General features: G+C 39.3%; 6 protein-coding genes across 7 annotated transcripts; 3 read left to right on the forward strand and 3 right to left on the reverse strand.

Annotated features, from left to right (window-relative positions):
* Positions 1 to 7,857: 7,857 nt before the first annotated feature.
* LOC146385629 (leucine-rich repeat LGI family member 2-like) lies at positions 7,858 to 15,811 on the forward strand. Its single transcript, XM_084931434.1, has 8 exons — positions 7,858 to 8,334; positions 8,504 to 8,575; positions 8,783 to 8,854; positions 9,063 to 9,134; positions 9,273 to 9,344; positions 9,573 to 9,742; positions 10,251 to 10,415; positions 11,253 to 15,811. Exons 1-8 carry the CDS (start codon positions 8,162 to 8,164, stop codon positions 12,086 to 12,088), a joined length of 1,632 nt encoding a protein of 543 aa, XP_084787560.1. The 5' UTR covers positions 7,858 to 8,161; the 3' UTR covers positions 12,089 to 15,811.
* A 1,359-nt stretch (positions 15,812 to 17,170) lies between these two features.
* On the forward strand, positions 17,171 to 26,180 carry LOC146385630 (coiled-coil domain-containing protein 149-like). 2 transcript variants are annotated; one of them, XM_084931437.1, is made up of 13 exons: positions 17,171 to 17,382; positions 18,582 to 18,743; positions 18,858 to 18,896; positions 20,007 to 20,114; positions 20,331 to 20,447; positions 21,594 to 21,766; positions 22,394 to 22,466; positions 22,566 to 22,650; positions 22,797 to 22,944; positions 23,425 to 23,501; positions 23,622 to 23,657; positions 23,823 to 23,897; positions 23,993 to 26,180. In XM_084931437.1, exons 1-13 carry the CDS (start codon positions 17,332 to 17,334, stop codon positions 24,514 to 24,516), a joined length of 1,668 nt encoding a protein of 555 aa, XP_084787563.1. In that variant the 5' UTR covers positions 17,171 to 17,331; the 3' UTR covers positions 24,517 to 26,180. The 2 variants fall into 2 exon arrangements, with proteins under 2 accessions (XP_084787563.1, XP_084787564.1); XM_084931438.1 differs by lacking the exon at positions 23,622 to 23,657 and having other exon boundaries at positions 17,172 to 17,382.
* Positions 26,181 to 26,207: 27 nt separating this feature from the next.
* Positions 26,208 to 28,075, reverse strand: LOC146385631 (extracellular superoxide dismutase [Cu-Zn]-like). The gene is made up of 2 exons (XM_084931440.1): positions 27,920 to 28,075; positions 26,208 to 27,395 (listed from the first exon to the last, which is right to left on the reverse strand). Exons 1-2 carry the CDS (start codon positions 27,931 to 27,933, stop codon positions 26,762 to 26,764), a joined length of 648 nt encoding a protein of 215 aa, XP_084787566.1. The 5' UTR covers positions 27,934 to 28,075; the 3' UTR covers positions 26,208 to 26,761.
* A 2,497-nt stretch (positions 28,076 to 30,572) lies between these two features.
* Positions 30,573 to 40,944, forward strand: LOC146385632 (ATP-dependent RNA helicase DHX15). Its single transcript, XM_084931435.1, has 14 exons — positions 30,573 to 30,765; positions 32,733 to 33,075; positions 33,250 to 33,443; positions 33,544 to 33,703; positions 34,566 to 34,784; positions 34,896 to 35,063; positions 35,717 to 35,803; positions 35,986 to 36,135; positions 36,841 to 36,949; positions 37,044 to 37,235; positions 38,792 to 38,914; positions 39,597 to 39,787; positions 40,180 to 40,349; positions 40,452 to 40,944. Exons 1-14 carry the CDS (start codon positions 30,701 to 30,703, stop codon positions 40,567 to 40,569), a joined length of 2,289 nt encoding a protein of 762 aa, XP_084787561.1. The 5' UTR covers positions 30,573 to 30,700; the 3' UTR covers positions 40,570 to 40,944.
* Positions 40,945 to 41,194: 250 nt separating this feature from the next.
* Positions 41,195 to 45,914, reverse strand: LOC146385633 (solute carrier family 22 member 7-like). The gene is made up of 9 exons (XM_084931439.1): positions 45,465 to 45,914; positions 45,246 to 45,349; positions 45,017 to 45,171; positions 44,211 to 44,379; positions 43,223 to 43,346; positions 42,904 to 43,013; positions 42,596 to 42,810; positions 41,811 to 41,919; positions 41,195 to 41,703 (listed from the first exon to the last, which is right to left on the reverse strand). Exons 1-9 carry the CDS (start codon positions 45,843 to 45,845, stop codon positions 41,493 to 41,495), a joined length of 1,578 nt encoding a protein of 525 aa, XP_084787565.1. The 5' UTR covers positions 45,846 to 45,914; the 3' UTR covers positions 41,195 to 41,492.
* Positions 45,915 to 47,758: 1,844 nt separating this feature from the next.
* LOC146385634 (solute carrier family 22 member 7-like) lies at positions 47,759 to 53,412 on the reverse strand. Its single transcript, XM_084931441.1, has 10 exons — positions 53,032 to 53,412; positions 52,837 to 52,940; positions 51,305 to 51,459; positions 50,959 to 51,127; positions 50,724 to 50,847; positions 50,523 to 50,632; positions 49,007 to 49,221; positions 48,266 to 48,374; positions 47,956 to 48,177; positions 47,759 to 47,860 (listed from the first exon to the last, which is right to left on the reverse strand). Exons 1-10 carry the CDS (start codon positions 53,410 to 53,412, stop codon positions 47,785 to 47,787), a joined length of 1,665 nt encoding a protein of 554 aa, XP_084787567.1. The 3' UTR covers positions 47,759 to 47,784.
* Between the last annotated feature and the right edge of the window lie 278 nt (positions 53,413 to 53,690).

Here is a 53,690-nt window from a genome sequence, read left to right on the forward strand (position 1 = left end):
AATAACCCATAATTTCACTAATGATTACTAAACACGTGTAATGAATGTCATCCAGAGAGACATATCACATATGATTGACCCAACCCCCACCTCTTCCTCGCCCCCCTTCATATAACTCAAATGTGAGCTATTAAGCATTTCACAACACACGCAGGTTGAAGTGAACTCCACAAAGCTGATAAATTTAGGTAGCTATTTAAAATGGGAACACCGCTCATGCAAGCAAGTTGAGATCAGTTTCTTACACTGGCCACATTAAAACAGCAGGTGCTAAATCATGAGCACCATTAATCAAAGTCTTGAACGGTCCATGCGAAGACTTTTTTCGAGCCTAATTTTCACCCTCACGCCCTCAAATGTTGATGCAGAACAGAGGGGATTGATACCCAATACGTGCACCGCACTGACAAGAACCATTTCACAGGGAAAGGTAAGCTGAACAAACCCTCACTCTACATTAATATAGTAGCATTTTATACTGTACAGATAATACAACACTGTGCTGCGTAGAATATAATAGTTGCACTATAATACTGTCAGTGGTTTGACTGTTATTGTTTTAGCAATGTAAACTGTTTGTTGATTTACATCAATGTCCAGTATTTAATCATCCAAATTCTTTTTTTCACATCCGTATCTAGATGCTCTACTTGCTTTTAATTTTTTGAAGTTACTGTCATAGTAAGATTTTTTCTTTTTGTAATTTCTTACCTAAATTAATGGCTTGAGCTAAACATTTCCATTTCTATGACTGTTTGTGCTCACCAGTGTGGAACTGGAGATAACTAAAGCAATGGCTTTGTCAGGTTTCCAAAATATTTTAACCTTACTTTGTGTTTCTTGTGTCATAAATGAGGTTATGGGACCTGATTTGTCAGTGAGTTATGGTTAAAGTCAAGCAACAGAGTGAGATCCAAGATTGCCCTAAGTGGAAATGGGGCAGAAATTATACTATATTACACTGTAAGAGTACACAGTAGTTTGCTGTTGATATGGCATCTGCATTTTTTGCATTTTAGCAGTATTTGCAAAGAACAATGCATCACTTTACCAGTGCATTATTGTCATTTCTAGAGGCTGTTCCACTCTGATTATAATACAATAAATGACATGAATTAAAATGCAATCTAACAAATCTCCACGCAACTGCACCACAAGTTTTTATGCTCCATAGGAAAACAATTTAATCTAAAATAAACAACTTGAAAATGGTAGACAAAATACATAAATAAAGTGATGAGGTGAGATATGCAGCTCTTTTTTTTTATAAAACATTACAACATGCTGCTCTTATTTGTACAAGAAAATACACAAATGTGGATGAGTTTTTAAATTCTACTTTAAATATCTAATTACACACAAAAAGTTTCTAATAAACATCATTTTTTAAAATATGTTTAGGAGCACTGAAAGCATTTAAGCTTTACTGGTAGATTAACTGTACAGCTCCCTGATGTGACAGTAGGTCAGCGACTGCCAGATGTAAAGGAGAACTACAGATCATTTACTAAAATAAATGTGGCACAACCACAACATCACTCTCACACAAAATCCATTTTAAACATGAGAATTTGTGTGACGTATATTGCTCGTATTTAACACAAACTGGTACACAGCATGCTGTCGTGACATGTTTATGTTTTAGGTACCGTGCGGCCGTACTGGTGACCTTCTGACACTCACTGCTGAGCCCTCTGCAGCTTCTAAGTGGGAACAGGAGAAGTCAGAGAGCCTGAACACCTGCTGTGAAGCAGTCACCAGCCAGACACCACACTTTTCTAGGTTAAGTTCCCTATCCTTCAAAGGTTTCATGGTTCAAAGGTTCAAAGGTCACCTTTGGATTTGCAAGTGTTGTATGGAAGTTAGTTTAGAGGATGTTATGGATTAGACAGTTACCCTAAACCAGTGATATTGACAATTTACTTAAAGAGGAAAAGTGATCACTCTGACAGTGTCATTTCCGGTGAATAGGTTGGATGAGTGTGTTTACCAGTATCTAAATAACTAAATATAACTCCCAGATCTCAGGTGAATGATAGACTTCCCTTCACATATAGATTATAGCAGGTAAAGGTCATACTGGGTTTATTATCAAAATATGGCCTACCTTAATTTAGCAGTTAAGAAAAAACTTGTAAGGGTTACCTTCCTCATTATGGTGATATCACTTACATGCATCCTCTCTCTTCTACACTTCATTCAAGACTCTGAGTATCACAGTTCTTTATGTAACTCATTGTTCAGTACAAGTCACTAAGTGACTTCTTAATTGGTTTGCTGGCCCTCTTGAAATCTAAAGAAACAACAGCAGTGGTACATCACTTTTATTTACAAAGTCTTACTGGGTAAATTACATTTGCTTCATTTCTCCCATCTTTGTTTTGTATTTTATGTGAATTTGTAATGGTGTACTTTCTTGGCCAGGTCTCCCACAAAAGAGATTTGACTCTCAAAGGAGGAAAAGAAAAGAAAAGAAAAGAAAAGAAAAGAAAAGAAAAGAAAAGAAAAGAAAAGATATCACAATTGGGAAAGTGACATATTTATGTAAAAATGAAAAAAAGTTGATCACAAAACATACTTTAAAAAACAAACTTTGCAACATGTATCACCCACTTCCTATTAAAGTGCTTTATTATAAAGGCATAACAACAGAAAACAAGCTATTCGGTTATTTTTACTAATGTTATCAATAAAACCCTGGTTGAAAAATGGTAATTTTTATGTATAATTTTTTTTATGTATTGTTATGTATATTCAGTAATGTATTGTAATAACATTATTAACATCAAAGGTATTTTTATACTTGTTTTAGTATTTACTAGGTTAAAAAAATGTTGACAGTAGTTATTAACTACTGACATACGTTTTTTTTATAAGTAGACATTATGAAGTGGTTCTAATTTTCTTTACAAAATGTTTTTGATTGTAAGATAGGATGTCAGTAGAGAGAAAACAACACAAAACAAATCCCACTTTAACAGGACTATCTCTGCTGTCTTCTCAATACATGCATTTATTACTTTGTCCCACTTTGTTCTCTTCAGGATCAAAATCTGTTCACTCCCCTGAAGTGGCATTTTTGCCTGATATGAGTCAAAAGAGAAAAAGTTATCCATTTCTGTGATCTCTTTGTGTCCGTCAGAAAATGTTTCATCCTTCATCTGACACAACCAGTTACATGCCTGTGAATGAGGACAAAAGAAGACAAAGCTGTTTTTATCATTTCATTTGTTTTTAGAAGTGATTATTTTGGATAAGTCATTACGTGCCAGCACTTTAAGTTACCAAATGGGAAAAAAGTGCAATTTGTTGTATTCAAGTTCCAGAGATATCCAAAATATGAACAAATAATGATGTTTTTAGTATGCTGGGGTTCCCAAAACTCAGACACCCCTTCATGTCTGTGTAGATTAAAACACACGTAAAAATAAATTAAATATAAAAATGCATCTCTCAACTTGTATTTCCAGTTCTCTAATTCCATCTTAATCATTGTTTAGATTAAATAACTAAGAGATGTTTGCTCTGTATCATCTGGTGGTCCTGAGTGTTTAGGAGTACTCTAGCCTAAAAACAGCAATGCAAGAGTCAGAGCTGTCGTGAATTATGCCAGCAATGGCAGACATGTATGGTTGCTCCCTTCTGGCAATGGCTATTCGGTTTCACTCATGCTGCCAGACTGCTGGGCTACCAGCAAAGGTCGGCACCTTGTTAGGACCTGGTGGGACAACTTACAGCCCTATTGTTGTGCTCCTTTTAATGAATAATGACACAAACCTGCGTCTGAAAAAACTTTTGAAGAGCAGTGTCTATAATAAAAATCATAATGAATTGTTATAAGTAGCAGCATACGATAGACAATCTTGGTTTATGTCTCTTAATGTAATGATGTGATAACTGTTATTGACTACTTCATTAAATGCAGTGTTGTCAAAACGTATTTGTCATCCTTGCATGTTTCAGATCATCACACATTTAATATCAGACAAAGAATGCAATTTTGAAATTACAATTTCATTTATTAAAGTAAAAAAGCAATATGTGACGAGGCAATTAGCCCCTAAACCTAATAACTGGTATAATAAGCCTACAATCAGTTTAACTGTATGTTAAATGTATTTAACTATACATTTAACAATTAAAGCATTAGAGTATCTTTAATTAGAGGACAGCAGATATATACTCACCAGTCATTTAATTAGGTACACCTTGGATGAAGTCTTCTGGTCATAGATTCAACATGGTGCTTTAAACATTCTGCAGATATTTTGTTCCATATTGACCTGATAGCATCACACTACCACCACATCCAACAGCTGCTTTACTGGATTGAGATCTGGTGACTTTGAACTCATTCTTATGTTTAGCAAACCAAGTTTAGATGATCTGAGCTTTATAACATGACATGTTATCCTGCTGAAAGCAGCCGTCAGAAGATGGGTACCTGTGGATGGACATGGTCAGCAACACTATCAAACGAGGTGATTTTTTTTTTTCAGTCTTGTGTTTCCCAGTTTTGGTGATGCAGTGTAACTTGTAGCCTCAGCATGTGGCGTGTTCATCTGCTTCAGGGCTTGAAGTGTTCTGTCTTCAGAAATGCTTTTCCACATACCTTGGTTGTAATGACTTGTTCAAAGGCTCTCAAATCACCTTTCTTCCCCATTCTGATGTTTGTTTTGAACTTCAGCAGGTCATCTTGACCACGTTTGCATACCTAAATGCATTGAGCTGCTGCTGATTAGATATTTGTGTTAAGGAGCAGAAGAACAGGTGTACCTAATAAAGTGTGTATATTTTAAATCAGATGGTTGTAAAGAAAAAAATGAGGAGAAGAATATGAAAAAATAATCAGGAAATAGTAAATAAAGATTCAGGGCAATCTTCAGGGCAATCACAGTTCTCAGAAATTCTCAAAACCTTCTTTTAAAAAACTCATTTTGAAAACTTTGAAGCCATTTTCACTCAAGACAGAAACAAGAATGAATGAACAAACTTTACAACCCTGATACTGTGTTAGTTTTTACTTCACCAACCCAAATAATTAGTGCAGCAAGAGTACTGACAGGGACTAGAAAGAGAGAGCAGATTTCTCCTGTTTTGGCTTCCCTTTATTGGCTTCCTGTTAAATCCAGAATTGAATTCAAAATCCTGCTCCTCACATACAAGGTCTTAAATAATCAGGCCCCATCTTATCTTAATGACCTTGTAGTACCATATCACCCTATTAGAGCACTTCGCTCTCGCACTGCAGGCCTACTTGTTGTTCCTAGAGTATTTAAAAGTAGAATGGGAGGGAGAGCCTTCAGTTTTCAGGCCCCTCTTCTGTGGAACCAGCTTCCAGTTTGGATTCAGGAGACAGACAATTCAATTCAATTCAATCTTTATTGGCAGACTTCATGTCCATAAAAACAAGACAGAAACACACACACAACACCCCCCCCCCCCCCCCCCCCCCCCGCCAACACAAGGTATAAACCATTAAATATATATATGTATATAAATAAGTATATAAAGCATTTGTAATAAATATAAAACCATAATATACATAAAACACAATTACTTAAAATAAATCAATAAATACACAAACACTTTAACAGTGCTTTCTCAGACTGGATGAGTAACGGGAACCACTCACTGTCGGATCTGTAAGTGCTAAAATTATACTGTTACTCGAACCATCCAGTCGTTCTCTAAAATTGAACATTAACTTTCTTAAAAGTGCTTTAAAAGTCCAAACACCCACAACTACAAACATCTGGCTGGCACTACCACTTCTAGGTATCCTGCAAAGGATTCTCATCGCATCATTATATGCAACATGCAGCTTCTGCATGCTACATTGTTTGTAGGATGACCACAAGGGGGGCAGTATATAGCGGTGTGCAATACGCTTTAAACAAAGCCACTTTAACTGGAAGTGAACAAAAGCTGAATTTGCGTGCAATAGTATTTGCCTGCACATAGAGCTTACATCGTTGTCTGTATATGTCATCATCATCATTCATTTGTATTCATTTCATTCATTCAGTAATAAAGTGACCGAGGTATTTCACCTTTTTATGAACTTCAAGAGTTTTTTGTGCCAGTTTAAACAAAGGGAAATTTAGCTGTTTATCCTGCTAGACACTATCTCTACTTTCAAGATTAGGCTTAAAACTTTCCTTTTTGCTAAAGCATATAGTTAGGGCTGGACCAGGTGACCCTGAATCCTCCCTTAGTTATGCTGCAATAGACGTAGGCTGCCGGGGATTCCCATGATGCATTGAGTTTTCCTTTCCAGTCACCTTTCTCACTCAGTATGTGTTAATAGACCTCTCTGCATTGAATCATATCTGTTATTAACCTCTGTCTCTCTTCCACAGCATGTCTTTATCCTGTTTTCCTTCTCTCACCCCAACCGGTCGCAGCAGATGGCCGCCCCTCCCTGAGCCTGGTTCTGCCGGAGGTTTCTTCCTGTTAAAAGGGAGTTTTTCCTTCCCACTGTCGCCAAAGTCCTTCCTCATAGGGGATCATATGATTGTTGGGTTTTTCTCTGTACCTATGAAGCGCCTTGAGGCAACTTTTGTTGTGATTTGGCGCTATATAAATAAAATTGAATTGAATTGAAAATAAAATTAAGACTTTCTATGACATTTTGGATTTTAAAAATATCAAAAATTAAACAGAACAACTATAGCAGCACGACAGATGCTTTCCCTCCATGTTAGCAAAACAGTTGCCACAGTGTGGTTCCTCTTTCTTTATCAGCAGCTTCCCTCTAGTGGTGCACTATCTGAACTGACACACTACACTACTGACTGGTAAACAAAAGTCTGGTTACCCTTAGGCAAATCACACTTTGTTTATTTCTGAAAAAAGAAAACATGATTAAAAAATGTATCTTCTCATGTTAAAGCTTTGTACTGCCTTTTGTCCTATAAACTTAATATTAAAGGTCAGGCATTGTGTGTGTAACATGACAGGGGTCTGTAAGTCTTACTTACCTTATTAGCACTCAAGATATGTGGGAAAAGTCACTGAAACCAAAGAGACTCACCTAAGTAACTTAAAAACAACTAACAAAGCAAATAATAGGATTACATGGGGTCATGAAAATACTCCAAGAAAAAAAAGCAACAAAAGAAGAAAACTTATAATAAGGCAAATTTAAAAAAAAGCTCCTACAAACTAACATGATCCAAATAATATTTAAAATCCACCATGACGTACTTGTAGAAAACAATCACATACAGCAATCTTGAACAGTTAGAGGGCTGAAATTCATAAATTGGTTCATGGCATCTCACCATACTTTACTTTTTTTTTTTTTTGCTTGTTTTTTTTCATCCCTTTGCTCTCCAGAGTCAGAACTGTATTAGCAAAAATTTGTTATAAAGTCACTTGCCTTTCCTCCCGGGTGGAGTTTAGTTCATTTTAATATGATAAACAAACTTCCATTTGTTACTGTGATTTATGTTAATTTTACCCTGATTTTTGTCTTTTTGTATTTTTTTTTGTTAACTTATTATTAAAAACAGACTTTTAGTCTCAGACTTTATCTTTTTAAATAAAGCTTATGAGAATAATAACAATAATAAAAAAAAAACAATCACCAGGAGAGTGCATTTGGTGACTTTTCTGTTTCTTTTTTAATATAGAAAATGAATTGAGCCTCTGTACCAGTTGGTAACTACAGCTGAGAGAATAATTCAACTACCAGGTTAAAAAGTGCAATTAAATCTTTTCCTGGTATGTGGAGGGACTTTATTAGGCTATTTTCATTGGATTTGGTACTTTCTGCATAGTTATGCAGAATCACGTGATGAAATCCACGACAGACGCGGGCAACTATTATGACAGTATTAATACTCTCCATGGTGCTGAAAAACCGAGGTCTGTTTGTGTTTTCTATTGATTGCCCCACTTTGAATGCGTCTTTAAGTCGAGCACTTATTAAATGCATATATACACAAACGCTGCCTTGAAGTCTTTCGACACAAATCACCTCTGATCACTGACGTCCGACACCAAAGCAGCAGCCCTCCAGGACGCAGCTGCAGCCGTATCAGCCTGTGTCAGGGCTTTCCACTGTAGTGCTGCATTCTGATGTAGCCCAGCGGATACACAAACGACACGCTCAGACCTCGCGTTCAGTCGCTGTTTTTAATGTCTACGAAGCATCATGACACTTGCTAAGCAGTGGCTGGCCGGATTCGCGCTCCTGTGCATTTATGCTGCAGCTGAATCGAAAAAGAATTTCAAATGCCCTTCAGGATGCTCCTGCACAAAGGAGACCATCATCTGCGTCGGCACTTCACAGATCCCCCACACTATACCGAAAGAGATCAACTCCCTGTAAGTACATTTCTTTGGCTATAAAGAGGGTTATTAAAATCCGTCAGTGAGTCACAAGATAATATTAATACCGCATTCAGAAGAATAATTGACTGCCTGTAGTGGGATTTCGTGCCTGACGTGTCTGGTACAGACTGTTAACATGTCCCTAATGTGTTTCACTCAACAGGAGCATGGTTAATGGATCAATTGCGGAAATTACAGAGGGGATGTTTTCACTTATGCCTTCTCTTCAGCTGCTGTAAGTACCCACTGATTACTTGGTGATTATTGACGTCTTAGACCAGTCACACCCAAACAAATAAGGCACACGGATTTATTATTGGTTAAGTTGTTTTTGGTTGCTTTATACTGGAAACCAAACAAGTAAAAGTTGTTTTTTAAAGGAAAGTTTTAATATTTTAAGCTGTAGAGCTTTTTTTGTTGCTGTTTTTTTTTACCTTTACAGGCTTCTTAATGCAAATTCTTTGACCGCAATCAAAGATGATGCTTTCTCTGGTCTGCCTCATCTAGAATATTTGTGAGTATTATTAAACAAATTCTTTCTTAATCTAAAAAAATCTCAGTCACCAACAACTTTTAAACTTATCCCAATACCCAATGCCCTCACCGGTGGAGCAGAAAATCAAAAATAATAAACAGTGCACATGTGCTTTTCAGACATGACAAAATATATTTATCTGTCTCTCGTCATTGATAAATCTGTTCTGTTACTATTCATGGAACAGGTTCATTGAAGGGAACAAGATAGAAACCATCACCAAAAATGCCTTTCGTGGTCTACGAGGGTTGACTTATCTGTAAGTTTTGCTGTCATCTTCTCTCCTAATCATGACAGCCGCAACGGCAACATTTCACAGTTAAAGTGAGAAAAAAAAAAAAAAAAAACAACAGAATTGTGTTTTTTTTCCTTCTCATTCTTTGTGTTTCTGGTTTAGCTCCCTTGCAAATAACAAGATAAGGTTTCTGCCGAGGGATCTCTTTTTTGACTTGGATTCCTTGCTGGAAATGTGAGTAAGCAGTTGTTGTGTCAGCAGTGTGTATGTGGGTGTGTTTAAGAGAGAGAGAGAGTGTGTGTGTGTGTTTTTCTAACTGAAGCTGACTCAGACTGCACTTGGCAGTGTTCAGCATTAAATCCTCCGAGTGGTATGATATCTATCTATCTATCTAGTTTTCCAGTCATTTTTTTCTCTTGTCTTAATCCTTTGTTGTTGATCATTCCCTCTGTGATGCATCAGAGATCTGCGAGGCAACTCTTTCCAGTGTGGCTGTGAGAACAAGTGGCTGATGACATGGCTGAAAAACACAAATGCCACAGTATCAGATGTCTTCTGCGCAGGCCCCAGTGACATGAAGAGCAAGCGGCTCAATGACCTTCCTATTCCACCGGGCGAATGTATTTCCACAGGTGAAATAACAAGGGCATGATGAAAGGCATTTCTGTCATTCTAAAATCAATAAAAATGTTGAATAATTAATCATTTGCTCTCAAAAAGAAACAGATTCAAGGTTTGCTAACATGTTTCCTCCTGAAAACATCTACATATCCACACATGCTGCATAACCTTTGCAAAAAACACATACACACACACAAAAAAAACCCACAATATGTTTATATTTGCAGATATAAGAATGAAACTGAGAGCCAAATGCCTGTTCCAAATCTCACAACAATCCATGCAGCAGTTGCTGAAATATTTTGTGCAAAACCTTATGGTCACTGCAAATGACTGTTAAAAAACATACAATCTCAAAAATAAAATATTACTAAGCTGAAAGCCAAATTTAATAGCCCTGAGTACATGAATGAGGCTTCTCAAAGCACTGAAATGTAACTGAAGCTGTGAGTATGTAAATTTTGGTGTTTTCACTTAATCAGCAAACCAGCAGTTTCTGTTTTTGTCCGCATCTCACAGACTTTGTGCGTCATCAGTCCATCCCCATTCAGTCCATGTCAGCGGACATCTTCTCCTTCAAAGACGACATCTTTGTAGCGATGGCCGCCCCAAACTCCAACAGCTGCATAGTCATGGAGTGGGATCACATTGAACTGAACTTCAGAAAATTTGATAATATAACAGGTTTGATAACATCCATGAAGCTGGTAATGTTATTTTTTTTCAGTGTCAGTAGATTTCATGAAAAGACCAAAATAGATTAATGAATGGTCCTGCATACATTTTAACTGCACATCCAAATCATGGATATTGACTAACTGACATCCTCCAGGTCTGAAAAATGAAGTAACAGTAGATAATCAAATGGCCAACTGAGACTTGATCTGACAATTTGAGACAGTTGCCACATATTTAAAATACCCAACTTTACAGAAGAACATTTAAAGAATATTTTTGTGCAAAATACTTTTTTGGAAAGTAATTTCCCCCAGCAGCTGTAGTCTCTGTTACATGTGGGTAATCAGATACAGTTCTTCCACCAACTCTGTGTGAAGCTTTTAACCGTGCACCCCACTGATCCTCACCGAACACTTTATTGCAGTAAGACAGGAAATGTCTGATCAAACATCATCTCCCAGCAACCTCCTGCATAAAAAGAAAGAAGGTAACCAGGGGAGCCACTGCTTAGGTTCATCGTCCAACTCACCTGACAACGACGCCTGATATATGCAGAAGTTAGCTGATAACTAAACACTAGTTGTATAAAAAAGTGAGGCCAGAATCCCTAAAGTCCATTACATTCATCAGCAGCTGAAAGAAACAAAAATCCAACTTTGTCATTGGTCTTGTCTTGGTCTGAACTTTGGTCTTTTCATGCTTGACCATAATGATTTTAATACTGTCATCATAGAAGTCATAGAATTCACAGATAGAATTCACAGATCCTTCAGAGTGCGTTAATTTTCAACTAATACTTTCATTTTCTGTGTTGTATTAATAATGACCAACTTTTCTTCACAGGGAAGTCTGTTGTTGGATGCAAGTCGGTTCTAATTGAAGACCATGTCCTACTAATAGTCACCCAGCTCTTTGGGGGTTCCCACATTTACAGGTTTGATGGTCAACAAAACAAATTCATCAACTTTCAAACTATTGAGGTGTTCAACATCTCGAAGCCAAATGATATTGAAGTCTTTCAGATGGAAGGTCACTGGTACTTTGTGATTGTGGACAGCTCCAAGGCAGGCATGTCTACTCTCTACAAGTGGACTGACCAACCAGAACGCAATGAAACTGGTTTCTACTCCTACCAGTTTCTCCATGAATGGTTTCGTGATACAGATGCTGAGTATGTTGAGGTGGACGGGAAGTCCTACCTGATCTTAGCCAGTCGCTCTCAGTCACCAATCATCTACCTGTGGAACAGGAGTACCTTAAAGTTTATACTTCATAGTGAAATCACAAACGTTGATGATGTAGTGGCTGTCAAAGCTTTCCGGGTGGAGGGTGACTTGTATCTGGCCATGGCTTGCTACATCGGTGACTCCAAAGTCCTCAAGTGGACCAACAAGCAGTTCATTGACGTGCTGCCTCTTCCCTCTCGAGGGGCGATGATCCTCCAGCCGTTCACCTTCGCAGACAGGCACTATCTTGCTCTTGGCAGCGATTACTCTTTCACACAGATCTACCTCTGGGATGCAGAGTCAAAAACATTTCACAAGTTCAAGGACATTTACGTGCAGTCACCCCGGTCATTTACTGTGGTGACCACTGACCGAAGGAGTTTTATTTTCTCCTCCAGCTTCAAGGGGAAATCGATGGTCTTTGAGCATATATTTGTAGATTTAAGCTTATAATAACTACAAAAGCAGTACTGATCAAAATATACAGTGCTTAAAAAAAATTATGAGACCATTGTAAATGCTGGCGGATTAACATTGCAGAAACATTTAAAAATGACTTGGCAATTACCAGTACTGATAATTTAGGACAGCTGTGGGATGAACCTCATGGTGGTGGTCAAATAAATTTGTTAAGTACTGCATGTTGGTTAGTCGCTTCATAATGAGTGTATGCTGTCAAAGAAGTGTCAAATGCTGTGTATTGTACTTATGCAACTAGATTTATCGTTCTTGGTTTGAAACTAAATGTAATCAAGTTTTCTGCAAATAATGTGATATGGATTCAGAAAATTATGAAGGCAAGGTTAATGTTAGACCAAAGTAACTAAAGGCTGACAGAAATATAATATGACAATGCAAATGCATTAAGAAAATGTTATGGCAATACCAATACATCCTTAAAAAGGCTTGGCTTTTATCATAATTCTGTCAAGCCAACAAGCCAGACACTGTCCACACTAGCCAAAGATATCATAGACTATTACCTTCCTGCCCCACACAGGAAGTTAGTGAGAAGCATGACCATTTACACCCTACAGCTGATGGTGTAGTTGTGCAAGCAAAACAAACTTTGTATGTCACGTCAAAATGAACACTGGCAAAAGCAAATCACGTTGTATGGTGTTGCATACTCTGTTTAATCTGCCATGTCTGAAGGAAAAAATGACCACCGTTATCGACATTGGTATTGCACAGATGTCACGGTTGTTGTAGTTTCAAAAAATTACAAAAACTGTGACATGTAGTCCTCAAAATTTTGGTATTTGAAAAAAGTGTGCATTTCTGAGGGTTTACGCTTGGAAGTAAAATGCTGAATGTTAGTCAGAAAGTCATGGCGAGTAAGAAAATGGACACTTTCTCTGAGAAGCCATCAAAAATTTTGAAGCCATTTCATTGCAGTAAGTGTTATGACTGCAAAGATAAAAGTGCATGATGCACAGTTTTCTTCCTTACCTGAAAACAGAATATCCATCCATCCATCTTCTTCCACTTTATCCTGGGCCGGGTCGCGGAGGCAGCAGCCTAAGCAGAGAAGCCCAGACCTCCCTCTCCCCAGCCACCTCCTCCAGCTTATCCGGGGGAACACCAAGGTGTTCCCAGGCCAGCCGAGAGATATAATCTCTCCAGCGTGTCCTGGGTCTGCCCCGGGGCCTCCTCCCGGTGGGACATGCACGGAACACCTCACCCAGGAGGCACCCAGGAGGCATCCTTGTCAGATGCCCAAACCACCTCAGCTGGCTCCTTTCGATGTGGAGGAGCAGCAGCTCTACTCTGAGTCCCTCCCGGATGGCTGAACTTCTCACCCTATCTCTAAGGGAGAGGCCAGCCACCCTTTGGAGGAAGCTCATTTCTGCCGCTTGTATCCGCGATCTCGTTCTTTCGGTCACTACCCACAGCTCGTGGCCATAGGTGAGGATAGGGACGTAGATCAACCGGTAAATTGAGAGCTTCGCTTTTACACTCAGCTCCCTCTTCACCATGACGGACTGGTGCAGCGTCCGCATCACTGCGGCCGCAGTGCTGCGGCCGCAGCACCATTCCGTCTGTTAATCTCGGGCTCCCTTCTCCCATCACTCGCGAACAAGACCCCGAGATACTTGAACTCCTCCACTTGGGGCAGGAACTCATCCCCGACCCGGAGTGGGCACTCCACCCTTTTCCGGCTGAGAACCATGGCCTAGGATTTGGAGTTGGATTTGGAGTTGCTGATTCTCATTCCCGTGCTTCACACTCGGCTGCGAACCGTTCCAGTGCGAGCTGGAGGCCATCACCCGATGAAGCCAACAGAACTACATCATCCGCAAAAAGCAGAGATGAGATTCTGAGGCCACCGAAGTGAAAGCCCACCGCCACTTGGCTGCACCTAGAAATCCTGTCCATAAAAATTATGAACAGAATCGGTGACAAAGGGCAGCCCTGGCGGAGCCCATCACCCACCGGGAACGAGTCCGACTTATTGCCGGCAATGCAAACCGAGCTCTTGCAACGGTTGTATAGGGATCAAATGGCCCGTAGCAATGGGCCAGACACCCCATACTCCCGCAACACCTCCCACAGGACACCCCGAGGGACACGGTTGAATGCTTTCTCCAAGTCCACAAAACACATGTAGACTGGTTGGGCAAACTCCCATGCACCCTCAAGTGTCCTTGAGAGGATGAAGAGCTGGTCCAGTGCTCCGCGACCAGGATGAAAACTGCATTGTTCCTCCTGTATCTGAGGTTCGACTAGCGGACAAACTCTCCTTTCCAGCACCCTGGCATAGACTTTCCCAGGGAGGCTGAGGAGTGTGATTCCCCTGTAGTTGGAACACACCCTCCGGTCCCCCTTCTTAAAGATGGGGACCACCACCCCGGTCTGTCAGTCCAGGGGTACTGCCCCTGATCTTCATGCAATATTGTAGAGGCGTATCAACCAGGACAGCCCTACAACATCCAGAGTTTTCAGGAACTTGGGGCAGACCTCATCCACACCAGGGGCTCTGCCACCAAGGAGTTGTTTAACTGCCTCAGTGACCTCGCCCCCGGAAATTGGCGGGTCATCCCCCTCATCCCCAGACTCTGCTTCCTCCTCGGAAGACGTGTCAGTGGGATTAAGGAGTTCCTCAAAGTATTCCTTTCACCGCCCGACAATTTTCTCAGTCGAAGTCAGCAGCGCTCCGCCAGCACTATACACAGTGCAGGTAGAACACCGCTTTCCCCTCCTGAGACGCCTGACGGTTTTCCAGAATCTCTTTGAGGCAGTCCGAAAGTCTTTTTCCATGGTTTCTCCGAACTCCTCCCACACCCGAGTTTATGCTTCAGCCACTGCCTGAGCCGCATTCCGCTTGGCCTGTCGGTACCTGTCAGCTGCCTCCAAAGTCCCACAGGCTAACCAAGCCCTATAGGACTCCTTCTTCAGCCTGATGGCTCCCTTCACCTCTGGTGTCCACCATTTGGTTTGGGGATTACCACCACGACAGGCACCAACCACCTTGCTGCCACAGCTCAATGCAGCATCTTCGGCAATGGAGATGCTGAACAATGTCCCCAGTCTCCCTCGGAATGCTGTCGGCTTGCTGCCGGTACGTTGGGGTATGTTGAGGGGAGATTAGCTCTAATCTCCCCTCGGCTTGAAAACAGAATATTACTAGCTTAAACCTAACTCCACTAGATTTATATCAAACTACTTTATGGCCATGCTACTGAGTGCCTATTTAATAGCAACATAACATACATAATTTACTTTTGATTCCTATGCAAAATGTATGATACTAAGTGTTAATATGGAATAATAACCATAATGTCTATTGTGTGCTACTATGTACCTTTAAAGCCTTTGTAGGAGGCCTTTTCATTCAGTCAAAAAACAAGCGTGCCCTTTTCTTTACAGAACGTTTGATATTTGTCATATATTGTAAAGATTTTTTTTCACACATTAAACAATATTAGAGCCTGATTTTTGAAAATTGACAGTTAGATAAAAATGATAAAATGCCAACTAGTATAATCAATGTGTTTTGATAGCTTTGATAACAAGTTTGTCCTTTAATTATTCCTAATGCACTACCAACAGTGATGTATACATATTTTTTCCCACGTCATTAAAAAGTAATGCTGAAAAATAATCATGTTTTTCAGATCTTGAATCCCATGTAAGAACAGTTTGTGGAAATGCATTAAAGAACATTTAACCACACATGTTGTATTAAATTGTTTTTCCATCATGTTTTGCTGATGTAAACATGAAACCATTAAAGTAAAGATAAAGTGTTGCAGACAGCATGTCTTAAACTGAATGTACTGTCCGTGTTTTTTGATTAGCATAAGGACAAAGACAGAATCTCATGTTTTGTTGATTTTAGGAAACAAGAAGATGGATAAAGTATTGTGATAGTGTGGGACAGTTTTCCCTAGTAGTAGTGATTTAGACCATTACAGAAAAAGTAAGGTGATCATAGAGAGCATCATTATAATCTGCTATTGTTATAACTCAGTGTGCATTGATATGACTGAGGTTCCTCTTATAACCCTGACTTAAATTGCTCTCCACTTGTCTACAGCATGCCATCAACTGTATAAATGATTATTCACTGACCAATCTTAGGGGTTTGTGCTTTACACAAGAGCATCATAAATACAACTTCAAGCTAAAAAAAGGGGGGGGGAAACTCACACCAAACAACCATATAACAACAACAGCACTAGTATAAAACGGTTTAAGGTTTAGTCACATTTGACAAAGAAAAAGAAAAAGTAATTTAAAGGTTTTCCACGGTAAATCACATCAGGCTCAAAAATACTGTTGATTTGACCTGTATGGTAGAATTTTGGGACACAGGAAGCTCAAATGGCTATTGCATATTTATTCAGTTCAACAGTGCAGTTAGTTTTAGTCTTACAGCATCATCATCATCATAATCATTATCATCAACAACAACAACAATACTAAAATCTTGACGACATCTGATAAAATGTCATATTTTGAAATAAAATATAGAGATCAGCTGTATGCTGACAGTGTTAATGCCTGCCTTCGTTTTAATAAAGTTAAACCATCTTATTTTCATGATTTGGCACTAGTTAAGCTATAAAACAAACAAACAAACAAAACAGAGAAACAAGTATTTTTACCCCAATTCTTATTGACTATTTTATAAATAGAGGGACATTTATTGCCTAATACAGGGGTGGGCAATTCCAGGTCCCGAGGGCCGGTGTCCTGCAGGTTTTAGATCTCACCTTGGGTCAACACACCTGAATCACATGATTAGTTCGTTACCAGGCCTCTGGAGAACTTCAGGACATGTTGAGGAGCTAATTTAGCCATTTAAATCAGCTGTGTTGGTTCGAGGACACATCTAAAACCTGCAGGGACACCGGCCCTCGGGGCCTGGAATTGCCCACCCCTGGCCTAATACATCATTTGTCACGCTCTCTTACTTGTTTAGGGGTGATTACTATAATAAACACACACAACAGCTCAGCTGTTAGGCATCTCGTTCCGTTTTGGTTATTTTGTTTTAGTCTCTTTCTGTTTTACGAGGTTCTGTAAATGCGACGTGACGCTTTTCTGACGTCGAGACGGACGGAAGTGATGCAAATCGCGTTTCTCGATCGCTTTAATCGGTTTTGACTCTGATTTCTGCAGATGCAGAGGGGTGATGCTTCTGTGAAACTCACTGTGCTTGGGTAACCTTTGTTCCGCCGCAGGACGCGATGGATCCGTCCAGGAGGAGCGAAAGTGACTGGCAGGGGCTGGTCAGTGAGGTGAGACTGCGAAGACGCAGAAAGGACGAGAATGAGGAAAGAGCGTAAAAAACCTTCACTGACGCACACTAATTGTGGGACAGGTGTCCTGACCGGCTAAAATACTGTAGCGTACATGATCGTTTCACTGTGTTTTAGTTCTGTCTGCTATCGCTTGTTCGGATCCACTGAAACACTTGTGTCCAAATTAATCCGAGCTCACGGGATTAAATCTCAGCTGCTGTGGTTTCTCTTACCTGCAAGGACTGCACATGTATGAGGAAGAAGATTTGAGTTTCCTTGTGCCTGCTGAGCCCGTTGCCTTGTAAAGTTACTGACTTGCACCACACTGCGAGTTGCAGCTTTAATGAAGAAACACGTTCAGATGGCTGCATATCAACGCGTTTGCTCGAGTATTTCACTTGAGTGCAGTCAGTGTTGAACTGCTTTGCATTTAAGCTACTAGAGTAGTTTTATCCTAGTCTATGCTTCATGCTACTATTTTTGTCCACAGCTTTGGTTGTGCAATACTTTGCAGACATGCACTCATTAGCCACTTTATTAGATACACCCTGCACTGGGTTGAACCCCTTTCCTTTCAGAAGTGCCTTAATTCTTCATGACATTAATTCGACAGAGTACTGGAAACATTTTTGGTCCATATTTACATGCTAGCATCACACATCCATGATGTAAAGCTCCTGTCCCACCATCTCTCTCTATTTGACTTAAATCCGGTGAATGTGGAGGCCATTTGAGTACAGTGAACCCCTGCTCAAGAAACTAGTTTTCACAAAGGGTCAGAGGGCATTGTAGCCTTGGTTTCCTGTTCATAGTTGACAGGAGTAGCACCCTGTGTGGTCTTCTGCGGCTGTAGCCCATCTGCTTCAAGATCTCATGTATTGTGCATTCAGTGATGCTCTTCTGCATTTGAAAATGTTTAACCAATACATCAGATGGACAAGCAGTTAAAATAACAAGGAGCTGCAATGCAAACCGTTGCTATTTTTTTACCATCAGAAAAAGTTTTTGTGCCACTATAGTAGTATATATGTGGGTTGTTTTTTTTGTTTTTTTTTTTTTTCTTTTACATATCTCACATTGCATTTGATCTTTAATGATGACCAGAGAACTCTTTAGCCCTCAAATAATCAAATAACGTTATATCGACTACATGCCAGAACCTTTTGTTTTTCCTCAAAACCTTTCTTTCTCTGCAGTTCCTGGTTTGTAAGCGGAAGTTGGAGAGTAAGAAAGAAGCTCTTCTGATTCTGTCTAAAGAGCTGGACACCTGTCAGCAGGAGAGGGATCAGTACAAACTGATGGCCAACCAGCTCCGTGAGCGACACCAGGGACTCAAGAAGAAGTACAGAGAGCTCATTGTAAGCTGATCTGACGCCGTTTTAAAAGATGCATCAGAGCGGAGGATAAAAACTACTGCTATTAAACTTTGTGGCATCTAATGACAACTTCCTTTGTCTTTGTGTCACTGACAGGATGGAGATCCTTCTCTGCCTCCAGAGAAAAGGAATCAAGTAAGAGATTTAAAAATGCTAATCACTGCACGCAGAACTGTCTTAACTGTACTTTGATACACTTGGATTTCACTGTGATGCTGGAGACTTTCAGCAAAGTCAGTAATGTGGTCACAAGTTGGAGATCTCTTTGGATGGGATGCTTAAAGCTTTACTACTAATATTTACTCCTAACTATTAACATCTCTACGGCGCTCTTTGTTTGACAATTACAGCAGCTTTATCTTAGAATAATACATCAGATCTTTGTCTGCCTGTTTGTCCACAAACTTCTTATCCATATCTGATGTTAAGACCTCATCATGCTTCCTAGCATGAAGTGCCAACATCCTAAAATGATCCATTTTTATCTATGTTCCTCTAAAACTTTATAAAGTCATTGTATCATTTTATTTTTACGATGGTAACGTCTGATTTATATCAACAAAAGTTGAGTTTTGTATTATATATTTATCGCATTACCTAGAAACCACTTAGCAACAAGCTCAAATCACCCAGTTTTAGTGTTTATGCGCTTACAGTACAGCACCTTCTAATGTGATGGTATCATTTTCATTTCAGTCAACAGCATGAACAGCCCAAACAGTGCTGTAGCATGGGTGTGTACTACTTATCATAATGTGTCATAGCATGACACACACAATGTTCTCACAAGTTGCTCTCTGATATAAAACTGTTGGTTAATGACACAGTAACAAAGTCACCACTGAATGAATCACAGATTTAAAAAAAAAAATGTAATGACGATTTTATTTTTATGGTGCATTTGTTTACATTCAAACTCAGTGTGCTTAAGATCAACAATAAAAACTGAAAAAACAAGAAGAACAAGAAAATAAAACCTTAAAAGAATTTAACCTGTTTTCTCTCAAAGATTACACAGAAGAAGAAAAAGATTTGGGAAACGTATTTAACCACAAATTTTTTAAAGAATTTTACGTTTGCTTGTTTGAACCTAATGTTTCAAATTGGAATGATGGAAGAGATAGATAGATAGATAGATAGATAGATAGATAGATAGAGATATATATATATATATATATATATATTCATTCACAAACCAACTTGACACATGGGGCTAACATGTCTCTGTATTTACTTCATGATCAGGTGAATTTAGCCCAGCTACTGACAGACTCCAGAGAGCGAAACTCTCATCTGTCCGAGGAGGTGAAGGAGCTGAATCAGCGACTACTGGAAGCTCAGGGTGATAACAAGGTATGTTTCTAATGTATATTTGCTGAATCTTTGCCTCTCATTATTCATAAATACATTTCCAACATACCTTTGTACATTTATTTGTCAGTCTAAGTAACGATCAAGTGGGTGAGTGTGGTTTATTTTAAGGACAGGTTTCAAATTGTACTGTACAAACACACCAAAGGTGTATAATTGTAGCTTAGTTGAGACTTTTCTTACTTTGTGCTATCACAGCTTCTACGGATGACCATCACCAAACAGAGGCTGGGAGACGAAGAGGTCGGCGCCCGACACTTTCCCGCGCATGAGCGAGAAGATCTGGTCAAACAGTTAGAAAGGGCGAGAGAACAGGTGAGAGCCCCCTGCTTGATTTTGACTATTCAGCTGATATTCACATAATGGTTCACTTTTTTATGATATACATTTACATTTATTAGATACATTATATACTGGCATTTAATAGTTCTAATTGGTTCTTGCATTAGAAAAAGAAAGTTTATATTTATTTATATTTTATTTGTAAGTATTTTTTTATTTATTTTAAAAGCAATCACATGAACCCTATTTCCATTTCAGCAAAATCTAACCCAGTGTTTTCACCCTTTGTTAGCTATCACAAGGTCACCATTTCAGTATCAGTGTCAGATGAATATGATTAACAAAGTATGATAGTTTAAAATATCACATGAGAAATAAAAGTGCTGTGCAGGAAAAAAATGGAACCGATTAGCAGTTTTCTTTAAATGTAGGTGAATATTAAAGCTGCTAACACTAGTGGCAATTAGATTTCTTTAAGCTGTGACACTTATTAGATGCTGTGCAGCGAGGTTGCATATCCCTTTCTGTCTGCTATGTGACATTGCAGAACAACCAGTAATTATACTTTAGATAGATGTAAATATATGTCAAGCACAACATGTACATTTCATCCAAATTGGATTGAATCCGTCCCTTAGGTCAGATTTCCTGTTGCCAGAAGGTGGCGCTAGGATTATAACCGAATATTTGCTTGCAGACCTCTTCTCTTAGCAATAACGTAAAGCTTGGGGGAGATCCGATGATGTTCGTCTAGTTATAGATGAAATGGCTGACAAAATATCAAAATTCACATTATTTAGCATTTTGATTAGACTGACCAAATAAAAAGCCAGTTTGATTCTGAAGGATCGGCATTATTTAGTGTACAACTGTAAATGGGGAAAAGAGAACACAAAAATGCAGGAACGGGGTGCTAGTAAACCTTTTATGCATAGCCACAAGTGTCATCAACTTTAAGCAATTCTGCTGGTTGTTCAAAGTTTAATTTGTTTTTTGAGTACGTCAAATCCCTCAACAATGGATTAATTTCAGGAAATAATAATAAAATTTGGAGTTTCAAGGAGGTCCTCGCATTAGTTAGAGTTCCACTTTTAATGAGAAGATGATATATATTTGACAAGAAGAGACTTGTATTGCTAGATAAAATTGTTCTACATCTTGAATCTTGTTTGGGTGCAGAACGAGGTGCTGGAGAACAGCGTGAAGTCGCTCACGGATGAGCTGCAGGATGTTCGAGCAGAGCGGGACGTGTTTCAACAGAAGGCTCATCGTCTCAATGTGGAGATGAACCACATAGTAGGGAATGATGATGTCCGCATCTTAGACATCGACGCGCTCTGCATGGAGAACAGGTTTGTTGCTCTTTTAAAAAGATCATTTTAAGTAGTACCTCTGTGATTGGCTGGCATGTTGAAGCAGTGATTTTCAAAAGTCTATTCATGTACACGTGCTGTCTTGCAATATATAGTTACATACACTGATCAGACATAACATTATGACCACTGACAGATCAACTGAACAAGACTAATTATCTCTTCATTGTGGTACCTGTTAGTGAGTGGGACATATTAGGAAGCAAGTGAACATTTTGTCCACAGTGTTGGAAGCAGGAAAAATACGCAAGCATAAGGATAGTTCAGGCTCTGGCCTCTTTCACCAAGATGACGCACCCTGACACAAAAGCAAAAATAGTTCAGGAATGGTTTGAGGATCACAACAACAAGTTTAAAGTGTTGACTTGGTCTCCATATTCCCCAGATGTCAATCCAATCAAGCATCTGTGGGTTGTGCTGGACAAATAATGAGTCTAGGGACAAATGGGGTCATAATGCTGTGCTTGAGATAGATAGATAGATAGATAGATAGATAGATAGATAGATATAAAATTTAGATAAAAATTTACTGAGTTGCAGTTGAAATTCTTCTCTACTGTTGAAACAGGTTAAACTGAACAGCATTTGTGGTTTCTGACATTTCAGGTATTTGCATGAGCGACTTAATCAACTTCAAGAAGAGGTCAACTTGCTCAAGACAAATCTGCTGAAGTACAAGGTAGTTGTAGTTTTTTTCTGTAATTTCATATATATTTATTGTATGTTATCTTTTTTTTAAACTCTTTCTTTTCTCCAAACTGTTTCCTGCTGATGTCAGAGTGCCCTGGAGTGTAGGAAGACCTCTAAAATCAGTGGAAAGCCCAACAGCAGTGCTCTGACTGGGGTGCTTTCTGCTAAACAAGGTCAGAGGAATCATGCTAGTTCAAACATCTACACTTTCTATTATGCACATATTACCCTTTAAATGTGTGAGTTCAGTTTTATTCAGTGTCTCATGGGAAATGATGACTGCTGTTTCTTTTAACCGTGGCTTGTGACGTGCTTGCAGTGAAGGAACTGCTGCTGTCTGAAGAAAACGGCTGCAGTTTGCCGGTGACTCCTCAGTCCATCTCAGACCTCAAATCTCTCGCCACAGCTCTGCTGGAAACCATCCACGAGAAAAACATGGTGATTCAGCACCAGCGCCAAATCAACAAGTACTAAAATTCAGACTTCATTCGCACTCTTATTATATGCTCCATAGATCACGGGTGTCAAACTGCATTATAAATAAATGCTCCTGTAGTAAATGAAAGAAATCTGTCAGCATGAGTTGTTGGACTTAAATTGTAAGAAATAAATGTGTAAAATTACAGAAAAAGCTCTGGCGTGCCGCTGCCCAGACTGTCCTGCAGAACGTTTTTGTTAAGTCACAGAAAACTTTTTGTTTTGTTCTTAGTATAAATGGCCTTGGAGGAGTCTTTGCTATTAGTAAAGCCTGCAAAATTTATGAAAATGAAGTTAATAGTCCATAATGTATGCCCTCCTTCACATTTTCCAAAGCTCCAGACTGAGTCTTTGCCAGGCTGATTCTGCCCTGTAGGCCTTTTATTTGACACCCCAGCTGTAGATTTTTAGCCAATTCACTTCTTGATGTAATGATGGGCCAACTGCAATATCCTTTTTTCCCCAATTAGGATTCTTGGAAATCGAGTAGCCGAGCTGGAGAAGAAACTAAAAACACTGGAGATGTCCGGATTATGGAGCCTTCCAGGTTATTATAGTTGTCTCAATAACCTGAGACGTGCATATCACTCTAACCTGTGCTAAGAATACTGTTTTTTACAATAATTCCTCTTCCTTTTTCTGCCCTTTTGCTTCTTGCTACCCGGAGGCCTGACTTATAATGTGTCTCTGGGAATATGCGGAAGTATGTTTCTCCAAAAACGATGTCATCTACGTCATAAACTCTCAAATTAATCTTCTTCTCATATCTACCAACACTTCTTATCGCTATCTAATCCAACCTTTTTTAAGTAGCTGTTTATGTAAACCACTTTTCTGAAAGCTTACTTTGACTGTTTTGTGATAACAGGGGGAAGAGACGCCATCATCCTGAACACGCAGCTAGTGGATTCGACCGATCCATCTGATTCTCCGGGACAGAACGGTGATTATTCAGTGGAATTATTCCTCTATTGGTCAACAGCAGTTAAAATAGGAGCTGCATTTCTTGAATGTTATTTTTCTGATTTGTTCTTAAAGGTGACAAGAGGTCAACCAAACCAGCTGAGCACGAGAGCTCTCCGGAAGACAGTGTAACACCAGCTGCATCAGATTTTCAAGATGACGCACCAACACCATCATCGTGTGTCGAGGCCTCGAACCAAAACTGCTCACCACAGTTGGACGAGCAAGAGTCCTCAAGGCCTCAAACAGAAATGCCAGCTAGTGAGGAGTGCCAGGAAAGTGGCCAATCACAAAGCACCGCAGTTTTTACCAGTTTTGCAACAGAAGAGGGTCTGAGTGACTCCAGTGCTGATGTGAAATACTTGAACAGACCTGATCCCTCAGACCCCGGCCACTCACAGCAACTCTCAGAGAACTCAGTCCCAACAGCTGGAGGAGAGGAGGAGTCAGATGAATGCACTGTAGGGGGGGAAAGTGTTGAAACCGAGTGTAATGTAATAGAGAGAAATAGTCACGTTACATCATCTACTACAGCCTCCGAAGAGCAGGAGGAGGACGTCCTGACTACCGCGGATGTTTGCAGTAGTCAGGAGTTGTGATGTCGCACAGCATTAGGAAAAAAAAAAAAAACTAATTAAAGTATTTACAAAATCCACAAAGCTCTTTAATTATTTTTTTAGATAATTCAAAAATCAAAAAAACTGAAACTAATCTTTGGAAAACAGCATATTAGATTTCAGATGAGTGTGAATGAATCAACAGTGACTCCTACCAAACTGAAGAGTATTAACGATACTCTTCAGATGCTCTAATGTTTCTCTGCTTTCACTCGGTCCATTGTCTGAGTTCTGCACCACCTTTTGATCTGATGTCAATGTGACCAAAAGTAACTGGACACCTGTGATTCATCATTCCCCAAACCATACTCACAGGAGTAATAATATTCACTCCTGTGAGAGTTTCTCTGACAGTTTTAAAATGTGGTTCATTCATTCACTCACACGTTTCATGTAGTCTGCATGTCTAATGTGGCAAAACAGTGATTTCTCTTTATTAACACCAAAAAAGATGCATGGATCGGTGCTGTATGTGTTATACTTAAAGGTTTCTTTCTGCTTTTGAAGGTAACATTAACAGAGTTGTCTGCTTTAGGCGTAGGAAATCTTTTGCTGATTAAATCACATAATAAAAAGGAGTTAATGATGATCTTTTAAATGACCTTTGTTAGGTCATGAACCGGCTTCTTACTGTCAAGAATTCAGCCCTGGCATGATTTAATTCAGTCATCACGAGGATAAAAGCAATTTGACAAAGATGACAGGAAGCACTGTGTGCTTGTTCTAAATACGATGTGCCCCACGTGAACCAAGCACAAACCGACCTTCTGCTTTACTTAACATTCGCAGCGTATAATCAGCCGTGTAGCAAAGAAAAGCCGCATATGACAACACTATGAGTTCATGAGACTGTATGATGATGTGATATGTCAACAATATAAAAGCTAACTCAAATGGTTAACATTCAGAGACTACATGTTCTAGTGGTGCTTTTTTATCACATCAAATATTACGAAACGGTCAGATAATGTACAGAACAAGCAATATGTTATCAGAAAGTATAATTAAAAAAATGTGGTTATGATCTGAGAGGAGAGCTAAAAAAAAAAATAGGGTGAACAACAAAGAAGAGCTTGTTCAAATTAACCTGTGCAGTGAATTTGTGGAATAATATGGAGAAGGGTTTTGAAAATGTGCACAAATATAAATCAGTTTTAAGAAATTATACATGAAAAAAAAAACACTTATAAAGCAGTATATGGAAGCAGAGTATTAAATATTAAACTCTGCGTGGATATTTGGGTTGAACACTGTGAGGTGATATGATGGTTATACTGTGCATAAAGATATAAAAATATTTTTAGATTGTTGTATCGGTACATTTATTTATAGATACAGGTATATATTATGCTCTATAACCAAAAACAGACATGATTTAAACAGGAAGTAGGAATTGGAAAGCATTTGCTTCCTTCTACTCCTTTTCGAACAGGAAATGGTCAGTATTTTATGGGAGATCAGTCTGTGGAGTTTATTTAATATAATGGCTTTCTTTATTTCATACCCATTTTTTAATATTTATTAACATTTGTTACTTATATGTTGGAAATAAAGATTTCATTCCTTTTATTCATTCAAATATGTGTTAAATGCTATATGACAGCATGCTACTGAGTAAATAAAGACAGTCTCGGTTGTTTCTTTTATCTGACCTAATTTATTGACAGACATTTGATAATTACAAGAGTCATTTCTCGAAGCTCCTCCTGAAATATAACACACTGACATCTTGATCTTATTTTTTTTATTAGAAAATTTGTGTAAATTACTTTTTGTTTTTGACTTGAAAAACCATTGTATTTGTATGCATTTTTATGTATTCTGTATTTATTTATTTTTACACAAGACCACAGCTACGACTAACTAACTTCGAGCTACAAAGACAGCACAGCTGAGGCTGATGGTACTGAAATTTATTTCAATAATTTTGGTCACAACTTAAGGACCAGGATACGCTGAGAGGTGAATCTGATGATGGAGCCAAAGGAAAAGCAGTCCAATCATATATTTGGTTTGTTGATACTCCAACCAACCAACTGTACCATTACTAATATTGAACACCATAATTATGCTAATTTGTAGTAAGAAAACTCTTGAACAATTATTAAAGCATGTTTCTAATACTTCTAAGAAGCTACTATGCATTTTGGCAGGATGTGGGTTTAACCACCTCATTATTTTTTTCTTGGTATCAAACTGGAAGTAGAGTATAGCACACTACTGTAGGTTAATTCCTCCTCAGCCGCCTGGAGTACTGCTTAAAGTTCATATTCCAGAGATTGGGGGACGAAACCCCAATAATACAGCATGCGAGCCTTCGGCCTGCGTTTCCATGCAGCAGGCTCCCAGCGTCTCCACCACGCCCTAAGTCATCTATCTTTTCATGAATCACCACTGCTCTCCCAAACACAGACAGGCTTCCAAACAGTGTTGCATCAGATTCTAGCATTGTATTAATCTTCCCTTGCTGGGGCTCAAAGTTTCCAAAGTCTCCAGGGTGGTTAGGGTGATTTACACCATATGGATTGTAGTGGCCACCGGTGGAGTCACATCCCCGGCTCAGGTCTCCATACTGATGGATGTGCACCGCTCTGGGCTCCGGACTGCCGTCTCTGGGGAAGCCACTAAACCAGAGAAGGACCTTGACTTTCTCCTGAGGATGATCCTGCTTGAACAACACATGGCCGTACACTTTGGGCAGGTCCTCCGGGAGAGAGGTGCTGGGTCTCACCTTGCAGACTGCATACAGGGTGCCGTTGTTCTGCAAGACCTCTGGAGCCAATGTGTCGCTGGATGCTAAGACACATTGTTGACAGCCTGCCAGCAAAACCAACAAAGCAGCTTCCAGTATACCCACTGACCTGTAAGATATTAAAAAAAATATTAGGACAAGACCCCTCTGGCATGAAGGACAATTAGTGACTATAGACCAATTAAGGCAATATCTAGATTGTTCACCTTGGTAAAAAATGTCCTGCTATTGCATTTCACAATACAGCAGTACATTCAATTATTGTTAAGAATCCACACTGGGGAAGCTATAATTATGTAATTATTCTCGCTGACATGTTATGTAACTGCTAGAACTCAACTCTACACAGGGTTTAAATGAGCCTCTCTTATATCATAGAACAATTTTACATAAATTTTATTTACAATCTTCATCTGCATCTAGGTATAAGGTGTACTTTAATTTACTTTAATGTAAAACTTCAGTGTTTCTAAGTCTGAGGACAAAGTGGCACTCAAAAGCCTCTCAGTTAATGTTTTTCTGACGATGTTTTTAGGCCCATCGCCCAAAAGTACAAGTGGTTAACTAGACAGACTAAATGTCGCAGGAATGCAAATAAAGTTAAGTACACAGTGCCAAACAAAGTCCACTTACGCGTATCGATGCATGGTCACCTGTAAAAGGCGCAGAAAAGGCTGTAAATTAAACGTAATGGTTTTCACAAGCCGAGCGCTGCAGTCTGAAGGGTGAGGATGCAAAGCGTTTCCAAACAATGTTGTATAAACTCTTGTGAACGAATGGGCGTTGCTGTTTGGCGAGGGTGGAGCAAGGGACTTGACAAGTCTTTTGACGATTTGATGAGTAAACCTCGAAATATTCGACCCCGCAGTTGAGACTAACAAAAATATGGCTGATTTCAGAACAATAATCTCATGAAAAACAGAATATATATATATATATATATATATATATATATATATATATATATATATATATATATATATATATATATGTCCAAATCAGAGTCATAGCAGGTTACACAACTGTCTCATAAACGTCCCTTTTCACTCTTGCTTCCATCCTTCTGTCTCACACCACCCCTGACACTGGTCTCCACCCACGCCACTCTACCTGCACTCTCTTCTTCAAATTTCTTTTCCTCAGTTCATAGCTATTTAAACTCATCCATCTTTACCATCTCTACTACTTGTAACTCCACCTTTCCACTTGTCTCCCTCTCATTCACGCACACATGTATTCTGTCTTAGTTCTACTGACTTTCATTCTTTTTCTCTCCAGACTCTCCTCCACCTGCTCTCTGCAGATCCGTCCTGTTATCATAGTCCACAGAGGATCCTGCCTGAACTCATCTGTCAGTCTGTCCATCACCATGGCAATCAAGCAGGGGCTCAGAACCGATCCCTGGTGTAATCCCACGCCCACCTTGAACCCAACTGTCACTCCTTTGCATTCTTCATTGCTGTCCTCATACTTATGATTTTGTGTTGTGATATTTTAAAGTTATAAAACGAACCTGACACTAGCCTGTTTAAATGACCTTTTATGACCTTATAGCAGTGCCACTTCTAAACTACCTGACGTTTATTTTTGCATTTAGTCAGATACTGACATATACTGATACTGACATATGTGATTTATATATATATATATATATATATAAATCACATTTGTCCGTGATTTGGGAGAGGGCGCAAACTGACAGGGTTAGCCTGATGTTGCTTGTTTCGCACTTGTGCCCATTATTATTATTATTATTATTATTATTATTATTATTATTATTATTTAAAATGAAAGGACAGCACAGAGTCCTATGAAAAACTAAGTACATCTATTACTGCTCCCACAGGAATTAAGAGCAGCCAGATGTTCCTAATCAAATACACTTGATAGTCAATCGTCAGAAAGTGTGAGCACCTCCACAAAAGCCACTTTGTTGGTCTGGAGCATTCAGGTGCCGCAGTCATCCCAGGAGTGGATATCCCAGCAAATGTATACATAAGTTCATAAATGTATTAAAAAATAAATAGCTAAATAAAACAAGAGCAGTTAGCATGTTAAATGTTTACATTCATGGCAGTACAAATAGAAAAAGCCTGAACAAGTATGGCTTGTTTGGAAGGGTGTTAAGGACAAAGTGTCTTCTTTCCAGGAAAAACATGACAGCACAACTTACGTTTACAAAGCTGAACAAACCACAACTCCTGTAGAACAATGTCCTTTGGACAGATTGGAGCAGAGTGGAGATGTTAGGCAATAATGCAAAGTGCCACATTTGGTGAAAACCAAACTTAGCATATCAGCACGAACACTTCAGGGGTGATGAGGGGTGATGATTTGCAGTAGTTTGCAGCCACAGGGCCTGGGCACCTTGCAGTCAGTTGACCATAAAGTCCTCTGTATACCAAAGTATTCAGTAGTCAAATGTGAGCCCATCTTAGCCAAAAAACTGATCGTGCAACAGGACAATGAACCCAAGGAGACCTGCAAATCTACAGCAGAGTGTCTGACAAAGTAAAGAATCGTAGTGTTGCAATGGCCGGTGTGGTGGGGTGTTACAAGAGCTGTGCATGAACCAATGAATGCAAACCTCAATGAAATGAAGCACTCTGCAGAGTGGGCCATAATTCCTCCACAGTGATATATGACACTGATAAAGGCAAATGCAGCTAAAGACGGTTCTACAAGCTAATTAAATGCAGTGTATACTATTTCTTTGTCTTTTTTTTTTTTACAGGACTTTATAGAACCCATGGGAAAACCTTTCATATGACTTTAAAGTAGAGTAAAAAAATATTTTGATCCATGCTCAATCATCCAGGTAAGTAAATCTGTACTGTTTATAAGGTTTCGGTGGATGAGTGACAAAATGTTTCTCCCACTGAAAACGTTCCATCCATATGAAATTTTTTTTTTTTATCATTTTGTTAACTGTAATAGACTAGGCCTAGAATTTTCCCCCAGTGACACACTATAAGCCCCTATCACCACTTCTAAAACATCTGTTTGCGTAATAATAAATAGATGTGCCTGATTTTCTGTGTGGTACGATTGTCAAATTCATTGTTTAAGGACCAGTAGCTCAAACAAATGGGCAAAAAACGTGTTTTTATTTGCTTGTTTTTATGTGCCAAATTTCTTTGAAATCCAATAGAAAATAAAAAGTATTATATGGTTATATGACTATATAGAGCATTGATAATAAGTGAAAATCCATTTGAAAGAACTTGCCGTGGAAACACCAGTGAAGACTCCACAACAGCAGGTGGCGCTTGCTGAACTTGTGTTACACAAATACGAAAAGAAGAAAACACTTCGGTCGGAGAACTTGCAGCACAGGAATCAGGAAATATAACCTGCCGGGTAGAACTGTGCCCGCGTTAATTGTTTCACAGAAAGCCACATTTTACCTTTAAGATGTCAAAAAGACATCGTTTGGATTTGGGTGATGACTACTCCTCCAGCAAGAAGAGGTCCGACGGGTGAGTGAAGTCCCACAGTTATCGCTCTCAAACTAGTCGGGTACAAGCTAACTGCTAGCTGCCGCTCACCATGGATGGAAGATGGGAGCTGAGAAAATATAACCCTAAGCTGCTCATGCTGCAGCTCTGCTTTATTCGCTGTTTCTTGATAGCACCTGAATGATCGTGCAGCGCGAACAGAAACGTGCTAAGTGCTTGTATTAAAAAAATACCGTAGACGTTGGGCTAACAAACGAAGCATCAACGTTACCTTCATCGTAGCGGGGCACGTGTGTTTGGCTAACGTTAACATAGCTCCTTATCTAACCCGTGTTGGTTCACCTAGCCAGCCGTGGCTTCGATTTAAAAGACTGTGATTTGGTTCTTAAAATAGCCATCTAATGTTGTACTATACTAGCTGCGAACTAAAATTGTCCTTGGCGCCGATTAAGCTAGCAGAAACTTTAGCGTCTCTTAGCACTCACATGTTTTACGTTGTGCTCGTGTGTGTTTATCTCAGTGAAAACCTCCACAACAGACTTACAGATACGAAAGAAATCGTGGCAATTCTTTTTAAATTTGCAGGATTTCATTGAGATTGACTGTTCAAACTACCAGTAAAAGTAGGCTAAACATTAACAGTTTGCAAATAAGTATATTGTGACCCATTAATTGTAAACAATTTGTAAAAAAAAAATAAATAAACATATAAACTTTAAAGCTTTCAAAGAATTTGATGTGATATTAGAAACATTTGCTATAACTGTGTGTGCTTGTTAAACTGACAGTGTGCACCCACTGCAGATATGTCAGTATCTGACTAAATGCAAAAATAAACGTCAGGTAGTTTAGAAGTGGCACTGCTATAAGGTCATAAAAGGTCATTTAAACAGGCTAGTGTCAGGTTCGTTTTATAACTTTAAAATATCACAACACAAAATCATAAGTATGAGGACAGCAATGAAGAATGCAAAGGAGTGACAGTTGGGTTCAAGGTGGGCGTGGGATTACACCAGGGATCGGTTCTGAGCCCCTGCTTGATTGCCATGGTGATGGACAGACTGACAGATGAGTTCAGGCAGGATCCTCTGTGGACTATGATAACAGGACGGATCTGCAGAGAGCAGGTGGAGGAGAGTCTGGAGAGAAAAAGAATGAAAGTCAGTAGAACTAAGACAGAATACATGTGTGCGTGAATGAGAGGGAGACAAGTGGAAAGGTGGAGTTACAAGTAGTAGAGATGGTAAAGATGGATGAGTTTAAATAGCTATGAACTGAGGAAAAGAAATTTGAAGAAGAGAGTGCAGGTAGAGTGGCGTGGGTGGAGACCAGTGTCAGGGGTGGTGTGAGACAGAAGGATGGAAGCAAGAGTGAAAAGGGACGTTTATGAGACAGTTGTGTAACCTGCTATGACTCTGATTTGGACATGGTGGCACTGACAGAAAGGTAGGTGGCTGAGCTGGTGATGTCAGGTTTTTATTAAGAGTGACCAGAATAGGCAGTGCATTAGAGGGACAGCTCAGGTTAAGCAGTTTGAAGACGAAATTATAGAGGCAGACAGAGGAGGGATAGTAGATATATTGCACAAATGATGTTGAGTATGATGTTTCCAAGCAGGAGGAAATGAGGAAGACCCCAGACGAGGTTCATGGATGTAGTCAAAGGAGCTTGCAAAGAAGGAGGACTTCATTACATCCATGGGTAGTGTAGTGGGTGCGATAGAGGAGGATGCAAGGGATAGGGTGAGATGGAGGCTCACTATGGCAAATAAATTTGCAATAGGCTGCCATTTAGTGCCTATCAATTAAAGTGGTGAAAAGGTCGGTAGACAGTTTAAACATGTTGAACGCATCAAGCATACTTGAATATGGGAAACATGGGACAATGTCCCAACTTTACTCTCATTGCCCTGAGATGGCAAACTGTAGCCTGATTATTTCTTTTACAATTAGAATGTTGACAGTGATGTGCTGTTCTAATGTTGACAGGAGAGACCGGGACCGTGACAGAGACCGCGAGGACCGTTCGAGGGATAGGGACCGAGACAGAGACCGTGATCGGGACAGAGACCGGGACAGAGAACCAAAGCCATCTAGTGCCCCATCTAACAGCACACCCGCTGCTTCAGCCTTACCACCGCTCAAGCAAATGGTCCTACAACAGCAGATCAACCCATTCACCAACCTGCCCCATACTCCCCGCTACTATGAGATCCTGAAGAAGAGGCTACAGCTTCCAGTGTGGGAGTACAAGGAAAGCTTCACTGACATCATCACACGTCACCAAAGCTTTGTGCTTGTCGGAGAGACTGGCTCCGGCAAGACAACACAGGTATGAAGTCAAGTAGATTGGTGCGTCTCTTATGTGTCAGTAATCTTGTGCTGCCCTTGCTGAAAAAAGCCAACAGTATGATGGCACAGTGTAAATGCATATAATTTTTAAAAAATTGATATTCTCTTGATTTGGTTTTATTAGATTCTCTGCAACCTTTGATTAAATCTGCAGATCCCACAGTGGTGTGTGGATATGGTTAGAGGCTTGCCTGGTCCTAAGCGGGCAGTAGCCTGTACTCAGCCCAGGAGAGTAGCAGCCATGAGTGTGGCTCAGAGGGTGGCGGACGAAATGGACGTCATGCTTGGACAGGAAGTTGGCTACTCCATCCGATTTGAGGATTGTAGCTCTGCCAAGACTATATTAAAGTAAGTGGTGCTGTGAGTGAATGAGATGGTTTGATTCAGAGAATCTGCTTTTCACTGGCACAGAGCAGCCCAGCCTAACAAAGCATTGTTGTTTCTTCAGGTACATGACAGACGGTATGTTGTTAAGAGAGGCCATGAATGACCCACTGCTGGAACGATATGGTGTGATCATTCTGGATGAGGCTCATGAGAGAACTCTGGCCACAGACATCCTGATGGGAGTACTGAAAGAAGTGGTTCGTCAGAGATCAGATCTGAAGGTATTATTTTTTTCTTCACCCAAGTGGGATGTAATTTTAGTGTATCTATGTCTTTAAAAACAGGTGCTTCCTTGATAAAAAAAAAAAAACAATCTAGCTGATTTAATAACAAAATTTAATTTCTACTCAGAATATTTAAAATATTTTGTAAGGAAAACAAAAGCAGGTGTGCCAGGTGAATTATGCTTCGTTCTAGTTGCCTCAGAAGTTGGATGTTGGATTTAGGAGTGACACCACTCACAAGTTGAGTATGTTCCAGTAGTAAAGTTAGAAACGCAAAGAGCAGCAGGATTTGTTTAGCCATTCATGCATCAGTAGCAAATATCACTAATGGAGCATGTCAATGGTCGTTAGCCATGTTAAATTAAGCAATGTCTACTGGAGGTGGCCTTTGATGCTTGCCATGGTTGTAATTTGTTATCACTTTAGTTATCCCCAGAAAATGTAATTTTTTACACAAAACTGGATTTTGGATGTGGCCACTAAAGACGCTGGTTAGAATTCCAACCAGGGACAAAGACCAGAAGAGACAGGAAGTCAGAAATTGGGACAGTGTGGAGAATCTGGTCAATTTAAAAAAACAAAACAAAAAAGAAACCTGGAGTAGACTGAAACCTCCACTTTTAGAGGTTTCTGGTGTGATTTGAAGTTGTGTGAATGACAGAAGAAAATGCAGATGGGGTATTTAATGTATAGAGAAGGATGATTGCATACATAGAGCTTTTATGAAAATTCCTATCTTTTGTTACCATGTAATAACATTAAGAGCACTATACAGCTAATATCATACAGAGATGATACCATTGCAGATATTTGTAAGATTTAAGTATTTTATATACCCACATATAAACTTTGTGTGCAGGTGATTGTCATGAGTGCCACACTAGATGCTGGGAAGTTCCAGGTGTACTTTGACAGCTGTCCTCTTCTAACTATTCCTGGACGTACACATCCCGTTGAGATCTTTTACACTCCGGAGCCAGAGCGGGACTACCTTGAGGCGGCAATCCGCACTGTCATCCAGATTCATATGTGTGAGGAAGATGAAGGTGACTGTCTTCTCTTCCTCACCGGTCAAGAGGTAAAGCTCATAATGCTCAGGTTACAGTTCCAGTAGACATTAATTTGAAGCAGCACACCCTCCACTAATTCAAAATGCAAGATTATAATACTTTTTTTTTTTTTCTTTCAGGAAATTGATGAGGCATGCAAACGGATCAAGCGTGAGGTAGATGACCTGGGTCCTGAGGTCGGAGACATCAAAATCATTCCACTGTATTCCACGTTGCCTCCACAGCAGCAACAAAGAATCTTTGAGCCTCCTCCTCCAAGGAAGCCAAATGGTGCAATAGGAAGAAAGGTACAAGTTTGAAATAAAGTCAAGGAGATTAAGGTTTTAAAATGCATTTCCTGTAAATTTGCTGAAGGTATTACATTCGCAGATGGTTTTTAAGGCTAGTGGAGAATAATGATGACCAATAACATTCATTTTGTGCATCAGTTTTAAAGTTATTGCAGTTTCATGTCATTTACATAGTTGTCTTTATTATCTCAATACCCTGCATTGTAAGATGTAGGGTTTTTTTTGACTGACACTAGGGGGCACTAAAGTATTCCTGAAGTCTGATTCTGGGATGCAAATGTAACCCTGTGTGTATTACAAATGGAAAGAAAAGAAAATGATTTCTGATAATGCACAGTAGATCAGACCAAGGATAATATATAACAGAAGATAAAAAGACTAATTTAAATAAAAAAATATTCATTCCAAAAAGTAATTTGGCTCCTACAGTAAATTGATAAGACACAGCCAAGTTAAAGTTGGAGCTTATGTCTTTAAGAAAAATGCACATTCAGGCCATTTGTGGCAAAGAAAAAGTGCCAATACTGTGCTGTGGCCTAAATATAATGGATGAGTTTTGCTTTTGTGTGCAGAAACCCCTTTTAAACAAACAAACAGATTCTCACCTATCAGGTTTCAAATATTTTACATCACTTTGCTTCTTCCCTCAGGTTGTGGTGTCGACAAACATCGCTGAGACTTCTCTAACAATTGATGGCGTGGTGTTTGTCATTGACCCTGGATTTGCCAAACAAAAGGTAGACCAAAAGTGACTCACCTGATTGCACTGATTACTCAGCTTTATGATTAGTTTGGTCTCAAGTGATGTGAAAGTGACTGAAATGTAGATGTTTATGATTTTGTTTGTTTTTTTCGTCTCATTGTAGTAATCTATCATGAGAGCTGTTGTACCTAAACATGCTTTGCCACGTGTGTCTAGGTGTACAATCCTCGAATCAGAGTGGAGTCTCTGCTCGTTACAGCCATCAGTAAAGCTTCTGCCCAGCAGAGGGCAGGACGAGCTGGAAGAACACGTCCAGGGAAATGCTTCCGTCTCTACACAGAGAAGGCCTACAAAACAGAGATGCAGGCAAGTGATTTTTTGTTGTTGTTGTTGAGGTTTGGATAAAGGCATAGTAAACTGTGAAGGACCTTGTATGTCATAATGCAAATGGAGGGGCCTGAGACACACAGATTTTCAAATGCACCTGAAATTTTGGTTTGGAGGTTTTTGCAAAGAAGTGGCAGTGTGAGTCACAGAAGCCCAAAATGACAACAGCTCATCAAAGGAAAGGAAACTTTATACCGAATACTGAGTTATGCTGGACTAACCTGATTCCTGTAATATTGAAATAAAGTTAGATTGTAGTAAACTTTCCTAAATTAGAGGCATGCCATCAGACTGCTGCCTTCATATGGATGCAGCAGTGTCAAGAAGTAAGATTTTATACAGTGTAAATACTGCAGAAGTCACTTCACATTCATGATCATTTGTAGATCACGCGGATTGCTTGAATGGTGATCACTCAAGGACAAAGATTTAAACTCTTTGCTGCCTTCGAAGTGAACAATCTGCCATATAAATTCAGCGTTATGTCTTCTCCACAGTTTGCCCTTGTACATAGGTCGCTCATGTTGTGTGACAAAGCCTCTCAGACATTATGCTAAGAGTTCTGCCCTTGTTAGCCCCTCATATCCCCTCACTTCACCACATCAGGTTAATCTTTGTGCTGCTCGCTCCTTCTTCAGGATAACAACATTCATTATATTTGACTTTATTATCGTCCCTTTTTAGGATAACACATACCCTGAGATTCTTCGCTCAAACTTGGGATCTGTAGTGCTTCAGCTTAAAAAGCTGGGTATTGATGACCTCGTCCACTTTGACTTCATGGATCCACCTGGTAAGTCAGCCTGCAGTCTTATTGTGAACTGTAAGTAGTCCTTTTATGCTAGTTAGCCATGGCTAGCTGACCTCACTGTCTTTCCTCCATGCAGCTCCTGAGACGTTGATGAGGGCCCTTGAGCTGCTTAACTACCTAGCAGCTCTCAACGATGACGGTGACCTGACGGAGCTGGGCTCCATGATGGCAGAATTTCCTCTGGACCCCCAACTGGCAAAGATGGTCATTGCAAGCTGCGAGTTTAACTGCTCCAACGAGATCCTTTCCATTACTGCCATGCTGTCAGGTAATGCCCAGGACTGGGCTGACATCTTACTTGCCTGTTGTAGGCCAAGTCCCTTTGGGTTAACACTTCTGATTACAGGTAGTGTTAAAAATAATCCCAATGTACGTCCAGTTTGTGCACATTTTCTACTCCTCTAAACCAGCCATTCCCAAAGTCAAGAGTGCTGCGACCCATTTAAAACACAGAATATCCCATGGGGCCCACCAAGTCTTATCTATGTCTTGCATAATAAATTTACTGAATAATGATGAGATGTATAGAAAGCTTATTAAAGAGGTGCTATTATCCTTTTCCTTATTCTGTCTCATGTATAAAATGTACTGTCAAACTGCGGGATGCTCATATTGAATAGGCTAAAGTTTTAAAAGCAAAGATCCACATTTGTGTGAACAAACCTTGTGAGACACAATCTTGAACTTCAGACTGCTCTAAATGATTTCCTCTTGATTTCTGAGGTTTTTCCCCTGCTCCTGGCTTTGTTTGATTTCAATGAGAGCAGATAACGTTAATATGATTATCTAAGCCACGTAGCTCTGGCTGTGAGGACATCAGCCCCCGTCAGAATTGAGGGGTAACGAATGAATAATAAACTGACTCATGCAAAGCTGCTCTTGTAGAGACAAAAAAAGAGATCTGTGGGTCACTTATGCCCCTTTTAAGATTTAACAACTAAGCGCTGACTTAATGTTTACGAAGTACTCAGAAAACAAGTGCAGATCGTTTGTAGTGCCTTCTCCAGGATTATGACAACTGAACAGGCTGATATTTCAGATGCTTGTCAATACATATATGACACATTTCATGCCAGTATTAGTCACAACTGATGTTATTTATATTGAATCATATGTTCATCAGGGTGGTTTGTTGGAGAGTTTATTTTTGATTTTAGTACAAATAAGGAAATAATGAATCAGTTGGAAAAAGACAATAAAATACTCATATTTCTGTTTTGTTTTTTTGCCACAGGCATGTAGGTCAATACGACTTCATATATTAAGTCTTAACTTTAAATCTCAGGTTTTTGTTTGGGTTTTTTTTTTCCTTGCATTTTTGTTAATAGAAAGCGAGTTTTTCATGAGTGCTTCATCATTAAAGAAAGTGGATAGGGCAGGCACCACTTGGACGTTTTTCATATTTATTGAATTTTCTTTTTTGAAGTAACACTTTTAAAATTGATGTTGCACTGTAGAGTAACATGTAGCTCAGATGTGTTTCAGTCTTCCACTTACTAAAAGGCCTAACACTCATGTAGCTAAAGTAAGATCTGTGAGTTTTGGAAAGGTTCAACTTTGTTGGTGTCCCTAACACTCTGCAGCTGTGTGAAAACTCTTGTTTTACAGATGTGGTTAAATGACCCCTCTCTACGAGCTAGTAACCATTACAGTTGGGAATGACCATGAGAACAGACTGCAGCTCCCTCTTATAGAGCTTGTGGTCCTGCCCTGTCCCAAGCAGTGTCGAGTGCCCTAGCATCATAGGCTTTGCTGCATTTTTCTGTGAATGTTTGACTCATCCCTATGGGCGGCTTTGTTGGGGCCCATACCAACCTTGTTTAGTCCCACAGTGTTTTGTCCGTCCTACGGAGGCTAAGAAGGCAGCAGACGAGTCCAAGATGAGGTTTGCTCACATTGACGGAGACCACTTGACGCTGCTCAACGTCTATCACGCCTTCAAACAAAGTGAGCATCAGTCCACGTTTTATTTGGATTTCTGCATGATGAAGTTAAACCTGCATTAATTTGTTTTTTGTTTGTTTTTTAATACACACACTTTATGGTCAGCAGAATAAGATGAAAGTGCAACATATGACCTTTTAAAGCGAAAGAAAACGTGCTGAAGAAATATGTGTTTATAATGGAGCAGTAGAATGGTTGAATGTTATATGATATGTGAGCATTCGTACAGAAAAATACAGTAGATGAATACAATGAGAATTGTTAAAACAGTCACAGGTGGCTTCTGGATAACCAGCCTGAGCAGAGATTTCAAAGACTCTGCTGACCAGATTTCCTCAGGCAGTTTATTCCAATGCTTCAGGGATCTGACTGTGAATGTTCCTGGGAACAGATGAACCTCTCTGTTACATACAGGCTAGTAAGCAACAGAGAGATTTGAGGTGTTGTGTGACAAGACTCAAATGTATAACCTATTGAGAGCCACTGAGGTGACAGGAATATGCGTTTTTGTGACTAATTCAGTACATGATTTGTAGACATTTATGCTTGAAAACATGTTTCATCTGACATTTTAAAGATAAAGAGTCATGATCTATTTTTTATTAACAACTTTTTTGGGGATTAGTTCAATTTTGACGATCTAGTTAGCACCCTAGACTTGAATGTCTCTCATGCCTTTTTCCAGACCATGAGTCTAACCAGTGGTGCTATGACAACTTTGTCAACTACCGCTCGCTGATGTCTGCCGACAATGTGCGGCAGCAGCTGTCCAGGATCATGGACCGCTTCAACTTGCCTCGTCGGAGCACAGAGTTCACAAGCAGAGATTACTACATCAACATCCGACGGGCGCTCTGCACCGGCTTCTTCATGCAGGTGAGCAGACATAATAGATTTGGAGGAGGAGGAAGAAGAAGGAGCTTTGGAATGCTTTGAGGACGGTCTGTTGTTCAGTTTGGAATCAAACGCACATGAGTTTTGTTAAAATCTTTGCAGCCATAAACCGAGACACAGTACAGCAAAAAACGTGTATATTAGGAAAGCTGCTTTTGATTTTGAATGGATCTAAATTATTCTGTTACCCCAATTTTCTAATGATTGATTTATCTTTTCAGCCCAGGTAAAACAGATAACGTGGTCAATGTTCCTCTCTGGCAGTAAACTGAAGTCTGCTATCAGCCTGTTAGTGGGCTTAGTGTTGAAAAGGATTAAATGAAAAGGATTTCATTGTTATCCTTTTTAAATTATTCTTTTGGACCTCCCTGCAGGTGGCTCATTTGGAGCGCACAGGCCATTACCTCACAGTGAAAGACAACCAAGTGGTCCAGCTGCACCCATCTACAGTCCTGGACCACAAACCAGAGTGGGTGCTCTACAACGAGTTTGTCCTCACCACCAAGAACTACATCCGCACATGCACAGACATCAAGCCAGAGTGGTACGTGTACAGACAATAAGATCTCACTAAAAGCTGTTATTTTAACATGTGTTGCGTTAGCTGAATGACTGGGTCATCCATGTTCTCCTGTCTCTGTTACAGGCTGGTGAAGATTGCACCTCAGTACTACGAAATGAGTAACTTCCCACAATGTGAAGCTAAGCGACAGCTGGAGCGAATCATTGCCAAACTAGAGAGCAAAGAGTATTCCCAGTACTGAACAACAGCCAACAAGTGTCCTGGAAAAACAATTGCTTACTTTAGTTTTAGATCTTTCTCTCATTGTATCTTAATGTTTCAAATTTGACTTTTTGATTATTTTTGAAAAATATTTTCTTTGCCCCCCCCCCCCCCCCCCCCCCAATCAATGTTAATTCTGTAACTACGTGTACCGTCAGATAAAATGTCAACAACAGTGGTTAGACCCGGTCGTAATTACTGAAATGGAATAACAAATGTGTTATTTAGATGTGGTTGAATTTTGTTTAGGAAACTGCTGAGTCATAAACGTTTGTGCTTGCTTTGTTTCTTTAAAACAATGAGCTTTGACTTCATTTCTCTGTATAAATTAATTAGTAAAGTCAGTTATCCGAAAGACAGTTTGATCCGTGGTTTTTGTGCTGATATATATGTGTTGGTTTATGGAAATGAATCTTGGGTAAAGTGAATCAGTACTTGAACACCTGCTGTTTAAAAAAGAATGATCTACTTCAGTGCAGCGTTATGTTTATGCATAACATGACTTTAGAAATTCTGGGAAAATCCAATAAACGGTTTGCTGGACTTCGACTCAGCCACAATATATTTTTTAGGAACAAAAGGAAGGTAAAATGTAACAGATTTAATGAAACTCAGTTTATTGGAAATATAACACTAACAATAATTTCTCACCTGGAAATGGTTCTTAAAGTGGACATTAGTAGGACTAAAACAGAAAAATGTAAAAGTTGTGCGCATTTTAATGAAACTGCTGCTTTATGCAATCATAGTAGTAGTCGTAGTGTAATTAATTGATTTGGTTATTTGAAATCCTTTAAAGTTATGCAGTTTCTAGAGTAAACCGCACTTGAGTTCACAGAATAGACTGCACTTTGGCTGTAGAATATCTGACGGGCCGAACGAGTTCATGTCAGAGATTCTTTACTACTGCTTCTGTTCAATGTCTTCTATGGTCTCTGGCAGGCACCTGTTGCGGGTCTCTGAAAGGGTCCTTGCTACTATTCCCCCGAGTACAGCCACAAAGCAAAAGATGACCTGTGGCAGCTCCGTCCAGACCTCATCCAGTAAGAGGATCATAGGAGCCACAGCTACGCCAAACCGAGCAATGAACGAGTTGTAACCCATACCATTCTGCCTGAAAACATAAACATATTAGTCTTAATCAGAGGATCTTGCAGAAAAAGCGATGTCCTGAAGAGTTTATTCAAAAGCAAAAGATTGGAATTAGGCGTGTAGAGTTACCTTACTACAGTCGGGTACAGCTCAGAGCTGTATAGCACTAGAGTGGCAAAGGATGCTGAAGAAAACCCTTTTCCAATGATGGCTACCACAGTCGTGGCGACCGACATTTCTACAAAGAGCATCAGAATCACGATTACCGCCAAATTTGAACACAAACGAAGATAGTGTGTTAGTGTAACGGTGCAAACGGTACAAAAAGGAAAAAAAAGATTTAAAATACTGTGCAACAATATTGAGTGATCCCTCATTTCTTTTTGATTTTCCATTTTCTTTCGATTTATCACTCCATGAGACGTGTTTTCGGTGCACGATGGCCTCTTGGTATCCACCCTTCCACTAAGACCGTTTTGGATGAGGCTTCGGTAGAATGATATAAGTCTTTCAGGTCCTGTAAAAGGTCTTGGATATCTTAAGGACATGACATTCTGCTCTTGTGCTTCTTTTGTCCTCTACTTGTTCGGCTTCCTCAAATTTACTTTAAGGACCCACTGCACACCATGCTGAGATATGCCAGGTTTTACACTGATTTGGGAGTCATCTTGTTGGGGAAATGATACAATTTAAGGCTGTGTTGTCTTTGGTGTTTTTCATAAAGCCAATTAAAGAAATGGCACAAACAGCATGGGGGGGGGGGGGGGGTAGTTGTAGTTTATTTCAAAGCTGTAAAACATACAACATTACCACCATTCCCTAAGTTGGTAGTGACAGCAGTCTCTTCTTGAAAAAGTTTTTTTTTTTAAAACAACCCAAATCTTAGATCAAGCCTGTGATCGAGAAGTGCCTACCTTTTGGTATCACAATATTGATTCCAAGACAAATGGCAGCCATCAGCAAAGTTCCCACCATAGTGTGTCGCCTGCCTATCTTTTCCAGTAAGTAGAGGACTGCCAGCTTGGCAGGAAGTTCAATTAATGCATAGGTAAACTGAGTGAGATAGATGTTGAGCCCGAAACCTGTGATCTTGAAGCTGATGCCGTAAAATGTAGTTGCAACGCAAAACCTAGGGACGGAGAAGGACTCGTTAGTGAACAATCTGTTGGTTTACAATTTATACACAAGATTCAATACACTGTAAAGCCCTGGGAATGCAGACCATAATATACCAGTACGCAGGGCCAGTTTCCTCATCTCAGGTGTCCGAATCAGGTCGAGGTAAGAGTAGGTTCGATCTCGTTTCTCCGTCGTAACAATGGTGGATAGTGTCTGAAAGAATTCAAAGCCATTTGAGGGCAAGCTTCCATTTGCAACAATGCTTTGAAGATCAGAACAAAACCTACGATTACATTTAAATAAGGATACACTGTATTCTTTAGTGTCTTTGTTCACCTTCTTTGTGTGTAATTAGTGCCTATAATAACACCATAATGGATTCTACTTGGCTCCCTTGACTTAACCATCTGGAGCTTACAAACCTCTGTTTCCAGTGTGTGGATCGACTCTTCTGTCCGATTCATGTTGGCACAGTTTTTCAGATACACCTGAGCTTGCTCCAGCTTTCCATTGGCAATCAGCCACCTAGCTGACTCTGGCATCCACCTAGTGTTAGGGGGGAATTATTATTATTATCATTTTTAACCCATATGTAGGCCTATTGCAATGCAGCATTTAAAATAAAAACAAATCTCAAATATCTGTTCAGATTGAGAGACATAGTGAAGACTTGATAGAAGATTTTGAGCTAATAGTTGACTAATGAAGCTGGTTTTAATAAAACAGATTGCAGAAGCCATGACAACAGACAATGGTTCAAACATGGATGATAATAAGAAGAAACCATACATTCAGAATCTAAATGTCACAGACTATAAAGAATTATGGTTCAGCTAAAAGTTATCAGTTCACTGTCCCTGTGGTCATCACACCGCTTCATTTTAAATTTTTGTCAAGTTTTGTCTATCTATTCAGTTTATCCTTGAGTCCCAAGTTTTGTAAAGCATCAGATACGTAGTCTTTGTATTCAGTTAATTATTCTTCCTTCAAGATCAAGTGTCAACACTTACCCAAAATCACTTCCTTCGAAGGTCACAATCCCAGAGTTTTGTTAAAATTTCATAACTAATTTCATAACTAATCTATCAGGACAAGGACAAGCAAGGATATGCATGCCATTTTTTGTTTGTGTGTTTAGTTACGGAGGAATCATCAAATTGTTTTAATGCTTAAATTTTCTAAATTAAGTTTTGTTGTAAAAGGCAGAAATTGGGGTGCTTAAAATTTTACTATTACAACATTAGTATTATGTTATTAAATCGGTGCGCAAAATAATTTTAATCTGTGTTTGTCCTTCAACTCATGCATGACTAGATCGATGCTGGATGTTAACCAGTCACAGACTTCCAGGTGAAAGCGATTTAAGTGTACTGAAATGAGCCTCTGTTTGATAACATGCCTTAGTCATACCTCCAAGTGAAGATGGCCAAGATTAAAGGTAATGTAACACTGATTATCAGCCTCCTCCAATCATTCACAAAATAGGCAATAAGTGAAAACGCTGTATTTCCAAACGTCCAGGATAAGCTGTCGATCACTCCCACAATCTTCCTGTGTTCAATGTCCACCCACTCCACACCTGAAATAAACAAGCAGTCGATTCATTTCTTAAGTAGCTTAATTAAAGAAAGCCTTTAGCATGATGCTTATCAGCAGCCTTAGAGGGGACACAATTCAAAGAACTTTTACATGAGCTGAAAAAATGTTGTTGCGCGCACACAAGCCAAAAGAGAGTGGGTGCCTCTATCCTCTATAATGCAATATAATACTGTAATTTGGGAATGCGTTTCTGTCTTTTATGCAAAAATTTGCAATACAGTGTGCTCTCTCTGCGTCCCCCCCACCGAGTTGAAGCTGAACAGGCGTCTGCAGCAGCTCATTTTGATCTTTTTTTTCCTTTTTAAATTACATTACTAAGCATACGGCACTACTCGTACTGCAAGTCAAAAGTTCACAGGACTACTACTGACTAAACACTGCCTGCCATCATGACCTGTTACGTGTAATCAATGTGTGCAAAGCTCCTCTGTTCTAGAAAAAAAAGATAGATTTAAGATTTTTTTTGCGATTACATTTAAAGCTTTAGTGTGCTCACAGCAGTCAACATGGCATTGAAATAGTACATATTCATATATTTTCTCCTCTGTGGCTTCTGAAGTGAAGCTGATATAAGAACGGATACAGTGTATGTTTAGATGATGAAATGAAATAATCACTGAGGACTGCTGAAACGATGACGATGCCTGTGATGCAGAAGCCAGTAAGGAACCTGAGGACCATGAACATCACGTAGGAAGTAGAAAAGGCGCTTGCAACAGCAAACACCATCCCAGACACGTATGATACCAGCAGCATGATCCTTCTGCCATACCTATGGAAAAATCAGAAAGTCTCAATATTTGTTTTGTTTTTTTCAGTAGCTGGAACACTGGAAATCGCTGATACCTGTCACTCAGGCTGCCAAAGGCCATCGCTCCAAACATGACTCCAACAAAGAAGATGGTAGCAGTTGCTTTGTTTTTCCCTCTTCTATCACACACCAAGTCCCACTTGTACAAAGAAAAAAAGATGCTATTCTACATTTGGTTGTGGGATTATATAATAATTAGGAACAAATACATTTTCATTTATTTCACAATAGAAAAAAAAGTACAAAAGAATCACCTCTGAGGTCAGAGTAGACTTGAAAGTAGTGTTATCGTACACCCATCCGTTCTGGCACGGCACTGTAAGCGCATCAGTGATGTGGGAAGTGTTAAATAGCAGATGATATTGAGGCTCCTGGAACATCTGACAGGAGCTTGGAGTCCCATCCTGCTGAACTGGAATAGTAACAAGAAGCCTCTCTGTCTGGGATAAATTCATAAAAATACCCCCATCATCCAGAGAGCTGATGTCACAGTGATGAGAGGGAACAGCTGCAATGAAATTGTTGAGCATGAAGTGGCAAGGCAGAGTGAAGCGGCCGATGAAACTGATCACAATGATCATTATCTGAAATCTTCCAAATCCGTTAATATCAGCAAGAACATTCTCAAACTTCATTGTGGCCTCCTGCTGTAAGCGAAATGTCTTCCTTTAAGGTTAAAAAGAAAAGGAAAGTCCTCAGTTGCTTGTAGCCTATATCCGAAACTAGCAAATCTTTGTTTGATTTGCTTCTGGACTATCTGTAATAAGTCAGTGTTTTACCTGCCTTAACAAGTTAACTAATGTTTATCTATGTGACTGTAAATAGAAGCTTGCTCGAGTCTACTGCAGGCTCTCCATTGTTGACACAGCGGAATGACTCATCAATAATAAAGAAACTGCGATTCAGTGGAAATTTATGGGCAAACATGGGAAAAAGACAATTTGCATTTAGTGGTTTTTGACCACTTTTTATTTATTTCCTTTAAATAATATAACAAAATAGCAAAAGTAGCAATGAAAAAAAAAAGACTGTTGCTGTTACAAAAATGCGAGACAGGGTTCAATGTCCTGTTACAACAGGACATGAGCAAAAACAATAGGAATAAATGAAAAAAGCTGATGGAAAGCATTTCAAAGACATCAAGCTCTATTACATCATTTTATCTTTTTTTCTAATAGCATCTCTGTTTCTTATTTTGTAAGGGACCAGCAGCAGTTAGGACTGATCAGTGCGCTAAGACTAAAGTTCTATGAGGTAATACTGTGATCTGTTGAAGGCACGCCAAATAATAGCATATATAATTTTTAAACCAAAATGTCACCTAATAAATTACTAACTACACCGTATGGTATGACCAGCTCTTGCTGGCAACATCTGAAACTTTTAAGGTGATTTGAAGTAAATTCAAACTGTAGCAAAATGTGGCAAATGTGGGCCACATACAGGAGCTGCTTGGCAATGGAAACCCATGCCACCAAGCTCCCAGTATGGAGTTTTTGTGCTGATGATAATGCCAGTGGAGGTTTGGAGCTCTGCGGCTACTGAGTCAACCACAGAGTGCAGGTGATTTTTATGCCAACTTGGTGACCCTGCTCTGTAACTTTACATGGTCTGCCACTTTATGGCTGTGAGTTGCTGCAGTTTGTAAACGCTTCCACTTTACAATAATGCCGCTTGCAGCTGATCGTGGAAAATCTAGGAGGAAACACCAAGGTCATCTTTTTAAAAACAGGCCACATGGCTAGGTTCTTGATTTTACACACCTGTGGCAACTGGTGAAAACATCTGAATTCAAAGATTAGGAGTTGTGGCAAAAGACACACTTTTGTCCATATATTGAGGAATGAGGAAATTTTAAATCTTGTGTGTTTTTATTATTTAGTGCTGTAGGACTGATGTGTTTGTCTTATATGCAGATCTTTAAGGTCAAAGGGCAGTTTGTCAGAGGAATAGAAATGTGGTTATTGCTATTATATTTTAAACCACAGGATTCATGGCAGCTATCATGTATCAGTTTGCCTCTGTTTACAGCAAGTTACCACACTCGCTCTTGCACTTATAGATAGAATTGAATTTATAATAACTGTGGATCTCCTCATTTATCGAGCATAAAATCAACACCTCAAAAACAAATATGTCATACAGTATTTGAAATTGGGTTTCAAGATTTATTTAGATTTATTTTTACTAAAGAACACAGACATATGACTCACAAGACAATCAGATTTAGAGAAAAAAAAAAAAAAATAACTGAATCTAACAAACCGTGCTTCTTCATTAGCTCAAGTTTCCTAACATACTCAATCTAATGAAAGGACTGAGATATTTGTGGTTTTTATAAATTTATAGCTACACAGCGGTATGTACTTAGATCACACATGTGAAAGGCACTGCATTTGTACCCTCTGCAAAAACAAAGAAGAGTTCTACTACAGCTAAATTTGGATATTTCCCCCATGAGGAGGTAAAATGACTTCATATTCAACATGCATTGAACATGTGTAAAAGACACTGTTTTTACATATGTTTAAACTGTTTGCTCCCATCAAGTTGCTGTGGTGATTTAGTGTAGTCCTATGGGGATTTTGATTGCACTGACAAAAATGCACAGGCAGGAGATTTCTCATCAGAGGCGGAGACTGATCGTCTTCTGAAATACAAAAGACATTTTCATTTTAAAATGTACATAATTTTATATACATTTTACAATGTTTATAATGTCTCATGTTTGGATGATTTTTCTACATTAAAGCCCAGTACCTTGTCTGTTCCACGTCCTCAATAGTCTCCGGTAAACGCACATTGTACGTCTCAGGGAGCAAAGAAGCTGACAGTCCGGCGCCTAAAGCCACCAGGGAAAAAGCAAAACTTGGCAGATTCACCCACACGTCTTCAAGGAGCATGATCAAGGGGGATACAGCCACACCTACACGGGCCATAAAGGAACAGTATCCCAATCCATTTTGCCTGAATTACAAAAAGAAGAAAAAATAAAACAAATGTTGTGCTCTGATTATCAGGCAGCAAAATAAAAGACAATGTGCATTTTACTGACCTCATTACTGTGGGATAAAGCTCCGTTGTGTACAGAAAAACTATTGTAAAAGAGCCCTCTGAAAACATCTTGCCCAAAGCTCCCACAGCTGTCCGAAGATCCCCCCTATCTGAAAAGAAAACACTATAATTCACCTTGTGTTCTAGTTAAGACTTTTCACTGAATTTATTAGAAGATTAAATACTAGAAACGCATAAGGACATTTAATTTTGCAGTTGTTTAAAGCTGCAGCTGATACTGATGCAGTGAACTGAAAGCAGACCTATTAGGATTTTCCTTACTTTTGATGGCAGATGCTCAAATTTAACAGCTCATACAGATAATGGGGTCATCACATATTCAACTAATTATAATGAGCTAAAAGTTCAACCTTCAGACTAAACACTGAACATCTTAGATGTTTTGTTTCTAATTTATTATGTTAGAGATGGGGGTAATTACTAATTCAACAATCTACTGTTTAAAGAAAACTGTTTCATGGGAAGAACTACATTGAAGAGCTAACATGGTTTACTTCAGACACTGGATGAACTGGGCTGCGCCAAGACTAGTACAATGAATTTTTATGAACTAGCAGCTTGAATCATGCAAAACTACTCCAGAACAAGAGTGAATTATGTGTAGTCTTTGTCAGTCTGGTCAAATAATCATGGCTTGGTGCATGTGACAAATAATATAATACTAGAAAGTAAGCTAATAAACTAAAATGAATACATCTACACATTTGAATGGATCATATACCTGCATGGATAAACACACTGCTGAATATAAGCAGCCCAGTCAAAATGAGCATCCCGGCTTGATTCCACCTTCGACCTATTTTGTCTATGGTGAAAAAGACGAATCCTTTGGCTGGAATCTCTATGACACCATAGATGAACTGTGTGAGATAAATGTTCACACCAAATCCGCTGATATTCAAGCTGATCCCATAATAAGCGAAGGCCACTCCAAACCTGCGAGCAAGACCAGACTTTTGTTAGTTTAAAGTTAAACAGTTGCCCCAAAGAACAGTAGTTTCTCATTAGCTACCTGGTATCTGACATGGATAATAGTAAAACCATTGTTATCGAAACAGTGTTAGAGTTCAGCAAACATGATGTTGAATAACCTGTTCTTGGCAGTTTATTCTAGTCTAGTCTAGTTAAAAATTTGTTTAGACATGAGATTTGGGCCAATGTTTTCGACGCAATTTTGCTGTTAACCTTTTGAAGGTTGCCTGGATGTCCTTGTTAGACTTTCCAGCAAAAGGTGGAGTAGGTAAGGAGGGGTGGGGGGTGGGGGCACAGTGCTTCTGCCACTGAGCTAACCAACTAGGCTGAGGTTTAATAACTTCAAGAGCTGAATTGCTCAAAAACGAAGACTCCAGAAATAATTTAGATGTAGTGTTGTCGTTGGAATATATGTTCTCAATGTAGCTGTCCATCAAATGTCATGAAAAACAGCTAAATTTCCTTAATACAAAATTATGGTGGTGATATTTTTTACTTTTTCTAAATGCACCTCAGAGAAGAAGAAAACAACATCAACATCTGGCCTTCTACAGTTCCGTTTTTGCCATCATAACGGCCAGTGGTTGTAACCTGGGGGATAATGCCACCATTTCAACCAAGTTTACTGGTTGTAGCTAAGAGACACTGGTAAATGGTAAATATTTGTATAGCGCTTTACTTGGTCCTAAGGACCCCAAAGCGCTTTACACTATACACAGTCATCCACCCATTCACACACTGGTGATGGCAAGCTACAGTGTAGCCACAGCCACCCTGGGGTGCACTGACAGAGGCGAGGCTGCCGGACACTGGCGCCACCGGGCCCTCTGACCACCACCAGTAGGCAACGGGTGAAGTGTCTTGCCCAAGGACACAACGACCGAGACTGTCGGAGCCGGGGCTCGAACCGGCAACCTTCCGATTACAAGACGAACGCCCAACTCTTGAGCAACGATCGCCCACATCGTGGGCAAGTGGGCCTTAACAATGCAAGGCCCTAACTGGGCATAGTTTTAATTTTTGGACTGAATAAACATACTGGTGCATCCCTATCATGGATATAGACAGCTGTCTCCAAATTTTAAAGGTGGATCTTCTCAGGTTGAAGATCAAATATGCATTTCTCGGTTATTAATAATTATTCAATGAACCTCCCAATCACGGACATGGACACCTTTGTCCACAGTTTTAACCATCAAATATGTACTAATGAGCAAATAGTTTATATACTTATGTATAATGTTTTAAATGTTCAAGATAAATACCACACAATGCCACTAAGTAGAGCACGCCTTCTCATTTTGGGTGTCTTCACGAGGTCCAAATAGGAATACTTTCTGTTTTGATCTTCTACAAGTATTACTGTAGACAGAACCTGTAGAGTAAAAAGGAAACTTTATTCAGAGAAAGGAGCTGTGAAGTGTACAGTTCTGTCTTGAAGTTAGCTGATAATGAAAATGTTGTACCTCAGGTTTTAAGTCAGCCATGACGTCCTCTCTGCCGTTAACTGTTGCACATTTACTCAGGTAAAAATGAGCGTCATCCGTTTTTCCATTACTCATCAGCCACCTGGCAGACTCAGGGAGCCACCTATGAGAAAGAGCGATGAGAAGGTTTAGAAGGTCTTTTAAATACTTTTAGAAAGACAGGAACTAGTTTTCCCTGCATGAAAACTGAATAATGATATTAATTTGTCTTTACCACCAACAGAGCATAGCTGGAAACAGTGGGGAGATTACAGCAGCAGTCAGGAATCTCCAATCATTGATCAAATAGGCCACTCCAGGTAGAATAACACAACCAACACTCCAGTCCAAGCTCATTAAAACAGCCACTGTAGTCCGATGCCTGATTTCCACCCATTCAAGACCTATGTGGAGGAATTTTCATGTATTTTTTTATTAATAATGACACTGATTGAGATTACTGATAAAAATAAGGATTTTGAGCAAACCACACCTGTATGGGCATCATCTCAAAATTTTTTAATTGTGTCAGTGTGATGTTTCATTTATTTTTTGTTCGATGTGAATGACAGGCAACTCACAGAGGACGAAGGAGCTTATACTAATTCCAGAGAGTCCGAGTCCAGTACAAAATGTCATTGTGGCAAACATTAGGAAATTATAGGACAAAGCGGTCGCTATCCCAAAAACGAAACTTGCCATGTAAGACAACAGAAGTGTTTTTTTCCGGCCAAACCTGTAAAACAAATTTTTAAAAAATTACAGTCAAATAATCTACGGAACACTTAAATGAAAAAAAAGCCTAGATTACAACTGTTAAGAACACTTTATTTTCTCTTAATTTTTGAAGTTGAATGTTTTTTTTTAGCTCACTAAAATCAAAATAAATGTTAGACTTTTGAAAAAAAATGGAAAAACTAAAAAAAAAATCCTTTGCACTTGGAAAAATAACTAAAATAAAATAAAGGAGGGAAGTAAGGAAATAATATTTGTTTCAGTATTTCTTAATTTGGCAAAACCTTTATTATATACCAATGAGGTATTGATGGACATTTTTTATTAAGACTCTGGATGTCTACAAGACTGTAATTCAACTGCTTTCAAAAAATTGTGTAATTTTAATTGTACTACCTGCAATGGCTATCCTAAATCTTGCCTTTGGCTTATACCAACCATATAGTAATAATTAAAAAGACTAAAACTAAACATTTTCCAACAAGACAAACTAAACTGAAACAAAAAAAATCTTCTGTAGAAACTAACTGAAAATACATTGAATTAAAAACTAAATGTCAAAATGAAATAAAATAAAAATTAATGAGAAAATAAAAAAACGTTAAAAGAATTCTGGTCCCATTGTCACAGATGTTAAAAAAAGGCAGACCTAGCCATGCGGTCTGCCTTTTCAAACATTTGTGAATGAACGGGGCATTCAGAAGACCTCTTTGATTTTGAGTGTGATGTAATAGGATGCCACAGTGGCAACAAGTCAGCCGTGAAGTGACCACACACCGCACAAGGTTCCAGAGCACCAAGTGCTGAGGGCCATAGAACATGAAAAAAAGGGACACTATTGATAGAAGAACTGCAGAGATCCAAACTTTCTCCAGCATCAACCTGGAGCTGGAACTTTACGGCTTTGCTTTTTGGGCAGTTCCTGTATGGGTATTGTTTGGGTGGGCTTAATGCCTTGTCAGTATAGTGTACTTTTACATAATTGAAATATTTCTTATAAAGAAAAAAGTGAAATCCCTCTGACCTGAAGTATTTCAAAAAAGGTTGTTTTAAATATAAACAGTACTCTAGATAAAGGACCTTAGTGATGTTCTCCACTGTTCTGTCTTTGAGGCCTCTATGGAAGCATCCAAACTCACCTAATAGAGGGGCTTACTCCACCCTACTTGCAAAGTACCTGTGAATGATTACTTTTGGCAATTGGCAATACAATTTTGTTCTTTGCTATCTAGGGCTCATCATAATATTTGGCAATGCACACCCAGATCAATACAGACTTGTCACCATAGTTGTACTTGTACAAAAAAATGTTAAGCATAGTTGATTTTATTATTCAGTGTGTTTGTGCTCGATTTTAAAGGTGATGACATGGACTCACCTGTCACTAAGGAAGCCAAATATTCCTGATCCTAACATGACCCCCACAAAGAATATGGTGGCCGTGGCTCTGTTCATTTTTTTCTTGTCACAAACCAGATCCCACTATAAAGGGAACAGAGACAAAAGGAAAACATAGGCTAATTCACAACTGGTATTAATTTCCTGCTTGTTAAATGGAAATATTGATCCTCACCTCTGTAGCCAGAGTAGATCTGAAGATGGTGGTGTCATATATCCAACCATTCTGGCATGGCACTGTGGGTATGTAGGTTAAGTTGGAAGAGTTTGACAGCAGTTGGTACTGAGGCTCTGCAAACATCTGACAGGAGCTCAAACTCCCATCCTGCTCAAAAGGAATACTAACATTGAGCCTCTCTTCCAAAGATAAATTCCTGAAAACACCTCCATTATTCTGAGACCTGATATCACAGTGGTGAGAGGGAATAAATGTAATAAAATTATTCAAAAGGAAGTTAAATGGTAAAGTCAGCCGTGGAATTATTAACAAGAGGAATGTCCTTAGTTGGAATCTTCCAAAGCCATTGATCTCTGCCAGCACATTGTCAAACCTCATCTTGGAAAACAAAAGAGACACAAACTAGAGAATAACCTGAAGCAAATACCTTCAGGAGCACAAAATAGATTTTCATAGTGAGCCACAAGCCGCTTTTATTCCATTAAGCGTTCTTGGTTAACGGTCAGCTGATGTTCAATGTGTTAATTTGTTGTTAGGCAGTATGAACAAAATAAACTGAACTCAGTGAACCGTAGAAGTAAATAAATAATTTTCCAAGAAAGCTGTAACTTTAGTGATAAAGTACCAAGATCCAAAGTTTAAAGAAATGTGTATTG

This window comes from Perissodus microlepis, chromosome 6 (assembly GCF_051167445.1).
Source record: "Perissodus microlepis isolate ML-2025 ecotype Zambia chromosome 6, ASM5116744v1, whole genome shotgun sequence".
In the NCBI taxonomy this organism is placed as follows: Eukaryota; Metazoa; Chordata; class Actinopteri; order Cichliformes; family Cichlidae; genus Perissodus; species Perissodus microlepis.

Coding starts and splice junctions, on each gene's coding strand:
- LOC146385634 (XM_084931441.1), bottom strand. CDS start 53,412: ATGAGGTTTGACAATGTGCTGGCAGAGATCAATGGCTTTGGAAGATTC. Junction 50,633..50,723: donor TGGCTGACTTAAAACCTGAG/GTACAACATTTT, acceptor TTTACTCTACAG/GTTCTGTCTACAGTAATACT. Junction 49,222..50,522: donor CTACTTAGTGGCATTGTGTG/GTATTTATCTTG, acceptor TCTTGCTCGCAG/GTTTGGAGTGGCCTTCGCTT.
- LOC146385632 (XM_084931435.1), top strand. CDS start 30,701: ATGTCAAAAAGACATCGTTTGGATTTGGGTGATGACTACTCCTCCAGC. Junction 33,444..33,543: donor TCTGCCAAGACTATATTAAA/GTAAGTGGTGCT, acceptor TTGTTTCTTCAG/GTACATGACAGACGGTATGT. Junction 36,950..37,043: donor TGACTTCATGGATCCACCTG/GTAAGTCAGCCT, acceptor TCCTCCATGCAG/CTCCTGAGACGTTGATGAGG.
- LOC146385630 (XM_084931437.1), top strand. CDS start 17,332: ATGGATCCGTCCAGGAGGAGCGAAAGTGACTGGCAGGGGCTGGTCAGT. Junction 17,383..18,581: donor GGCAGGGGCTGGTCAGTGAG/GTGAGACTGCGA, acceptor CTTTCTCTGCAG/TTCCTGGTTTGTAAGCGGAA. Junction 18,744..18,857: donor AGAAGTACAGAGAGCTCATT/GTAAGCTGATCT, acceptor TGTCACTGACAG/GATGGAGATCCTTCTCTGCC.
- LOC146385629 (XM_084931434.1), top strand. CDS start 8,162: ATGACACTTGCTAAGCAGTGGCTGGCCGGATTCGCGCTCCTGTGCATT. Junction 8,855..9,062: donor CTGCCTCATCTAGAATATTT/GTGAGTATTATT, acceptor TTCATGGAACAG/GTTCATTGAAGGGAACAAGA. Junction 10,416..11,252: donor AAAATTTGATAATATAACAG/GTTTGATAACAT, acceptor TTTTCTTCACAG/GGAAGTCTGTTGTTGGATGC.
- LOC146385633 (XM_084931439.1), bottom strand. CDS start 45,845: ATGAAGTTTGAGAATGTTCTTGCTGATATTAACGGATTTGGAAGATTT. Junction 45,350..45,464: donor AGTCTACTCTGACCTCAGAG/GTGATTCTTTTG, acceptor TCTTTGTACAAG/TGGGACTTGGTGTGTGATAG. Junction 44,380..45,016: donor CATCGTTTCAGCAGTCCTCA/GTGATTATTTCA, acceptor TGTTTATTTCAG/GTGTGGAGTGGGTGGACATT.